General features: G+C 44.0%; 2 protein-coding genes across 2 annotated transcripts; one reads left to right on the forward strand and one right to left on the reverse strand.

Moving 5' to 3' along the window:
- The first annotated feature begins 23,136 nt into the window (after positions 1-23,136).
- LOC310787076 (6-phosphofructo-2-kinase/fructose-2,6-bisphosphatase 1-like) lies at positions 23,137-31,956 on the forward strand. The gene is made up of 5 exons (XM_083648415.1): positions 23,137-23,218; positions 26,711-26,840; positions 27,538-27,600; positions 28,648-28,712; positions 31,805-31,956. The coding sequence occupies exons 2-5, from the start codon at positions 26,750-26,752 to the stop codon at positions 31,862-31,864; spliced, it is 279 nt and encodes a 92-aa protein (XP_083504541.1). The 5' UTR covers positions 23,137-23,218; positions 26,711-26,749; the 3' UTR covers positions 31,865-31,956.
- A 7,991-nt stretch (positions 31,957-39,947) lies between these two features.
- Positions 39,948-55,701, reverse strand: LOC310786269 (structural maintenance of chromosomes protein 2-like; the record flags this gene model as incomplete). The annotated part of the gene is made up of 25 exons (XM_083647430.1): positions 39,948-40,031; positions 40,497-40,644; positions 41,266-41,426; positions 41,627-41,743; positions 41,873-42,073; positions 42,793-42,912; positions 43,196-43,270; positions 44,067-44,210; positions 44,363-44,556; positions 44,748-44,872; positions 45,115-45,253; positions 46,451-46,658; positions 46,820-46,939; positions 47,050-47,188; positions 48,162-48,279; positions 49,825-49,984; positions 50,261-50,494; positions 50,793-50,942; positions 51,212-51,445; positions 52,053-52,097; positions 52,227-52,337; positions 52,439-52,477; positions 52,987-53,109; positions 54,136-54,285; positions 55,534-55,701. 25 exons carry the CDS (start codon positions 55,699-55,701, stop codon positions 39,948-39,950), a joined length of 3,507 nt encoding a protein of 1,168 aa, XP_083503556.1.
- Positions 55,702-72,089: the final 16,388 nt, after the last annotated feature.

Below are 72,089 nucleotides of genomic sequence, written 5' to 3' on the forward strand. Positions count from 1 at the left end.
ACTTGTGTGTTTTCTTTAATCATTTGATCAGAATGATTTGATCAGAGATGCGGGGGTAGTGAGATATACATGATGGAGAGAGGAGAGACAGATACAGAGAGGAAGAGGCAGACAAAAGTGAGAGAGGACATTGTGCGAGGCTCATACAGACTTCAGCTGGGTGGGGGCTGGCTCATACATACAGACTTCAGCTGGGTGGGGGCTGGCTCATACAGACTTCAGCTGGGTGGGGGGCTGGCTCATACATACAGACTTCAGCTGGGTGGGGGCTGGCTCATACAGACTTCAGCTGGGTGGGGGGCTGGCTCATACAGACTTCAGCTGGGTGGGGTCTGGGTCCTTGCTGGCTCATACAGACTTCAGCTGGGTGGGGGCTGGCTCATACATGCAGACTTCAGCTGGGTGGGGGCTGGCTCATACATGCAGACTTCAGCTGGGTGGGGGCTGGCTCATACATACAGACTTCAGCTGGGTGGGGGCTGGCTCATACATGCAGACTTCAGCTGGGTGGGGGCTGGCTCATACATACAGACTTCAGCTGGGTGGGGGCTGGCTCATACATACAGACTTCAGCTGGGTGGGGGCTGGCTCATACAGACTTCAGCTGGGTGGGGGCTGGCTCATACAGACTTCAGCTGGGTGGGGGCTGGCTCATACATACAGACTTCAGCTGGGTGGGGGCTGGCTCATACAGACTTCAGCTGGGTTGGGGCTGGCTCATACATACAGACTTCAGCTGGGTGGGGGCTGGCTCATACAGACTTCAGCTGGGTGGGGGCTGGCTCATACATACAGACTTCAGCTGGGTGGGGGCTGGCTCATACAGACTTCAGCTGGGTGGGGGCTGGCTCATACAGACTTCAGCTGGGTGGGGGCTGGCTCATACATACAGACTTCAGCTGGGTGGGGGCTGGCTCATACAGACTTCAGCTGGGTGGGGGCTGGCTCATACAGACTTCAGCTGGGTTGGGGCTGGCTCATACAGACTTCAGCTGGGTGGGGGCTGGCTCATACATGCAGACTTCAGCTGGGTGGGGTCTGGGTCCTTGCTGGCTCATACAGACTTCAGCTGGGTGGGGGCTGGCTCATACAGACTTCAGCTGGGTGGGGGCTGGGTGGGCTGGAGGGATGTTTAAAAGCTCTCTCAACCTTTCAAAAAAGACATTATGGAGCACTTACAGTGGCATGCTGCACTATAATGACATTTTCCAGGCTTAAGAACAGGCTCTGAATAACCTGCAGGGATGTGCCCATTGTGTGTGTGTGTGTGTGTGTGTGTGTGTGTGTGTGTGTGTGTGTGTGTGTGTGTGTGTGTGTGTGTGTGTGTGTGTGTGTGTGTGTGTGTGTGTGTGTGTGTGTGTGTGTGTGTGTGTGTGTGTGTGTGTGTGTGTGTGTGTGTGTGTGTGTGTGTGTGTGTGTGTGTGTGTGTGTGTGTGTGTGTGTGTGTGTGTGTGTGTGCGCGTGCGTGCGTGCACGCGTGCGTGTGCATGCGTGCGTGAAAGAGGGGGGGAGAGAGAAGGGGGGGGGGGAGGTATGCCTGTGCACACATATTGTGTGGCTATTAGCTCATAAAGAATCTAGTTTTTTAGAAAACATCTTATGAAGGCATTTTTCCTTCTCACAATGGAAACGGCTTATTTTAGTGTTGTGGTTAGGCAATGAATGCAATGGAATGACAAGTGAAAATAAAGCACTACATGGTTGTATCTGTATACAATCAGTACCTCCATGCTGCAGTATACACACGTATTCACAAGTCCTCTGGGCTGCTTCTACCCATCAGTCCATGTAGACACATTCATTCCAAAATGAGGTATCCAGCATTTGAAAATAATCATCATCATCATCATCATCATCATCATCATCATCATCAAACAGTAATGGTTTCTTTTACAAAACTATTGACACCCCAAAACTAACAAGGATATATGGTGAATTAAGTCTATAGTTGATCAACTATGACAGATTGAATCCCCTTTAGTTTAGAAATACTGAGTGATGTTTCCTCCCCAGTGAATGAATATTGAGCGATTTTGGAGTAGAAAAGTAATTTCCAATCATGCCTGCAGCCTCAGTGAATCCCTCTGCTGTGAAGACAGAAATCCCTGCCTAAAGCGCTGTGCAAATGAACTAAAAAGTATGGAGAATGGTGTACGCATGGAAGACCCGAACAAGCCCGACTGAAAGCTCAACTGCAGAGACACAACGCATCCAGCTGTAATCCCTGAAATCCTCGAATGAGCAGTGTTCCTCTGAGTCTCTGCCTCATACAGTCGACCTAATCTTTAGATATCATTTTTCCTCCAAGTGCCAGAGGCAGAGGACTGGAGCTTACCTGGCAGCACAGCATCAGATAGTCTCTCCTGTTTCCTCTCCTGCTCCCCAAGGGAGGGGGAGGGGAACTGCGGGGAATAGTGTAAGGTCGGTGGTTTATACAAAAGTTTATGAAACGGCAAACTTTGTGTTCAGCAAGATATCTCTTCACAAATGAGGACCACTTCTATGATAAGCGTAATCGAATCAGTAGAGAAATTACACTGTTTGCCTGTAACCAAAGCCTTGAACCTGGGCACAAAAGGCGAGTTTGCCAGATGGAGACACAATGGTCTAGGGGGTTCCATTCCACAAGGTTCATTGTGAAAAATCCAGCATGACATTGATATGTGGAATAGCAATAATGTTCGCAGGTCCTGCCTCTGACTGACAGTGACAATTGGTTGTCATAGCAATGACATTATGCTTTGTTATGATTGGACCAAAGTGCCTGCGTGAAAGTAACAAGCTCAGATGAGCCACACACCCACGGTGGCGCGTGGGTTCTTTTCAATTCAATGTACTGAAGCAATAATTCCACTATAGAAAATATATTCCTACATTAACGCAGCCCTGTGATGGCTCTTAACTGTACGTTCACACTGACCGAGGTGAAGAAAGCTTCATCCGTGCGAGTTTGCTTGCACTGATTATTTGCTCGAGTTGAAATGTTTCACCTCGGGCGATGAGAGCGAAAATCATGAGATTGGCCACGAGCCCACTTGGAAGCAGCATGTAACCATGGCACACCTGTGTGCATCCAATAATCGTGCTGTTTAATCTACATCTGATATGCCACAGCTGTCAGGTGGATCAAGGGTGTCACTTTGCGTTGAAAGGTGCTGGGGACATAACCTAGGGGCTATGCCCTTCACCTACAGTATCATGTACACGACCTCCTCAACCACGTTGTAACCATGTCATAACCACACACGAGCTCACGAGCTCTATTTGAAGGAAGCATAACACATTGGAGATGGCTTATGCCTTATGGTATAGCGAAATTAACATTCGATTCACGGGCAACAGCTCTGGTGGACATTCCTGCAGTCAAAACCTGCGATATCTGTGGCATTGTGTGTGTTGTGTGATAAAACTGCATGTTACCTGTGCGATAATAATCATGCTGTTTAACCGGTACTATTATGTCACACCTGTCAGGTGGATGATCTTGGAACACGAGAAGTAGCCTATACTCTGATTTAAACATATTTGTGAACAACTTTTGAGAGAAAGTAGAGTTTGTGTGCACAGAAAAAAAGTCTTAGATCTTTTCTTTTAAACTTGTGAAAAATGCGAGCAAAACCAAAATGTGTTGCGTTTATATTTTCGCTCTAGTTCTATGTGTGCCATCTTCTCTATCTCTCTCTCGTTTGTACTCACCTCTCCTTGTCTCGCCCCTTTATGAGTTTTGTGCCAGTCAGTCCTCGTCGTCGTGTTCCAGATGTCTGTTCTCTGTGAAGAGCTCTTGCCTTTGATTTCCCTTGCCTGTAAAATGCACCCCTTGAAGGGAAGCTCCTGTCTCTGTGTCGCTGTCTGCATGTCACCACATCACCACTGTGACACAACTTTTCTTTTAGGGGACGGGGATGCAATCATATAGGCCTAAGCAGATTGCCTTGTGTCCATTTTTTTCATTTATGTGATGTCATCAGCATAGGGACACTGCAGAGCGTGTCATCATTCAGGCACCACGCCCAAAACGGGGGGAAACAAAAGCTGTCCCCCCCCCAATCCTGGCGTTCTCCTATGTCCCATGTTGCACACAAAGATCATATACGGATGAACACTCCAACTTACTTCTTTGACAGCTAGATCCACATTTTTCTTCTCGCCAATTCTCAATGGCTTCCTTGTTTTGCTCGGGAGTACAAAAAAACTTTAATAGGTTTTTTTTTTTTTACATTTGTTGTCTGTGCAGCCCACCACACAACAGCTTTTAGCTATGTTTAATTCAAGGAAAATGACGCTTTCCCCCGTGATGGGCATGGCCTATTTCATGCAGTGTCTCTATTCACCTTATTCTTTGCCCATACAAGGACGCTGTTCTGCATGACGTCATTTCGTAATCGTCTTTCCAGTTTTAAACACGGAAGTAGAGTACACCTACCGCAGTCATTTAGACTTGCCAAAAAGCTGTTTTCAAGCTAAAAAAAACCCCCAAACTGTTTTAAAGTTTTAATATTTGTCGGGTGAGAACGTAACATAATATGTGACCAGTTTATCAGAATAACGCCTTTTGGAAATCTTTAACGAGCAGCGAGGACCGGGAGCGCTGAGTGTGCTGACACCTGTCGGACTAGCTATCTGTCAAACCCATAGGTCAAACCCCCACTGTAGGCTACTGGCAGTGAGAAAACACTGTTGACGTGCTTTTGTAACTAACGTTAAATGCCGACCGGGTACAGCCATCGGCTCCTCGCAGCAGTAACGTTATGAACATGTAACTGAAGTTGGCCGCAGTGTAGCTTAATTCTGAATGTTGCCAAACTTCATTCATACTGACGACGTTCTATTTTGAAAATGGCCGCCAAGTAGCGCTGAACCGGAAGAACAAATACGTTGCGTCGAACGCGGAAGAGAGAAAAAGTGGGCGTGGTGAATAAGGTGAATAGCTTCCAGACGCTGGGATTTTTTTTATTGATTTCTTTTGAATGCACAACTGTTACACTTTAATTGATTTGATGTTGATACTTATCTTATATTGTTTTTTTCAGGTGGTGAGCTTATAGCACTATAAGCTAGCTTTCGCTTGTTCTGCTTTATAATGATCTGTTCTGGTTTGTTCAACAATTTGACTCTTTTGTTCTGTTGATTATTCTGTTTTACTGTTGCTATTCTCTTGTAACGTGTCAGTCTGCTGCTGTTGTTCCAGACCAGGAAGGTCTAAGGCTTTTTGAGATAATGAGGTTTCCCCCTAATGAGGTTTCCCCCTGCTCTCCTTCATCATAGGAGGTGTAATTAGACAGGTGATAGAGGGAACTGCAGCTCCTTCCTAATCAAAAGAGGCGTAGCAATGCAAATACTGACCCTTTGTTGACTCCCCTGACTAAATGACTGAGGAGGTACATTGCAAAACGAGGGGGCGGGGTATATCATTTTAACTTTTAAGAGTGAGATACAAGATCCCCCGAGACGGAGCTAATGATTCTCATTCAGATGCGTTACGATGATGTGGCTCTTTCTTCACGGGAGGGGAGGAGTTCCGAGACGCCCTGGCTGAATAAATCGTAAAGAAGCAGCGAGGGAGTGATCAAGACGTGTCCAGTGGCGTATCCAGGCCGTTTTGACTGGGGTGGGCGAGGTGGGGCACAGACTCAAACAAGGGGGGGGGGCACTGCGTGCGGCATTTAGGAAGGATGGAGACAGGTCCCAGCCAGGTCAGAATTCTGAATTCAGACTCAGAATTTAAATACATTTTTCACATGTGGCCCTTCAAGGAGCGTAGTTTTGGGAAAAGAAATTCATTGGCTCGATGGTCCCGCCTCTAACATGGCCATCAGCCAATCCCTGCAGACACACATTTTCCTCTGTTTTAGGGACCCCAGTATGCAGAAATATTCAAATAGAAGAAGTGAAAATAACTGCATTGCAAAAACCTGCGTGGTTTCTGCCAAAAACTGCATGGGATTAGCATGTCAGTAAAGGGGAGACTCATCGTAACTATAGAACCCATTCTCATTCAGATATCTTGAAGTGAGAGGTTAAGGGACCCCTTTGAAAATGGCCATACTAATTTTTCCCTTGCCAAAAGTTTGCCTAAATTTTGAATGTTATTTAGCCCCGGCCCTTTCCCAACAAGCTAGCATGACATGGTTGATACCAATGGATGCCTTAGGTCTTCTAGTTTCAGATGATACCAGTATCTTATTGGTCGTCGTGGACACCAGCACCCTCAGGATTTTGGGGTGGCACCTGGAGTGGCCAATCAGATTTCACCCCCTAGAAACGCCCCCTCCCTCCCCCTGCGGCTCACCTTCCGCTCTAGACCTGTCCGCCCACTCTCTGTTTTGCTCTCATAAAAACTCACTCTCTTTTCTGCTGTACATCATGTGTTCTTTCTCTCTCTCTCTCTCTCTCTCTCTCGCTCTCTCTCTCTCCCCTCTATTAATCTCTCTGCCCCCCCCCCCCCCCACACACACACACATATCTCTCTCCCTCCCTCTGTCTCTCTCTCTCCTCATCAGACAGGCAGTGAAGCATGCAGCTGTCTGCAGTGAAGACAACGGCAGCGGAGTGCAGGGCCAGGCAGTGCAGGGAATTGCGACTTAAGAGATTACAGAGCAGACTGTGAGAATTAAGGGGTTTAGACTGTAATAAAATGGAATATTTAGACTTGAGTTTTATTCAGCGACATTACAAAAGGATCCAGCCGGGAGTGCTATAGGAACATGTGCTGCCTGCAAACACTGCCTGCAAACCTCAATATGGGAAAAAAAGGCTGTTTTACCATTTCAAAAGCAGGAGATGAGGAGAAAACCACTGCAGGATGATGGAAGGAAGAAATGAATTGATAGCAATAAATCCATATATCATGTGACATGATTGTGTCAGTCACAAGATTGCTAATTATTAATTTGAATTTTGTTTCTCAGAGGCCATGATGTAGCGTCTATTTCAAATGACTGCTTATCAAAATAGGCAGACCATCTATGTTGTTGTTTTTTACTAATTTTTTGAGAAAGGGACAGGTATAACAAGTTTTTCTTCATCCTGCTCCTTTCTGGCCAAGCCTGTAACCTGTTAACAAGATGTATTGTATATGTATGTTTCTTGTACTGTGTTTGGTCGGAACAAATAAAAATGAAATTAAATGAAATATGACATGAAATCTAATTATAGTTGAGCGTTCCACAAGTACACACACACAGACACACACACACACACACACACACACACACACACACACACACACACACACCGCTGCCGAGAGGGCAGTAAATATGTGATTGATATGGTCAATACCAGCACATCTCCTTTGTAAGTTAATACCTCATTATAAAGGAGCCTGTAGCTTCAGTAACCTGATGTTTTAAAAAGATAATTTCTCTGTAACCTGAGTAGTTTCAAAGACATTTTGAAAACCTTACAACTGGTCTTGCAGGCTACTGTGCTTGAGCCACCATCTCTAGACTCACTTTAGTATTTAGTAGTATAACTTCTATTATTTTATTAGTATTTTAAAGGGACACGCCAACTTTTTGGGATTTTCATCTATTTGCCATATCGCCCACACATAACCAAGATACACAATACTTTTACGTCACTCTCCATACAGTACAGTGAGCTACACTCATCCAGTTAGTTAGTATTGGGGGAAACGACGGTACAACCGTTCAAAGTCACCAAAAACACACATTTCTAACGGCGCCGAAAAGCTATGTACATGTTGTGACTCGGGAACCTGAAGAGAGGACAGTGGATGTATGTGTGTGTCTGTGTGTCAGCAGATTGGAGGTGAAGTTAGAAGAGGGGAATGGGAGAAGAGATTGAAGGAAGGATAAAGCTGAGAAAGCTAAGAGGTAATGCTCCCAGTGGGAGAAAGCGAGAATCAGAGAGAACTGCGCTGGCTGACGAACTTGACAGAATAAGATTGACAGTTTCAAGAGATTCAAATGAAAAATTGCCTGCAGGTATTCATCATATCTGCAAGCATATTTCACAAGTGACGTGGAGAGGCAATGATTTATTCCTGAATATTCCATGTGTACCTGACCTGTTCGTGACCCAAAAGTGTACCTGTTGCTGTTGGATGTTATAGAGAGCCCCAGGAACGAGTCCGGAAATCATCGATCCTAACACTCCTGGTTCTTCACTGTTTTCGCCTATGGGATTTTTGAATGGGTTTTTGGCGCGATGCTTCTAATAAGGTCTCTGGGCAACGCAAGCTTAATCAAACGCGAACCAGTGTTCAGTAGGATAATCTTCACACATGAGGACCACTTTCATGAGTTTTTAAGCTTTTACGTGCCGTTAAAAGGGCGGCTAGCTAGCAAACGGCTAAATGAGACTACACTGTTGAGTCGACGGGGATATTATACGTCAATAACGTCATCACTTCAAAGGACGAACACGGAAATTCTCTTTCCCTCACCTGGTTCAGCCCGGGGTAATCAGTGCACAGCAGCGCACACATCAACAACAGTCCAGGTTGAGTGGTGACGTGACGGGGAAGCCTATGCTAAGGTGACCAGACGTCCCCGATTTTCGGGGACAGTCCCCGTTTTTGGTGACCTGTCCCCGGCTGGAGCTGTCCCCGAAAATGTCCCCGATTTTCTACTGGTGACTGCGGCCGATAGGACTCTAGCTCTAGCAGGCTCATTCTTAAATCTCGAGTGAAGATACTTACAGGATATGACTGTAAGACCTACAGCATCCATTGGGACCAACAATGCCATGCTACCTTGTCGGGAAGGGAGCTAAATAAGGAATTTTGAAAAACCGGCATACAGTATATGGTCAATTTCAAAGGTGACCCTTGACTGTGCTCTCACCTCAATATATCTGAATGAGAATGGATTCTATGAGTCAATGTTTTGATCCAGGCATCCAACAAGTGTTTACATGTTTTGCTGCTTCTTGCTCATCCAGGAAAACATTAAAAAAGCAATCAGGACTCCACGGAAAATACTTTTTGAGATCTGAGGCTTTTCATAAAACATTCGGCGCTGTAGGTTCAGAAGGCCAGGCCAATGCTGCTGGAGAACACATTGACATTTCGTAAAGGGGCACAGTGAATGACGTGTGTGTGTGTGTGTGTGTGTGTGTGTGTGTGTGTGTGTGTGTGGGGGGGGGGGGGGGTCAACCAGGGGCCTCTTCGTGAAGCCGACACTGTTTATTACAGTACAACAGCCATGGATCATCCCCCTTTATTATTTCATAGGTAATAACATTGGATATTTTTATGATATATTGATTGCCGGACTGGAAATGTCCCCGATTTTCATTTGATAAATCTGGTCACCTTAGCCTATGCAACACTGTGTGTAGTTCTGGATTAGCTTAGCACAAGCTTTTTACTTCTAGGGCTCGCATTTACGCTGCAAAACTCATGTGTGAAGATTATCCGGCTGAACACTGGTTCGCGTTTGATTAAGCTTGTGTTGCCCAGATACCTTATTTTAGCATCGCGGCAAAAACCCATTCAAAAATCCCATAGGCAGAAACAGTGAAGAACCAGGAAGTCCGGGACTTCCGCGTTCCGTACTACAAAAATACGTCATCCCTGGGGCTCTCTATTGTCAAGATGAAAAAGAAACAGCCAAAATGCACCAGCTGTGAGTGACACATTCTGCCCAAGGATGCGCACGCGCACACGCACGCACACGCACGCACACACACACACACACACACACACACACGCGCGCGCGCGCGCATGCACGCACACACACAGATTGAGATGTGCTAGAGAGACTGCATGAGAAGCAGATGTACATAGTTGTACTGAATACCAATCTTCAGAACTACCTGGTAACAGTGACTCAGTCTGGTAATTGTCCTCGTTAAGAAAGGAGGCATTTGGCATTGTGCCACCGGCAAACAAAGCTGTAGTCCTGTGACGCTGCACTGCTTTGAGCTTAAAAGCGAATAGAACATCACAATACTGTGAGCTATTGATGGAGCTGTTTCAGCATTCAGCTATGACATGGAAAAGTCACAAAGCATCCATCACCTGTGAGCAGAAGCAGGCTGTTATCATTCTGTGTGTGTGTGTGTGTGTGTGTGTGTGTGTGTGTGTGTGTGTGTGTGTGTGTGTGTGTGTGTGTGAGAGAGAGAGAGAGAGAGAGGGAGAGAGAGAGAGAGTATGAAAAGGGAAGGAGGAAGGGGAGCTTGGCCCAGATAGTTGTTATAATTGAACCAAATTACTCTGTCTCATCCCCAAAATGGCTCGGGGAGATGAAGACATCTCGATCTTGCAGAGAACGGCGGCAGCACCAATTCTCATCCGTTTCTCTCCTGACTCCATTGGCGAGGTCTGGCCTGGGTTCACTCGCAGTTAACCTCAACACGGACGGTTATCAAATCCATTGACCAGGAGGCACGACTTACATTTCACCCAGTGGACACATGGGAAAACACGACTGCAACGCCCCCCCCTCCAAAAGAAAAGGTGCCTCACCTTCAAAGCCGGAGACACCCTGAGATATCATGCCAAGAACCAAACCATGCAGTATGGGATTAAGAATTTAGTTACAACGTATGATACAATTCTGATATGTTATTAGTACTGTATTCAACGATGAATTACACAATGATCTGAGGAATCCTTTGATGTGTATCGATTGAGAGGCTGGCTAGCGAGACTACAAGGAACACTCGCTACACTGTAATAATGAAAGGTTTTTTTCTACTCTACTTGACATGCTGTGATGAAAGGATTGTGATGAATTGTATCGCAGAACGTTTGTACCGTGTGACCGTGTGACCGTGTGACCTCTGACCCGGTAAAGGTACATAATAAGGAAGCAATTCTGTTTCCTCTGTATCATCCTGACAACGGGCATGTACATAGTCGAGGAATGTTTGGTTGAATAAATACAGCACGAAAAGCCCTAAAAGCAATAAGAGAAGATTAATGTACCGTATGTCACAAATTTTCTTCAGGCTGTCAGCGGCACGAAAGCATCATTATGAATTTTCAAATCAATTCAGTTTGCTTTGCTTTATTGGCATGAAAGTTAACAATGTTGCCAAAGCATGAAGGTGCTTTCTTTCTGCTGAATATTTTACTGTAACATATTGTCATGCCAACAACAGATTTGATATTATGTTTCAATTTGTTTTGCTGAGTACAATTCATGATTTTGATGGAAATCTGCTACTGGAGGACTTGTATAATATCCTACTGGCTGACGTGTTTCGACATCAAGTCTTCATCAGAGCAGCAGTGTTAACACCTCCTTGATGAAGTCAAAACGTAAGCAAAAATAGTAAACTGTTACCCAGTTTGAGGGATTTTTTTAAAGTGACAATGACAAAGATGTATGTGGCCACGTTACATAGAAAATCTGCACTCTGCTGTCTGTCTGGTTTTTAGGAGCACATGGCCCCCAACTCTGCAGATAACAACAAAACGAATCGAAAAGGTAATCCTCTCACGGCTTCACTAAATCTGCAGCCAGAGACCACAGGGTGAGATAAGGCTGGAGCAAAAAGGGCAGGAGAGAGAGGGTGGAGGAAGAGATGAGGTGGGGATGGAAAAGTTGTGTAACCACAGACTGTATAAAGATATGGACGTAGTCACTGTGACGTCACCCATTGGTTCCCTTTTATTTTTGAGGCAGAAGCGACCATATTTGGACGAGAAGAGTTGTAGATTAATGCTCAGATTGGTTGCTATTGGTCGGTGATCGGCGAGTTGTGCGATCACTGGACAAGCGACCTGTCAATCACGTCCCAAAACATAGTCTGATTTATGATGATGATGGGTGTTTGGTTTATCCTCCTGCTGTTAGTTGTATCCTATAATTATAAAAAGGCAGAGGGTGGTATTGAGGCAATGAGGCATGGATGATGATGGAGAAGACTGGACAAAAGCTCACAGTCAGGACAGAACAGACAGAGAGAGTTGCAACTGAGTTATGTTGCTCATACTCCTTCCCCGTCAAGCTGGGTCAATGAGATGCAAACAAAACAGCAGTACCAAATATATCTGTCCTCTTCAGTGCTCATCACAATGACTGTCAAGACTTTATTTAGAAGCAAAAATAACGTTTTCTCATGTCTGACGTATGTGGTGTGTGTGTGTGCGTGCGTGCATGCGTGCGTGCATGCGTGTGTGTGTGTGTGTGTGTGTAGGTGAGTGTGTGTGTGTGTGTGTGTGTGTGTGTGTGTGTGTGTGTGTGTGAATTGCACACGCTGCTAATACAGTAGATTTTCTGAAGGATCCATTCACTATCCCCCTTCCCATTAGGGCCTTTGTTGTGGTAATCATGCTCCCACTGTCTGAGCCTGGGATTATCATCACTGGGGCCCATTTAGCTGCACCAGCTCATCGTCTGGTCTCGGCTGTCTCCAAACCCGGCCGCAACAGCACAAGCACACCAGATGAGAACGCATAAACACTTAACGCTGTTGATGTGTGCCATCTATAAATATATCAGTATATCATTGTCAAATGAATGGAGCAGTGGTGGCCTAAAGTTAGAGAAGCAAGCTTGTGACCGGAAGGTCGTCGGGTTCAATTCCCGGGGGAAAAGCAGCGCTTGCCCCTCCGTCCCTCATTACCACCACTCAGGTGCCCTTGAGCAAGGCCCTTAGCCCCAACTGCTCCAGTGGCCAGCAGATCAGACTGTGGGTGTAGTGGTCAGCTTCCAGGTGTGTGTGTGTGTGTGTGTGTGTGTGTGTGTGTGTGTGTGTGTGTGTGTGTGTGTGTGTGTGTGTGCGTGCGTGCGTGCGTGCGTGTGTGTGTGCGTGAGTGCGTGCCTGCGTGTGAGAGAGAGAGAGAGAGAGAGAGAGAGAGAGAGAGAGAGAGAGAGAGAGAGAGAGAGAGAGAGAGAGAATGTAACCAAGGCGAAACTGAGAAAGACTCCACAGGAATTAGAGTGAAGCTCAGGCCGACAGGTGCTCTTTATAGGCGACAGGGACACTGAACTCACAGACCTTCACTGGTGCTGAGCCATCTCCGTTTCTCTTGCCTTTAACCTTCTGATTTTACTGCCTCGTTCACTCTGTCACTCAACTCCTCATTCGCTGTTCTAACATCACTGACAGGGCTGACATCTCACAGTCACTCAACAATCCAGTTTCAATTGACTGGAGGAATGTATGCAGAATACTGGCTCTGCTGTACTGCTCATCATTCACCCATGGCCTTCCATAGAGGTTTGGAAGACAAAGTTCGGGGCTGACCTCTTAGGAGCTTGAGATGTTAATTAGCTGGTCAGAGGGGTCAGTGCGCTGTCTGCCTTGGAGTGGCCTTTTTTTTAGTGTGTGCACACACTCATTCTGTATCATGTCTCGCAACGGCTGACCTTGAGTGACAGCTGCTCTGATCGGAGCTTGGATTATCTCTGTCTTTGTGTATCCCTTTTCCAGCCCTATTTCAATTTGGCTGATTAAGCCGAGGTAAGACAGTTTGTCCTTCTGCCTACTCGCTCCAATTTGCCCACAGATCTTGAAGGCAGTGCTGGAGTTGGTTTTTAGTTTGCCTTTGTGACTTTGCTGTTCTTAGGTGTTTGCTCAGGCTTAACTTTCTCTGCTTCACTTCTGGTGTGTAATTTCCCCTCCGCCTCTTTCCTCTGCCTGGGCTTTTAAGCAGGTAACTTTGTCTGAACAGCTGTTCAACTCTGTTATGGACGTCAGAAAAGTATGACAGCTCCCGTTTTACTTGATGTCCAGCACTCTTTCAGCCAACCTGATCAGAGGAGCACCCTCCGGGTCTCCTGCAGGGTAATCATCCAGGCCATCACACTACAGATCTACAGTACAGATGTCATCCAGGCCATCACACAACAGATCTACAGTACACATGTCATCCAGGCCATCACACTACAGATCTACAGTACACATGTCATCCAGGCCATCACACTACAAGTCTACAGTAAATAGTTCCCCAGCTGCCATAGGGCGCTGCTCATGAAGATGCTGGCTGTCCTCCATTGTGGTTGTGGGCTCTGCTCTGGATGAAGGGGTTGCATTGCTTTCTACTGCACCCTGCCTAGTCTAGGACCTAACTCAGATATGTATGAGCTTCATTTAGGAGAGAATATCTCAACTGTTATAGACTAATATGACCCCTGCGAACAATGTGGGGATGTGTCCCAAAATCTCTATACAAGGCGAAAAACCTGCCCCAAAAATGGCCAAAATGGCCCTTTTCACACTAAATTAATTGTGTGAAACCTTTTTCATTATTTTGCCATTTAATTCAAAATCAATAGCATCTGAAATCATTTCCCCATCAGCTAATATCAAGAGGCAAAACACCACCATCAAACAAGATTAATTACCGGTTAAGTATTTTAATCTCCAATAGATTTGAAAGGCAAAGGTTTTCATGCAACAGCTCTATGTATTTTGCCTGGTCATAAACTAGCTTAATAAGCCCCATCGTGTCCCCCAGTGTTTCCATGAAAACCTTCTCCACAGGAGCCTTGGTCTCAATTTAAACCTTCTCTACTCATTAAAAGAGACGACTGGCAGGAATTAGGGGCACCACTCTGACATGTCTTGCTACCAACAATAATAATACAACAGCAATGCACAATAAGCCAATTAGTAAATTGCTGATCTTTATGTGTTTGTGACGCACACAACATGTAGGCTATGGTCACATTTTGTGTTGAATTATTGATGTATTTTTGTTTGTGTGAATCAGACTTCATGGGAGACTGTGACTTTAAATCCTATTCCGAGTTACGCCACAGGAGGGCACCGTGGAGCGCTAGTCGGTGGAATTAAGCCACCCAAGAGCCTGCGTGACGAACACCACTAATGTCTCCCATCTCTGCTTTTCCCTGTTAAAAACAGGTTGGTAACGTACCTTATTCTCATCCAGTACACAGAATGTAACGGTTACATGTCTAGCTTTGTTATTCTGAAGTTTGGTTTCAAATGGGTTGACTGTAAATCAATGCATGGTTTAGTTAGTAGGAAACTTCCAGATCTTCTCATTGTCTAATGGACGCACGCGGACCTGTTAAAGTTGAAGTAGGCCGTGAGAAAATGGCGATTGCGTCGTCAGTGTTTTCTTTGTCGTTTTTAGAGCTCCGTGACACTTTTGATTTGAAAGGAATTGAATTTAAGTTAGAACATCACATGCACCTGGAAAACAAAATAGTGTATAATTGGGAACTCAGTTATTTGAATGTATGTTGTTTTACTTACCTGTAGACTATACCTGGATTAGTCCACTGTCACATTCTGAGGAGAGAGGAGTTGTTTGGCTGTTACTAAAAGGAGAATGGTGAATTTAGTAAATGTAATGACAATACTTAGGTTACCTGTTATACTTACCATAGCAGTTTTCTTTTGTTGTGTTACATTGGTTTTTGTTTTGGATCAGTAGGCTGCTTCAATATTACTGAAAAGAAAGTAAATAGATGTTAATGTCAATGTCTACAGGAGTAGTAAATTAAATTAAATTTAACCAGCTCAGTGGCCTTTTGGTCTGAGTGTCCGTCCTGAGACTGGGAGGTTGTGAGTTCGATCCCCGGCCGAGTCATACCAAAGACTATCAAAATGGGACCCATTTGCCTCCCTGCTTGGCACTCGGCATCAAAGGGTTGGAATTGGGGGGTTAGATCACCATTATGATTCCCGCTCCTCCAGGGGATGGGTCAAATGCGGAGAACAAATTTCACACATTGTGTGACAATCAGTGGGACTTTACTTTACCTTGACTTAAATGAATGTGGTTTCAACCTAGGGCTGCACGATATGAGGAAAAGCTGCGATGTGCGATAACACTGTTCAATATTGCGATGACGATATGACCTGCGATAAAAAAAGAAGAAGCTATAAACAAAAATATTAATGGGTAGGGGTGCTCCGATCCGGCTAAGCCACGATCCGATCCGATTCCGATTCCCGGGGTCACGATCCGATTCCAGAATCGATTCTCGATTCCAATGATTCTCGATTACAGAATCTAGAATCGATTCTCAATTATGTAGTTTTATATTGCAATAACACACAAAGGTAAATCTAAGACAAAAAATGACAAATGTATTAATGCTGAACTTCAAATTCAACTTCTGAAGTATTACAGTGAGGGCCTAAATAATTTAAGCATACTATCAGTAAGTGGCACGGGATTCTCAAAGCCTGTGTTGAGGGTCATACGAACAAAAATGCACTCTTGAAGCTAAAAAAAAATCCAAAACCAACAAGTTAATTATTTACATTTTTACTTCAATGTAGAACAGTCATTTCTTACACATGAGATTACTTTTAGCCTTTTAGTCATAACGATTATGTAAGGGTTAATGCCCGACGAGGTGTACATTATCACTTTTTAAGGGACGACGCGAGAGGCGTGAACCGTCCGAGGCGAAGCCGAGGATGGTTGCCTCCGCGAAGTCCCTTAAAAAGTGATAATGTACACCTCGAAGGGCATTAACCCGCTTATACCATGGTCACTTGCCAACAAAACAATAAGACCAGTCATTTATATTTCCATGTGTAATAAATAAAGCAATCTAAATGGCTAAATGTCTGTTATTCATACTGTAAATCAGTCTTCCACGAAATAAAATAGTCCCTCCCACTTCCACCACCCTCCGTTTTAAAGCCGACTCAAACGTTAATTTTATCACAGGAATGCGGGTTTAACGATGTTTTGCGTTCTACATTAAATGAAGACATTACCGTTTGGCAGCTTGCTTTATTTTGTATGATAGATACGTATTGGCCAAGTATATTAACATTTAAGAGCGAAGAGTTTCAGGAAGTGACAGAGCAGCGGGGGCTCGCACTGCGTGTGCTGTTGTGGTGACATGCAGAGAGATCTCTCTCTCTCTCTCTCTCTCTCTCTCTCTCTCAAAGGCCCCCGCTCGTGCACGAGCCGAGGGAAATCTCCTTTGTCGCCGAGAAGAGCCTGGTGATGCGAGGTTAAAAATCTCCGAAACGAAAATCAAAATTGTAAATAAGAGTTATTTTTGATAAACTGAGCACACAGGGGTGATTTAAATACTTACTTTGACCGAGTCAATTTTTTTCTCAACATCCAAAATTGTCATATTAACCCTTAACGGGGGTATAGAGCTCAAACTGCTCTCCTGATAACACTGATGAAACTATGGCGCATTGATATGAACGGTGAACAGACCATTTAGCTAGGTGTCCATTATCACTGTACAATATCACTTTTTAATGGACACCTTGCAGCCAATCAGAATCGAGTATTCACCCAGACCATGGTATAATGAAAGATATTCCATATTCCAGACTGAAATGTTATAACAGAAGTGGAGTATTGGCCAGAATGACATGAACATTTGGACACTTATTCAGCCGGTATCTTGCATGTTGCGTTCAGGTGCACTGTAATTTTTTTTTTTTTTTTTTTTGCGATAACACGTGACTTTTGCGATGTGTTCATCGCGCATTTTCATATCGCCATGACGATGAAAATACGATAAATCGTGCAGCCCTATTTCAACCATAGAGAATTTGCACTATAATTGGGTGAAACTGACAGCACTTAAATAGTGATTAATTTGTATAACTTTTACAAAAGAGCTGTTTAATCCATGTTTGATACTGGAGGAATTTATAATTTTATATGTGAATGTGAAAATGTGGAATATGGAATTTAAAAGAAGAAATGTGAATGTTGTGTTTTGTTAAAGATTATTTTGATGAAAAAAAGGAAAGAAAAGAGAAACCAAATGGTTTAATGAGAAAAATAACTGTTTAATAAAGACAGACAAGAGCCTGCGTGACGAACAGAGGCCCTGGAACAATGGTGCCAGGACAACCACCTCTCAAACGTCTCCAAGACCAAGGAGATCATTGTAGACTACAGGAGGGGGGGGGGGGGCGCACACCCCCCAATCACCATCAACGGCACAGTGGTGGAAAAGGTGGACAGCTTCAAGTACCTGGGAGTCAACATCCACCAGGACCTGACATGGGCCGGCCACACCGCCACTGTTGTCAAAAAGGCCCAACAGCGACTACACGGACTCAGACGCCTGAAGAAATTTGGGCTAAGGCCAAAAATCCTCAGGGACTTCTACAGAGGCACCATTGAAAGCCTGCTGACTGGCTGCTTCACCACCTGGTACGGGAACTGTACCACCGCTAAGAAGAGTGGGGCGCGCGGCCCAGCACGTAACAGGATGTGAGCTACCAGAACGGCAGGAACTGTACAATCAGCGGTGCCTCAGGAGGTCCCTGAAGATCATCAAGGACACAAACCACCCCCACAACAGCCTGTTGTGGGGGCCTAGAAAAGCCTAGAAAAGAAAATGAAAAGTTTACTGTTATTGTTTGTTGTTCTCTTGTTTTACTGCATCTATATGCCCTGTTTTTGCACTGTTATACTGTTATTTGCACTACAGTATGTTGCAACGGAGCCTACAGCACAATAATTTCACACGTGATACTTGTACTACGGAGTGACAATAAAAATCTTGAATCTTGAATCTTGAAGTTCACCACTAATGTGTCCCGTCTCTGCTTTTCCCTGTTAAAAACAGGAATAATTACCTGTTATGGCACACCCCATACCTGGGACCCGTAACATGTTCACTGTTTGCTTCGCTCTGATTGGCTCTAAGATCATTCAAGTTTCATAAACCTCTTGTTGAATAGATAGATAGATAGATAGATAGATAAATAGATAGATAGATAGATGCTTGTTTAAAAGGCTGAGTCACTGCAAGCAAAGGCAAGGCATTAAAAAGCATCATACTATTGGACTGACACTTATTTTGTTTTAGTCCAGCTGCCTGTCGGATTGGCACTTCTGATTGTGGTGTTGGTTCGGTCCAGTTAAGCTTAATTTATACTTATTAGAAAGTGTCGCTCAGCACATGGTCGCAGACGAAAAATAAAGTGTCGCTCATGTTGCTGCATTTATGCTCCTCTCCTCGGCTCAACGGTCACGTGACGCTATAGACAGAGGGAGGCAGAGAACTAGTGCAGACAGCCAAGAGAGGGAATGCTGTCAGTGAACCCACGTCGGAGGCAAGATGTAACTGCAGCCGCATATAACGACACACAACCACACAATCACCTCCTCTCTCTGGGAAGTTGGTCACGGTGTTCTTTGTGATTTTCACGAAGTCATACATCAAAGACATGCTGATAAAAATACCGGGGACAAGCTCATTAATTTAATTTCAGCGAAAACTAAAACAAGGAAGTCGCGCGTGCCCGTCTATATAGCCAATCAGACTTGCGCGACATTATGTGACGTAGTCAGCGACACTAGACATTTCACCAGGTAGCAGACGCTGCTCGCAGACACTTGAAAGTGTCGACTCAAGTCCTCATTTCTGTCGGCGACCGTTTCAAAAGTGTCAGCAGACGAAGCATAAATTGGGCTTTAGGGTTAGGCCATGGTTCAGGTTTACACAGTCTGTGGAGCTACACAACTCAGGCACAAACGACAAGCGTAATGGGACACTCACAGAAATCAGTGAGGGATTATGTCCCGCAAGAAAAACATTCTGTAACCCTTTATTTTACAGGTCCCTAACTGCTATGAACTACACATGAACACCAATGTAATGAATTACATTGGTGTTCATGTCTAATTACAAATAGTTACATGGTACTGAACCTCTAAAATGGAGTGAGTCTATTCAACTGTAGTTCATATGTAGTTACATGGTACAGGACCTGTAGAATGGAGTGAGTCTATTCAACTGTAGTTGTAGTATGTAATTGATATGAACTACATATGAACACCAACAATGTAATTACTGTCAAGTAGGGATGGGCATTTCTAGCAAAAACACTATTCGAAATTCGCTGGCCAAATTCGAATTTAATTCGAAATTCGAAAATAAAAATAAAAATGTAATTTTTTTTTTTTTTTTTTTTTTTTTTTTTTTTTTGTGAGTGAAATGTTGCATTGTCTCCCCTGATTCTAAGTCTACGGCTTTATTAATTAATATAAAAAGCTTCTGCTGTGGATTTTTAGCTCAAACAAGCATTGCACCACTGAAGTAAAGAACATGTTACATGACATTGACATTTTCGAAAATAAAAAACAGTTTTGACAATCATGAGTGGTTCATTAAATATTTAGTAGGCTCAGGTCTGAGTGCCAAAGGGGTGCCAAAGTCACCCCCTCTCCCTCTTCATGGGATTTCATCCGCCATTCATTTTTCCATAAACCTTGCTTAAAATGCTTATAAAAATTGTTCTACTTGCTCAAACCAAGCGATTTCTTAGAATCAGGGGAGACAATGCAACATTTCACTAAAAAAAAAAAAAAAAAAAAAAAAATTTTTTTTTTTCGAATTTCGAATTTCAATAATAAAAGTCGACCTTGATAATAACAACGATTATTCGAAAATTCGAAATTCGATGCCCATCCCTACTGTCAAGTCAAGTTTATTTGTATAGCACATTTCATACACAGAGGCAATTCAAAGTGCTTCACATAAAATGGTTGACAGGAAAATAAAATAATAAAAGAAGAGAATAAAATTGACATTTAAAAGCATCACAACAAAACTTAAAAAAAGAGTATAAAAAGTGCATTAAGCAACAGGCGCAGCAGTTGCAAAAAGAGCTAAAAGCTTATAGAGGACTCATTGGGTTTGCATAATAGAATAAATCAATTTATCTATATTGAGTCCCCCGACATCATGACTACACACACATAAAACTCAGGTCTGGGTACGGTGTCCCTCTTTTCCTCTATACTGCAGTTTGGACGCCAAGCATACCCCCGTTTGTACCTTGCGTCACTGTGTAATTATTGTTATAATTATAATCACAATAATCATAATTACAAATAATTATGTAACTACATATGTATATGAACTATTATGTACCTTTAAAATAAAGGGTTACCAAAATTGCATTTGGCATATGAAAGTTGCAGACTATTACATGGAGCAAAAGTTGCTGGACACATGGTGTTCTTGTTCTGTGCCCATAGTGCAGAAGGTTTTAAGGGGTTGAATACACACCCGATGACCTCAGGGAAATCTCCAGATATATAGGCCCTCATTTTAGAGCAACTCTAAAAAAGCTGCCTGTACCAACACAACCATCTATCTTTGGAAATCAATACAGCTCTGAGTCAACAATGATCGGAAAATTGGCTTCAGAATATTGGCTGTGAGAATACAGAGATGCAGAGATTCTTATTTAACCAAGCTGTATGTGTTACCATGGACATTAACCCATTGATACCTGATGCAGCATTTGTGTGTGTATCCCTTTAAGACCGCGAACCGCGTTAACGCGGTTCGCGGTCTTAAAGGGATACGCACACAAATGAGGGATATACACGCAAATGCTGCATCAGGTATCAATGGGTTAAGCTGTATGTGTTACCATGGACATGATCTGGTTTTTCACCATGAGAAACAAGACTAGAGCACATGTGGGTTAAAGTCCCTGGAAACCAAAATCCACAAAAACGTTCTAACTATGTTATTTAGGATCTTATGTTACTAATTATATGCCTCCGAAATTATTATGCATTACTTTCAACCCAAAGCCTTAAAATCGACACTTTTCTACAAGATTCTACAAGATACTTCCTCATTGAAGAGAGCAGCGCGTGAGGTGCTAAAATGTAGGAGCTTATGACGTCATAAGCTCTATATAACCTTTGTACACGCGTGCAATCCGCACCCACCTATGGCAAGTCTGTTCTTTGCCCCCAGTGACAGCGCTCCCTCGCTGTCCGTCTCCCTGTGCCTGTGTGTGAGATTAGCAAGGTGTCGGGTTTCAAGCCATGTGCTCCTCTCTCTCTCTCTCTCTCTCTCTCTCTCTCTCTCTCTCTCTCTCTCGGACTAGAGAGAGAGAGAGAGAGAGAGAGAGAGAGAGAGAGAGAGAGAGAGAGAGAGAGAGAGAGAGAGAGAGAGAGAGAGAGAGAGAGAGAGAGAGAGAGAGAGAGAGAGAGAGAGAGAGAGAGAGAGAACGGACAGAGATCTCTTCCTCTCAGAGCCACGGAGCAACCAGGGGAGCAACGCGCGAACACACACACACACACACACACACACACACACACACACACACACACACACACACACACACACACACACACACACACACACACACACACACACACACACATACACACACACACACACACACACACACATGGTGTGTGCACTCATCTCTCTTTCTCTCTCTCTCCGTTTCCCTCCCCCCTCTCTCTCGCGCTCTCCGAGACAGAAATTTCCCTGCTGTAGATGGGACACGCCCACACATTCCGCGGGAGATAATACACTCTAAAAAATAATCGATTTTCATGCGTTTTGCCACACCTGTCAAACCTAAATTTATATACTTTGCGACGTTCATCATCGTTCAAATTTGGCTGGTGGCTTATTAACATAGGGTCCTGTGATGTGATGAACTCAAAATGCTAAATAATAAAGAAATATTTCTGGTTTCCAGGGACTTTAAGCAGACATGTACACTTGTCCTGCTTTGGAGGGAACCTTCACCTGAGGCCGAGAGTTATCTTCACCGCAGAAAATACTGTGACACAAATAATGGGGAGGAAGCAATTATGGCAATAAAAAATTATATTTACTTCAGTGTTCAAAGTTGTTGAACACCATGGCAACTGGCTGACATTTTAGGATAAGGAAAACTACAAACTAAGAAAAAATGACATGAATCTGGCTGCTTCCGAAATGCATTCTGGGGTAGGTCGGGCTATGATTGAAGGATCCATTGCATCCTCCAAATTCAGGAAAAGAAGTTCCGCATTTCTCCGACCGCATTTGAAGGAGCGTTCGAAATGGGATCACCTTGGTCACGCCGGTGGCGCGTTCGGTCTACAGCCCCGTAAATTAATGTCCACCTTGTGTTGCATAATTAATTAATTAATTAATAATTGCCTCGGGACCAGACCGCAAGTCATTGCAGTTGTGGAGAGCTCTTTCTCTCCCCCTCTCTCGCTATCTGGCACCTAGCTGTTCAGTGGAAAGCTAATTCTCTTTGATTTTATGGAAGCAGTGTGTCGATAAAGGGCTGGGATATACACGTGGAGTCGTGCCACCGCCCGGCCTCCTCTGGTCTCTAATTAAGATCCTGGTGCTGCAGCAGCAGCACTAATGTTAATTCACAGGTGTCTGCTGCCTGCCAGTCACCATGGCAAACTCAAGCTATGCAGTCTAATCCGTAACACACACATTTTCTCTCTCTCTCTCTGATCAGGCCTGATTAATCTGGACAACAAACAAATGCTTGCTGTGGCGTGGGCAAGCTGCTGCTGATTTCTCCTGGACAGGAAATTGGATGCTGCCTGGTAAAAGTCCGAACTGAAAGTGCATTCTGGGTAGCAAACAAACCGTAAAGTCTTGTTCGTGAAAGAGCACCGAGGCACCCTTAGCCATCTAACTTCCCTAGAGTCGGAGAGCAGCTATATATGAACATTTTTAGCTCAGTCTGGACATGGCAGCTATTTGGTAAAGAAATATTTTCTTGTCAGACCGACGGTTCTACCGTACTATCTCGGGAGTTTGTGGCTGTCTCATCACACGTCTATGCTTCGTCTTCTCCACACACAGCCTCACTCCCTTTCATCACCCAGTATTTTTTGATGTCTCTTTTACCAACTGTGGCAAGACCCAGTCATACAGACAAAAACTGTAACGGCCATTTTTAACACTGACAACATCTAAAGACTCCCCAGAAGTCAGCCGTGCCCCCAGCTGACTCTGTGTAGGGCGTATACAAAACAATAATGTTGATTGCTCTATTTGGACTGCAGGAGCTTTTATCTTTGATTGAACATGTTGTGCAATCACACGCACACAAAGAGCCTCTTTCATCCAGGCTCTCGGGCAGAGGGTGGTCAACAGTGTCAATCAGGGAAAAGCCTTTTCACCTCTGAAGCTGAGAGAGGGAGAGAGGGGGGGGGGGGGAGAGAGAGAGAGAGAGAGATGCGGTAGGAAGCAAGGGAACGAGATAGGGAGTGCTAAAGAGAGACACGCAACAATATCTCGTGTAATTTTTGAGACCAAAGTGTAATTGTTTTTCAAGAACATGTGATGAGGACATCATGTGGTGCCACTCAGGATTGGCTGGGAAAAAATAGCCCTGGCTTTGTTTACACGGTGTTGATGGCTAGTTAATGAAATTGTTTTTAATTTCCTTGCATGCCGTTTATGGCTTGTTTTTATGGGGAAATGGAAGTCATGGCAATTTCATTTGCATAATCAAAATCAATATGGATGTCATGGTTGGCCCTTCTTCTGTAGGCTAGCCTATTTATTTTTTTCCTATAGTGACAGCTCAGGTAAGGTACAGGAGGATGTGATGCTCTGGTAAACAAAAATGCGGGTAAAGAATTTTCACGAGCTATGTGACAACATACGGCGCTATTTCAGAAAAAAGTGTATTTATTGTTTAATGTTTTAAAATACTACTGATTATAATCTAATGCCAACATCTCAAAGATCCCATATCGAGTAAAACATGGATTTCCCTTGCCTCTTTGATTATAACAGTGGATGTTGTATAAACGTGGTGAAAGTTTCAAAACGCACGGTTGCAAACTAAATCCACACAATCCATATTAGAAAACGAGTTGTTTGGACTTCCGTAACTTTGTAGCATACATGAGGTTTACGGGGAGTCGGGGACAAAACTTAACTTCTTTGAGGTAAGAACGTATTTCTGGTTTTGTTTACTTCATTTATTTTTGTAATAGCATTGCCGGCTCATCAAACTTAAATCACCCTTATTATGTGTCTATGTACCGTAGATATCTTTCACTCTTGATGTTTCACGGTTAGTCGATCAGAACTGAGGGGTCGTTAGTATTAACGAGCCTTAAAGACACAGGGACATAAATAGCCTTTTCTTGGTAAGCCTCCAAGAGATGCTGTAAAATGTCAAATAGATTGTGCGTGTTTTTGCTACATGACACCACCACCACACACAGCTTTGAATGCACCTCAAGACACAACATAAAATAGTGGAAGTGTAGAATATGAGCGCGTCAGCTGACCCCCTGAGGAGGAGGCAGCTAATTACCCAACGCTCTCTCTCCATGCTTCAGCTGACTGAAGTGCATTGAAATGGTCTTTTCTGCACCAGTAACCACCTGATGTTCCTCATGAAGAAGACCAGAGCCCCTCCGGCACACATTACCTGTGGCAAACGTCCCCCGGGTTGCTATGGGAACATTGACACGGTGCCTTTGATAGCATGGTTGGTTCCAGTTTCCAGGCTCAATAGAGTTTAGAGTGAAGTGCTCCCTGCGATCGAGGTGCTTGAGCCGCACCACCGCTGCACCGGTGGCCATCTTGGCACGGTCACGCTGACAGGGTCACCGCGGGTCCGCCCAACAAAGGAGCAGCCATTGATCATTAGTGGCGCTGGCTGCCAGGTGATAATTGCGGCGCTCTATCTGAACGCTCCCCGTGGATCCTCCGCCTTTCTCTGGACTCGATCAGCACCGGGGACACAGCTGTGACAGCCGGCCTTCTCACTTCCATTGTCCCCCAAGTCCCACTCACCGCCATGATGGTGATGATGAGAGGCTTAATTACTGTGTGATGGATTGACAGGAGGACCAGTTACCTACAGGGAAGCAGCTGCAGCTCTCCTCGTGGAGGACACAACCACAAATGCTGCAGGACAGGTTGACCAGTGAGGCTCGGTGATTTTCCACAAGTATGAAGTGTGTATGGATACAAGGACAATGAAGAAGGCTTGTTCTCAAATCACCACGGTAAAGACTTGAATTAGTCCATTTGAGAGGTCTCCTTTAATATTTGGTTTCAGTTAAGGTTTGAAAATGTATGGCTGCAAACAGATCACAAACAAGTAGAAGGCTAATTAAAGTTTTGTTTGCCATCAGGTGATGATACAATGACGAGATAAACGCAGTGCGCCACAATTATATTGGATAGCAATTTCAATAGCAATAGTGAACCAACCCCACCCACCTCCAAACACTGCCCCCCCACTCTCTCTCTCTCTCTCTCTCTCTCTCTCTCTCTCTCTCTCTCTCTCTCTCTCTCTCTCATTCCTTCACTCTGAGAACACTCTGCTCTCTAGTTGCCATAGTAATCCCAAAGCCAATAATAGCCCTCAACCTTTTCTCCCCTGGAGTCAATGAAGCCGGGGATGAAAATTGCCCCAATCAAATTTGCCCTCTTGAATATAGGTTTTCATTGCGGCCGACACGTCACACACAACATTCACTGCTGCGTCCCAGCCGGGCCAGGCAGACCTGAGTCTCACCTGCTCCGCCCACCCCACCCCCCCACCCACCCAGGCAGACCTGAGTCTCACCTGCTCCCCCCCACCCACCCAGGCAGACCTGAGTCTCACCTGCTCCCCCCCACCCCACCCAGGCAGACCTGAGTCTCACCTGCTCCCCCCCCCCACCCCACCCAGGCAGACCTGAGTCTCACCTGCTCCGCCCACCCCACCCCCCCACCCACCCAGGCAGACCTGAGTCTCACCTGCTCCCCCCCCACCCACCCAGGCAGACCTGAGTCTCACCTGCTCCCCCCCCCACCCACCCAGGCAGACCTGAGTCTCACCTGCTCCCCCCTCAACCCCCCCACCCCACCCAGGCAGACCTGAGTCTCACCTGCTCCCCCCTCAACCTCCCCACCCCACCCAGGCAGACCTGAGTCTCACCTGCTCCCCCCTCAACCCCCCCCACCCCACCCAGGCAGACCTGAGTCTCACCTAGCCTGGGTAAACCCATCCCCCACGTGACCTGCTCTCAGACCTGTTCTCAGTCACTATGTGTGTGCCTGACGGGTCTGTGGTTGTCCTTCAGTCGTATGAAGACCTGGTGCAGCGACTGGAGCCTGTGATCATGGAGTTGGAGAGGCAGGAGAATGTCCTGGTCATTTGTCACCAGGCCGTCATGCGCTGTCTTCTTGCATATTTCCTGGACAAGACTGCAGGTATTAAAAATTCGGGGTGACAAAATATACTAACATATCTCAGTTTAAAGATGGTTTCACCATTCAGGATATGCTTCACAATATTTTTCATCTTGCTTTTCTAAGGCTACATTGGAAAGGTAGAATAGTACTCCATTTGCAGTCTTTAATGAAAGTTTATGCCAACAAGAAAAACATTTGAGAAAATGTTGAGTTTATTAAGCACAAGTAAAAGAATAACTGAATATAGTTCACCAACATCAGTCAAAGTCAGTTTTCAGATGCAGACTTAGAATTCAAAACATCACATCTCAGAAACTCTGGTAAATTCCCAGTCGTAAAGAGTAGGAAGGATACTGTCTTTGTGATAAGTTGGATGAAAGCGGTGAATGAAAACTGCTATAGTGGAAGATATGCATGGAAATAATGTATGGATTGTGGGCTACAATAATATTGCAATGTCAATGATCCCTATCACAGCAAATTGTGGCAAAATGTAGATCTGTGATTATGTAACATATTCCCGCCCTCGTTTGGAGTCCACGTTTTCCTTCCTCCTACCTCCATGGGTAAAGATACAATTCAAACACTATAGAATGAAGATGCCATTTTAAACTTGTCACATCAGCACAGATCCCTAAGCCATGATTAGAGTACAGCTGCTGTAACATGGAATTCAGAAGTGATTTTTGTTCTGGTTCTGTCTCTGCCGCCACAGATGAGTTGCCTTATCTAAACTGCCCCTTGCACACTGTGTTGAAGTTGACACCTGTAGCATATGGTGAGTAATGCAGAGTTTTACAGCAATATCGACTAGCGACATTATTCTATCACATTAAATCACCCAGAAATATATGCATGATTTCTTGTGCTATCGTTGATTGTATTTGGCAGCAAAATGTAGACCAACTCACTGTCTTGGGCCAATCCCATTTATCATTTTTACCGTTAGCCCTCGTTTTCCACTTGCTCATTGGAACAGAGTTACAACTTGTAACTCTACCCCTTTACTTGTAACTTACAAGCAAAGGGGTAGTGGTTGAAATCTTCCCCTGTGAAATGGGACAACCGACAACCCTTACTCCAGACCCTGATACTGTACGTCATCAGTAGTCAGACGGACGCTATGAGTTTGTTGTTGGACATCAAATCTATTTATCCATCAAATGGGGGAAATGTGACATGGAAATTAACAGTCCTACACAAATAAGCCTTAAAAACAACGTTGAAACTTTTTATTTTAAATCCGCTGTTTTGTTTTTTGGTACGACTGAAATGTTATATTGTCTCTCCTGATTCTAAATATAGCTGAATCACTTTGTTTGACCAAGTAAATCTATTTTTTATACGCATTCTACGAAACGTCTATGGAAAAAAGAATAGCGGATGAAATCCCTTGGTTCGTATGCCTAAACCGGAAGTGGGCGTGACTTTGGCTGTCTATAGCCCGACCACTTCACCATCCCAGCAAGCAGTGATACTCAACCCGAGGCTCTAGAGCCACACGTGGCTCCTATATGGGTAGTTGTGGCTCTTTGAAGTCCTACTTAAAATAAATAAATATAAAAATCTAAAAAGGGACAAAAGGGACTGTTTTGGATTGTGGCTCTTGCAAACAATTCCTTTTGTCAATGTGGCTCCTGAGTAGGGCGAGGTTGCATACCACTGCCAGCAAGAATCAGGACACCCTACCCCTACAGATGAACATGCAAACCAGAGGGTTACGTGCTAGGTGGTGGAGGCAAGGGGTGTTTTGGGATTGGGCCTTGGTCAGTGCTGCCAAGGATTCAACATCATCTTCCTTCACTCTTCTCTGCGCTTACCGTAGGCTGTAAAGTGGAGTCTGTCTGTCTGACGGTGGAGGCAGTGAACACACACAGGGACAGACCAGAGGTAGGTATCCCAGACACACAGACAGCCTGTTCTGCTTCCCTCAGCCACCCTGCAGTGCGGACCTCGCCTGTGTCCTAGGACTCAGGAGGAGATTGTGGGCAAACAGACTGCATGTGTATTTGTTTATACTGTTGAAAGGGAGTGTATCTGCTGCAGTGTGTTGTTGTGCATGTGTATTTGTTTATACTGTTGAAAGGGAGTGTATCTGCTGCAGTGTGTTGTTGTGCATGTGTATTTGTTTATACTGTTGAAAGGGAGTGTATCTGCTGCAGTGTGTTGTTGTGCATGTGTATTTGTTTATACTGTTGAAAGGGAGTGTATCTGCTGCAGTGTGTTGTTTATGATCTGGTACCCTCCTGAATGGAGTACCGCAGGGATGACGCACTTTTGTAGTTCAACCCGGAAGTTAGCTGGGTTTCCTCGTCTGGAAATCAATGGGATTTATGCATGGGGTTTTTGGTTAGGTGTCTGAAATAAGGTCTGTGTGCTTAACAAAAGTTTAAAAAACTTGAGATCTTTTCTGTTCAGCAGCATAATGAACGCCACTTTTCTGAAAATCGCGATTGCCAGAAAACGCTTCAAAAATCATAAAAATGGTGTTGATTTGTGAAGAATATCTTGCTGAACACAAAGGTCTCAGTTTCATAAACTTTTGTTAACCTCATACCTTATTTCAGGCATCTAATCAAAATCCCCGTACAAAAAAACCCATTGACTTGGAGACAAGGGAACCAGGTGGCATTTGATGCTAACTTCCGGGTTTTAGGACTCATTCCTGCGGCACTATACAGGCCTAGTGGTCAGTGCTGATCCCTTCCCTCTCTTCTTATGCAGAGAATGTAGACATTTCAACACATGGCAGAGGAAGCTGTGTTCACAGTCCCCGCCCACCTGTGATCACAGTCCCCGCCCACCTGTGATCCCTGACAGCAACCAAGACAACTGTGACACTCCTACCCTCCCCATTCATTTATCTGTGACACTCCTACCCTCCCCATTCATTTATCTGTGACACTCCTACCCTCCCCATTCATTTATCTGTGACACTCCTACCCTCCCCATTCATTTATCTGTGACACTCCTACCCTCCCCATTCATTTATCTGTGACACTCCTACCCTCCCCATTCATTTATCTGTGACACTCCTACCCTCCCCATTCATTTATCTGTGACACTCCTACCCTCCCCATTCATTTATCTGTGACACTCCTACCCTCCCCATTCATTTATCTGTGACACTCCTACCCTCCCCATTCATTTATCTGTGACACTCCTACCCTCCCCATTCATTTATCTCCTACCCTCCCCATTCATTTATCTGTGACACTCCTACCCTCCCCATTCATTTATCTGTGACACTCCTACCCTCCCCATTCATTTATCTGTGACACTCCTACCCTCCCCATTCATTTATCTGTGACACTCCTACCCTCCCCATTCATTTATCTGTGACACTCCTACCCTCCCCATTCATTTATCTGTGACACTCCTACCCTCCCCATTCATTTATCTGTGACACTCCTACCCTCCCCATTCATTTATCTGTGACACTCCTACCCTCCCCATTCATTTATCTCGCACATGGGGACATCATATGATGTTTTTCTTTCAGGTCCTTGCTTCAGTTTTTTTTTACAACTATGTGTTCTTCATCCAGCAATGAACGAGCTACAGTAAACAACTGGGATTCAGTTTTGTGTGTGTGTGTGTGTGTGTGCGTGTGTGTGTGTGTGTGTGTGTGTGTGTGTGTGTGTGTGAGAGAGAGAGAGAGAGAGAGAGAGAGAGTGTGTGACAATGAATGCGTGCCGTGAACCTGATAATAAGGATATTATGTGAATATTGTTTTAGAATTTGTCGATTTTTTTGTTTTTTACAACTATATACCTGTAAATGTAGCTTCTGTCGTTTTATACGTTTACTTATGTGTATAAACTGTGATGCCATTTTTGCACAATATCATATTCATTCCAGGATTATGTTTTTGGTCTCAAATGAACATTTACTCTATGCCAAGATCTGTGTCCTATAAAATCTGTCCTGCTTTACTGTTCACTGAAGAATAATTCGATATTCACAATACAATCCTGTCTGAGTTGTTAATCAGTACACCACAGTGATGCCGAGTCTATAAACTTCAGTAGAGTAATATGCTTGTGGACTTGCTGTTCAATAACGCACAGTTGAATAATTTTACCAATTTAACAGTTTTTCATGTTTTGTGTATTTATTTGATTGTCCAAAGATTACTTTGTCAATATCAAAATCCAGATCAAAAATAAATCTGATTTTACTCATGTTTTTCTTCTTCTGGTAAAATCGTCAGTGATTATTGTATTGTCAAAGGTTCATCCCTTACAGTTGTATGCATACCGGGAGTTCTATTGTATTCCCAGAAAAGACTTAACATTTGAATGACAATGAGTGTCCATGATGCAACACTGACCATTGATAATCTTTATTATAATCAAATTAACACTCATTTGTGAGACTTGTAATTTAGATGGTTCTTTGGCTCGAGAGTGCACTATCGCTATAAGCCATTGTATGGCATGTTTGAATATTTCTTCATCAAACTACCTTAAATGAATAGTTCACCCAAAAATGAAAATTCAGTCATCTTCTCACCCTCATACCAGTTGAAACAAGTGAAATTTGTACAGTACAGTGTCAACTGAAGTCAATGGTGACTGGTTTTCTCTCGAGTTGTGCTGACAACTCCTTGTGTGTTATATGGACAAACTTCACCTGTGTTTTAACTGGCGTGAGGGTGAATATATGTCAGAATTTAAATTTTTGGGTGAACTGTTCTTTTAACAGAAGTTGTTTTTAATATATATATAGATATATAGTTGCTCCCTTGATCCCCACCTACAATATATACTGGAGGTTTACCTGGTGTGTAGAATACTCGGGCAAAAGTACCTGACTATCAGATGAGAGGAAGCTTTAGCTAGACAACATAGATTGATCATTTGTTTGAAGGAAAGGCAGTCAATAATGAGGCAGTGATCATTAAAGACCAGGTGTCAATTAAAAATGTCAAACAGGTAATACTCAATACTCAGTCCTCTCCTCTCTTATCATTGTTTCAGAATGTTAATATGCACCGCACCACAGAAGATGCTCTGCAAACAGTCCCAGCTCACTTCTAGTCCCCTGCACTTGTGCTCCAGTGGACCGTCTCCATTTTTCGGTTAGGACCTCTGATCACCACAGCCATGACACCGTTATGGGAATGATCCAGTTACCATGACAGCTTCAGGACTGATATGAATGGAGATGTGAGCTGTTGCACCTCCCCAGACCCAACTAGTAAAGCACTTTTACTAAATGTAATCCTTTTTTTTGTACACCTTGTTCTCTGTTGTGAACTATGCTGTAATTTTACCTCAAATCCCAACGAGGAAAACGAAAGAAAAATGTTCTTGACATGAGTCTGGTGTTATTCCTGAATTGATCAAGGTTGACACCTTAAACATTCAGCATATTTTTCCATAATTATATTTAATGTCTATTTTGTGTGCTAAGTGAACACTGCCGTGTGAGTCCAGTGTTTCTAAAGATTTGTTTTTGTATTGTATGGAGCAACTCTACCATAACCTGGAGGCAGGCAGAGCAATGCTGTCCCCATCCTCAGCAACTTCTGCCGACGTGCCCTCGAGCAATGTGATTAATCCACAACTGTGTGTAGGTGAAGCTACAAAGTACACATGGGCAAAAGTCTGGTTGTGCCAGGTAGCTCCAAGTATGAATGTATAATGGAGTTTGACACAGGTTGCTGCCAAATAGAGCCTTTGTGCTTGCTCTACCTAGCTTGGGTAAATAAGGATTAAAAACGGATCTCTTAACATTCCATGGGTAAAGATCAAATCCAAATGCCATATATATAGGATGAAAATGTAATTTTAAACTCAACTGACACTTTTTCCTCTGGAAAGTAGCTCCCATATGCAAAGTCTAGCTAGCACGACATATACAGTATACTGTGTGCATCAATTGTGAACTTTGTGGGTTTTCAGTTTTCAGTCTATTCAAGTTTGTCACATACACTGACATGCTATTGTAAACATTCAATCATGATAAAATGTCTAATGTATCTGTCGGTGAGTAAATAAGCCAAATCCACATGTGTGAGTTAAGACAAGTCAGTGTTTGATTTACTTTGTAACAAGCGCAAACCTTTAAGTCCATGTCACAGTGGTGTGGCCATTCAGCTTCAAGGAGCCACGCCCCTACCACCCACATCCCCTAGCCACGCCCCCACCACCGACATGCCCCTAGCCACTCCCCCTACCCACCCCTCGAATCCAGACTCTCTAGTCTACACCCTACCTTCCTATCCCTAACAATTGCTCCCAATCCCTAGCCACACTAAACGTCCATGAGTGAGTGAGTGACTGAGTGTCCTGACTTTGCCATCCTCTGACCCAGCGCCATGGGAAAAACAGAGATTTTGTCCTTTAACATGAGGTCCTGTAATTACTTGGGAGTACAAGAAAGAAAGGTGTTGTGCAAACTGGACATGTAAGCTTGTTGTAAGTTTTGTGTGTATAACTGACTTGTGTGTATTGTACAGTATGTAATTTTTTTGAGAATTTGTGTACTTATAAATTTATTATACATAACTGTATTATTGAAAATATAATTCCAAATGCCTTGTTCCTCGTCAAATGTCAATCAATCTTGAATTATTCTGGAAAGAATTTAGGTATTCTGTAACCAGCGTTGCGGAAGCTACTTTGAAAGCATAGCTTAGGAAGCTATACTTCACCATGGAAGTAGTTGAAACTACAGCAAAGCTACCCTGGGAGAATGTAGTTTAGGAAACTACAAGCTATGCAGAACAAGTAGTTAAAATATTTTGTAAAATAAAGCATTGTGAAATCTGTACAGATTCAAGTGTGCGGAAATTCCTTTTATATTTGTAACTCTAGTTATTTTTCCAGCACCTTGGTCGAGCGGTGGCCCTCCCTCAGATTGTAAAACAAAGCATTAAATTGACAATGTACATGTGTGATATATGAAATAAAATTTAATAGCCTACAAAAAAGCGCAAAGCCAGCAAAAATATGCCTCTCAATTGAGTTTATTGACACCCAATACATTCAATGTTATATTGTTGTTGTTCTGGGTTTTGTTTTATCAGATAATAAACAGTAAAGACTTGACTAGGATTGGTTAGGGTAAGAATCTCAGGGCAAGCCAATCAGAGGCAGCATAGGCTGTGTGTCTTGCACTAGGATTGGTTAAGGTTATGGTAAGAATCTCAGTGCAAGCCAATCAGAGGCAGCATAGGCTGTGTGTCTTGTCAAGAAGTACAGTTTAGTGGGATCCTGGCTGACTTCATGGTCTATGGTGCCTTCAAAGCGATCAGGACAAAAGAAAAGGGGGCAGTCCTGTCAAAGGGGGTTCTGGTTCAACAGTAATGATCAAATAAAATAAATATATACTTATATATTCCTTTCCAGGGACGGCGCTATACCGGGGCAAGGGGGGCTATAGCCCCCTCACAAATCTGCCAAGCCCCAGTTAAGCCCGCTCAAGCATTTTAGTATATTTTTTATTTTGAAATAAACACGTGTAAAGTTAATAACCAGGTTTGAATTTATTTGATAATTGATCAAAAAAGATATGTATACAACTGCCCAGCAGGAATACATACATGCATTTAAACATGCATGCATACATGCATGCATACATGCATGTTGTACTGTCCTCTGTCCTGCATTGTCCTCTGTGTTGCAGTATCCTGTATTTTATGCCTTTGACTGTACAGCACTTTGGTTGGCTCTTGAGTTTTTATGTGCTTTATAAATAAATGACTTGACTTGACTTGACTTAAAAAAATCATAGAGGTTGAGAACACAATAACACATCAGGGACCATATCTTGGAATTAAGTGTTTACACTTTTACATGCTATCCCTTGGATCTTTTATTGTCTCTATAGCCATGAATAAAGTCAATCAATCAATCAATCAATCAATCAATCAATCAATCAATCAATCAATCAATCAAAAGGCTTATTTCCATTGTGGACTTTTTCTTACACTGATATTAACCTAACTGTTGTATAAAATTTAAGTTCAATTGATTGGCATTTACTAATCAATAAGCTATAATTGCATAGGCACAATTAATGGTATGAGTTATTAGTCATAAATGCATATTTGGACAGGCAGACACATCAAGGAGCAGATTTATCCCCTTTGCTCAGAAAACACAGCATGACAATGACCCTGAGACAGGAACGCTTTGCTGATAAACACAGGCAGCCCTGCTCAGTCTGACTGCACCATGTATGTGCTCCAATGCACACACTTCCAAGTTCACCCCTCCCCTCTCTGTTTCTCTGTCTTCCTCTCTGCCTATAAAACCATTATGTCAAATGTGAGATTTTTAAGATTCAAGATTCAAGATTTTTATTGTCACTCCGTCCCAGCGAGCATTTTTAGGTTGAAAGGAAAAACATGCAAGAAAGGTTCAAGAGTGAAAGTTTTTTTCACCGACTATTTGCAGACGTTGATTAAAGTTCACATTTAGACCATATTTCACCAAAATCTTAAATAAAAAATTCAGCACCACTCACAGGATTCGAAGCACGTTCTCGCACGTTCAAACCGAGCACTCTACGAAATGAGCTATACTTTTACTTCTATTATGTGGGGAGCCGGGCATATATATACTCTATCTTGCACACAACTTGTACACGATTGTAGGTTCAATGATCGGGAGGACAGGTTATTTTATGTGATGTGTACAAGACTATAATATTATGTAACAGAGTAAAATTATGTTGTGTGTGTGTGTGTGTGTGTGCAGGGATAGCGGAACGCATCTGAACTTGGGGGGGCCGGAGGGCGTGTCGGGGGGGCGTGCCCCCCCCCCCTCCCCCCCCCCCCCCCCACACACACACATCTGTGAACCACCATCATTGATTATTATTATTATCATCATATAAAGATTTTGGTCGTTTGAAGCCAGATTCATATAGGAATATCTCATTTTAAATTAACATTAGGATTAGACGGTTGTGATGTCAGTATTCAGTCTTAACAATCATATATTTGCTCCTTTTCTCACTCACTCCTATGTCACCACCTGCTCTCACTGCAGGGTTTGAGATTCAACTTTTTTTTATCACCAGCCAATATGGCTGCTAGATTTTAAAGTTACGAGCCAATTAATTTCAACTAGCCAAAATGTTTTTCTTGAAATAAACCAGAATATGAGGGCGACTGGGTTTTACAGCAGGGCTATTCAACTAAATTGTTCAGGGGGCCACATTGTCAGAAACCTAAGGGACCGGGGGCCGGACCGTTCCCCGAGCCAGTACACTTGACACAATGCGCCACCATATTTTTGCAGCCGCGCTGGAACTATTATTAAGTAGGGGGTGCTGTAAGGAATGGAATCTCGGCAGCGCCGAAGAAAATTTTATGTTTTTTGGACTTTTATCCATATTTAGAAGAATATTTAATTTTAAATTAACATTAGGATTATACTGTTGTGATGTCATTATTCAGTATCTTCTCCTTTTCTATTATTAGTATTAGTATTAATATTAAATACTGAGTATCTCATGAAAAACTATTAATATTGCATCTTTTGTGTTTAGCTCCGTCTCACAGCAGGCCCGGCTCCAGAACCAAATTACAGAGGGGGCCTGCCCCTAGCTTGGGGGGGCCAAGGGGGGTCCGGGGGGATTCTCCCCCGGAAGAAGATTTTGTACATTTTAAAGTAAAATTCGTCAAACTGGTGCATTTGAGAGCAAAAGGAAGAGGCTAAATCTATGAGGAACTACACACATCTCTAATGTGTTGTGACTTTACAAATAGGCCTAAACAATTAATATTAAATGTATTTACACATTGTGCACAAATTGCATTCATTGTGACAAATTTACAATAGTTAATTAATATCCAGCCAGAATCATTGCAAATGGAGGTTCAAAGTAACAGTTAGCAATAGCATTCAGTTAATCAATGCCTAATGACAGCCAGATTCCGTTTTAAACTTTAAAACAGAAAAACGGAAAAACGTTTTTAGCACACACAAAAAAAAAAAAATTGAATGGGGGGGGGGGGGGGGGCAGTTTAGGGAATGGGGGGGCCCGGCCCGGTCAGGCCCCCCTCCAACGCCGGGCCTGTCTCACAGCATTGTAACATTGTAGTGCAGCAAGAAAGGAAAACTACTGTAAACATTTGAACCACATTTCTTGTTTAGAACCTATAGCTAGCAACATCGCCATCTCCTGAAAAACATTAATATTGCACCTTTCTTGTGGCTACATCACAGCATCTACTGAAAAACATTTATAGTGGATCTGACTTGTTTAGTTCACTTTAGATTCACATCACATCTGAAAAACAACCAGTCGAGTGTAATAAGTAAATGAGGTTTAATTGTAAAAAAAAAAAATCTAAAAAAATCTAAAAAAAAAAAAAAAAAAAAAAAAAAAAAAAATTTTTTTTTGGGAACTGAAAAGTACCCGGGCCGCGGCCCGGGTGGCCCGGGCGGTTCCGCGATCCCTGTGTGTGTGCATCTATAGTCTGTAGGCTTCAGAGGTCTATGGAAGGAAGAGCTCTTATCTTTGTTTGTTTTTTACCATTAAAAGTTTTCAGAGACTTTCTGACCCCCCCCCCCCAACCACACACACACACACACACACACAACAGATTTATGTTGATTGACAGTTGAAATGTAAAAAAAAAAGTAGCCTAAAAAATGGAAGAGGTCGAACTTTTTACAGTGGGATTTTGGGCCAACCTGGGTTTTCTCTCTCTCTTTCATTATAAGTATAGGTCTCTCGCCCACAAGAAACCCAGGTTACATTCAGGTACAGTCAGTATTGTTCTTCTCTCTCTCTCTCTTTCTCCCACACCTCTGTCTTTTTCTCATACGTCTGTCAATAAAACATAAAATGTCTGAAATTAAAAATAAATCATAAAGGAAGAGCTCTTATCTTTTTTCTTTTACCATTAAACATTTTCGACTTTCTGACCCCCCCCCCCCCCCCCCCCCCCCCCCCACCACCACACACACACACACCAGATTTATGTTGATTGACAGTTGAAATGTAAAAAAAATTTGCCTGGCTTTCCAGGCTAAAAAATGGAAGAGGTCGAACTTTTTACAGTGGGATTTTGGGCCAACCTGGGTTTTCTCTCTCTTTCATTATAAGTATAGGTCTCTCGCCCACAAGAAACCCAGGTTACATTCAGGTACAGTCAGTATTGTTCTTCTCTCTCTCTCTCTCTCTTTCTCCCACACCTGTCTTTTTCTCATACATCTGTCAATAAAACATAAAATGTCTGAAATTAAAAATAAATCATAAAGGAAGAGCTCTTATCTTTGTTGTTGTTTTTTACCATTAAAAATCCCTTAATGGAGAGAGGTCTCCTTCAAGAGAGAGAGAGAGGGAAATTTCCCTGCTGCAGACGGGACACGCCCACATAGTCTGCGGGAGAAAATACACCCTAAAATCTAATTGATTCTCATTACTTTTGCCATGACTGTCAAACCTAAATTTATATACTTTGCGACGTTCATCATCGTTGAGGTTCCTGTGATGTGATGAACTCAAAATGCTAAATAATAATAAAATATTTCTGGTTTCCAGGGACTTTAACATAAATGTTCTTCAATAAACTATACTGCAAAGGTTCCAATTGCAAACCCTATATCCGAGTTATTTAGCGTAAAAAAAATGTTGAAAAACTGCTCTAGAATCAGTATATGACATGTCTGGATCTCTTTGCAGTCTGTCCACAGTGTACATTTCTGTGGATCTGTAGGTGCTGTCGCTCTGTGTATCTGCCTGTAGGAGGCGCTACACTGGAGATGTTAAAGACAGGGCAGTGCTTGTATGTCTCCTCCATCGGGAATCGAACCAACAGTCTACCTGTCAGACAGAGACAGTGATGCAGCCACTCAGCCGACTGAGATATGAGCTGTTGGGAGTTAAGGGTTAAGCTTAATTTCTACACACTGACAATAACACAGCGCATAAAGAGTGAGACAGGTGAGATTTGTACCAGTGAGTTTAGCTAGTCAGGGACTGACTAATCTCCTTCATCAGCTTATTTCTATCAGTGTTCAAACTACTGGTGATGATAAAGAAGGATCACTGCCGCAGCTTATAATGTGAGTACTTTTTAAGAAATTGCCTGAGGCTGGGATTGAACCAACAACCTTTGCATATCACACAACATTCATATGTTTATCTGAGTGAGCTATAATCAACTTTCTCTTAAGCTCTTATTTAGTCAACCTCATCCTGATTTTATTTAGTCAAGTTTTCGTCAACTAAGTGTCTAAGTATTTTCATCTCATCTTAGTCAAAGAAAACCGTAACTATTCATTAGAATTTCCAAACTTATTGTAAAGATATATTCATCTGTTATTCTGGAATTGTTTTAAGGTTTGAATGTGCAATACAGACAGATGTTTAACTTCTTCTTCTCTTCTGATTGGATCTCTTCCCAATTCGTCCCTCCCTAACATTTTTAGTCGAGTTTTCACCAGTGAAAATAGGTAGTCGACTAACATTTTCCTCATAGTTTTCGTCTACGAAATCAACACTGCTATGGATGCATGTCTCCACCTAATGGTGCACTCCTCTTCCAAACTCACACACACTTTTCCACAACTCCACCATGTATCTGAAACAATGTTTACTTACTGTCAATCTCATCAAAGTTTCTGAAGACCACGTGATCCCACTCCATAAAGCTGCATTTCCCAATGAAGGGCTGGACAAACACCACATACTGATACATATACAGAGGTCGCTGGGACCTCGGGTCGGATTCGAACCCGTGCGAAGGACTGAGCCTCCGTGGTACATGCGTGCTACCAGGTGAGCCACCAGGAGGATGTACCACAATAGCTTTGTTTTGAGCTGTGATGGATATGATGTACTCTATAGTTCAATTTCAGAGACCACAAACACACATAGACCTATAAGGACATTCTATTTTATTTATCTCCCATCACACATCTGAACACTTAACTTGAATGTTAGGGCTAAAACGAGCCTAACGTCTTCGGAGGATGGGTAAAACTGTCCAATGAGAAAACTTGGGTGCAAGGCAAAAATAAATCGATCGAGTCAACATCACACTCCTGAAGTGAAACTAAAAGTAAGAGCGACACCAGACAACAAAAAAAAAAAAAAGTTGCTTGTTCCTCTTGTCTCTTGTCCTGGCGTCACTCTGGCTGAGGGTGGTCCGTGTCACTGTGGAGGACATGGCGTCCACAAACAGAACAGAACGTTGGCATTGGTGAACATGCCGTCCTTAAGGGAAACCACCACAAACTGAAAGGAGAGACAGTGTTACAGTTATAAACAATTCTGTGATAACCAGCAGTTATTAAGCAGATACTGCAACATTATATATATTGTCTGATGTTACACAATGTGATATGGTGCCAAGAGAAGCAATACCTGAGCAAATTTGACAAAAGATGCTTGTTCTTCTAGTCTTTTGGACCGGCCTTGTCGTGGCGCGTCACTGTGGACATGCCGTCCACAAACTTAGTCTTGAACAGAACGTTGGCGTTGGTGAACATGCCATCCTGGAGGGAAACCACCAAAAACTGGAAGGAGAGGTAGTGTTACAAGTTTGGTCTATCCAACACACACACCCAATCTTAATACATACAAAGAACTACTACATTCATGTGTTTTTGTGCCAATGCAGTGTTAAACAAACTAGTGTGTGTGTGTGTGTGTGTGTGTGTGTGTGTGTGTGTGTCTGTGTGTGCGCGTGTGTAAACACACTTGGGATTGTCTAAAATGTCTGTGCAGCATCTGCCCGATGTTCTGTGTGTGGGAGAGATCCAGGGCAGCATCCACCTCGTCCAGGATGTAGATGGGAGCGGGCTTAAACAGCAGCATGGCCAGGATCAGAGACAGGGCCACCAGTGATCTGAAACACAACACACAGACAAATACACGCCAGCACACACAGACACAATGAGCCACTGATCAGCTGACTAACGACGGGCTGCCTGTCACTTTTCATCATCTAATGAACTCATCTATTGATGATTTGCTCAATAAATAAATAAAAAGACAAATGCCCATCATGAGTTACCGGAGCGTAAAGTGGTCTTAAAATTGCTTACTTAGACTCACCAGCATGATACGAAACAGAGAAAAGAAGCACATCTCAGCATTTGTGGTCTTAAAGTTTGCGCTTGTTACTTGATACGTCACTAAAACAATAATGTGACATTTTCTGTCAATTGACTTAATCATTTCATCACTGATCAACCAAAAAGCATCCAAGAGCACCAGCTCTAAATCCAAGGCGAGTGCTCAATAAATGTTAATGATTCCAATATGAAGAGAACAGAAACCTTCTCTCCCTTTCATACTCCCTATTGCCTCAGTAAAAACACATTTCCCAAGGGGACTGGACCGCCTGCTCTCGGGGGGGGGACCTATCACTGAGCAATGAACATACAAGAGGGGAGTGGACTGCCTGCTCTCTCAAGGGAGGGGGGACCTATCACTGAGCAATGAACATACAAGTGCTTTTTCTGACCTCTGCCCTCCGCTGAGTTCGGACAGGTTCTCCTTCCAGGTGCTGCCCAGGGCCACCTTGAACTCGAGACCCTCCAAGACGCTGCAGCCCTGGGGAGGGTCCAGGCGAGCGTTGGCCCCCGGCAGCAGAGTGGAGAAAATGGAGCCAAAGTCCTGGTTTACCTGCACAAACAAGGAAATCACACTGAAGCCAACATCAATGAGTGTTGTTGCAGGTGTTTCACTCACTTCCTATTGAGTTAGCATTGTTCAGAAGAACTGAAAACTAATTTCAGACATGATTGTCACTGAGGTACTACCACTTCTGATGGGCAAAAATAAGGAAGGAAAGGACAAAGGACAAATGCAGGAAGAGAGCGGACCTTCTGCCAGGCCATGTTGATAGCCTCATTCTTCTTCTCGTCCAACTCCTCGATGGTCTGCAGGATTTTTGACTTGTCACTCTCCACGGTTCTCTTCTTTTTCATCAGGTTCTTGTACTGGAGGAGGGAAATAACATTTAGAGGGAGGGACAAAGAAAGAAAGAGGGAACAGCGTTTATTGTTTCGGGCCCTTTACTCATTCACACCACAGACTCCCACCCCCTCTCTGCCTCTGTGTGTCCTCACCCGCTCCTGTGCCCCGTCCAGCATGTTCATGGCCTTCTTGTTGACATTTCTCTCCAGCTTGGTGGCGGTCTCCTCCAGCTTCTTGAGCCGCTGGCCGGCCTCGCGAGGGTTGTTGGTCTTGAAGTCATAGGCGGTGTTGGGCTTCCCGAACTGGTGGCGCTCCAGCTGGATCCAGTCGTGTTCCTCCAGCATCCGGGACACCTGGAAGAACAACGGCAAGGGAGACAGAAATGTTTAGGAAACCCTCATCATACTAGATGAGATTAAACTTGAATGCACCTCAGGGGGGAATTGGGTTGCTGCAGCAGCAAATAGAGGGATATACAGCGAAGGGGAAAAAACAAGAATAGAGCGAATAATAATAATAATACATTTTATTTATAGAGCGCGTTTAAAGGTACTCAAAGACGATTTACATGGGAGTTGATTTTTTTTTTTAAATGGGGTGTTACAGAATGTATTGAGCACATCAAAAGTATGATTCACGAATTAAAGCATGTAGAGTGAAACATACAGAAAAAGAAGATTAATAAAAAATATATATTTACGATATGACAAATGAAAACCATTTAAATACGGTATATGCATCCAGCATTAAAATGAATGGAAAATGTAAACATGAACATTTTTGAATAAAGAATATACAGTAATTTACATTGTATATGGAGGAGGATGTGCGGTGTGTCGTAGTGAAGGCCACTACATAATGTAGAGGAAAATGTGCTTGTCAAAATCTATTCGTCCGAGGTACGTTCCGGGGAGAGAGAAAAAATAGTTTACATATCAAAGTAGTGATCAAAAGATTTATGAAACTGCAACAATTATCAATTATTGGAGTGGGTGGAGTGGAGGAATGACTGAGGTCATATTTCGTGTGTGTGTGTGTGTGTGTGTGTGTGCGTGTGCGTGCGCGTACACACCTTGGCAGCAGCATCCTCGCTGTCTTTGCGGTGCTTGCTAATGTTGTGCTCGAGCTCCTTGATCTTCAGCTGGGCTTCGTTTGTCTGCTCCCGTATTTGATTGGCCTCTGTGTTCTTCCCCTGGACAATTCAAAATAAAATAAAACCCACTTGATGAACAGTCCACACGGGATGAAAGTCAAATAAACAGTTTTATTCTGCTGACGAGAAACGCAATGTGTGGAAAGTTTAATAAAAGTAATAATTATCTTTGCCGTTCCAACAGCCTAATTTTCGCCCTTCAACTTCGTTGTGTGGACTTCAAACCCTGCCCGTCCTCATGTGAAACACATAGCCAATGTTCCAACATGAGCATCTCACAGCAAGGGCAAAAAGCTAGACCCCAAGGAGAGTCTGGATTTACCTTGAGCTCTTTGTCCTGTGCCGAGATCACCTCCTGCTGTTTGGCCACCTCCTCCTGGGCTGCATGCACCGCCTCCTACACAGCAGGAGAGAAAGAAGAAAGGTGAAAGAGGGGTACTATGAGAACAGCACCAGAACATTTTACACAATATATATATATATTTTTTATTATTAAAAAAATATTTTTGACTTTATTAGATATGACAGGTCAGTAGGCAGACAGGAAAGGTGGGGAGAGAGAGAGGGGATGACGTGCGGCAAAGGACCTCGGGTCAGATTCGAACCCGTGCGAAGGACTGAGCCTCCGTGGTATATGCTTGCTACCAGGTGAGCCACCAGGAGGATGCCGGGCGGCTGTAGCTCAGGGGGTAGAGCGGGTCGACCGGGTCGTCCACTAATCGCTTTGGATAAAAGAGGCCGGTGGTTCGATTCCCAGCTCCTCCAGTCTGCATGTCAAAGTGTCCTTGGGCAAGACACTGAACCCCAAATTGCTTCCGTTGGTGTGCCAGCACCCTGCGTGGTAACCTGCCGCCGATGTGTGAATGGGTGAATGTACCTACTGACTGTAAAGCGCTTTGGATAAAAGCGCTATATAAATGCAGCCCATTTACCATGCACCACAATAGCTTTGTTTTGGGATATGATGTACTCTATAGTTCAATTTCAAAGACCACAAACACACATAGACCTATAAGGACATTCTATTTTATTTATCTCCCATCACACATCTGAACACTTAACTTGAATCTAAGGGCTAAAACGAGCCTCACGTCTTCTGAGGACGGGTAAAACTGTCCTCACGAGTACCCATTTTCAAGTTTGGCTATGACAAGTACTCCATGTGCCTTCCCAAACACGCAGGGACACCATACCTTGTTCTGGGACACAGTGCAAGCCATGCTGTGTATCTGTTCCTGGATGGCCTTCATGGCTTCGTCCACAGCCTGGATCTGCTGCTCATAGCCAGCCTGCTCCCTCTGCAGCTCCTCCAGCTCCAGGGCCACCGCGTCAGACTCCTACACAGACACAGCAAGAAGAAGAAGAAAAAAAAGATGGGAGAAAATGACCCCAATTATGGAAATCAATGATATAGTAGTGTAATGCATGGGGATGATGAGTAAACTGAGGTTTATATGCTATTTTGTGTGTGTGCCTCTGGGCAGTGTACCTGCTGCCTCTCCTTCAGCTTCTTGTTCAAGGCATCCACTTTCGCTTTGGCTGCATTCAGGTTCTGTTGTGCAGCTTTCAGCTCCTTCTCCCTCTCCGCCTCAGCGTTCTTCATCTTGCTCTCTAGCACCTTGTGCCTTTCCTCGGCCCGCTGCTGCACCTCCTTGGTGCGGAGCAAAGTCCCTTCGCTCTCCTCTGAACACACACACGTTTCAAAAACACAAGAAGTAATGCAACTCTGTTCTATCTCCCATTACAATTGCAATTTGCCATTGGATGTGTGTGCGAGTTACGCCTGGGCCACATCACCATATGTGTTTGTATACACTATGTGCATTGTGCTTGGATACATGTAGTGTTAAGTGTCTCTCTCTCTGCATGCTGACCGATGGCCTTGCGCAGCCTCTCCAGCTCCTCTTGCTGCTGGTGGAAGGAGCTCTGCTGCAGCTTGGTCAGCAGAATCTGCTCCCGCTCCACTTTCAGCTCGTACTGCTGCTTCAGCTGATGGTACCTGGACGGGGTGGACAAAGATCATAACAGAGTGATGCTCTGAGAGATCCAGAGAGAACATCTGAACCCAGCTGCAGGTCACCGAGACTACCGATGTTACAGTGTGGAGAAGTAGTGCGATTTGTATTATGATTTCTAAAGAATTACGTAAAGGTGGAACTCGAGACAAGAGACTCGCCTACAAGTGTATTCTTTGTCATTTCCACTCGTGTATGTATTTTGTGTGTGTGTGTGTCTGCATACTTCTCAACGGTTCCCTTCAGGCCGGCCAGCTGTTTTTCAGTGTCCTGAAGCTGGGCCTCCTTCTCATTCAAGTTCTTCTGAGCCACCCTCTGCTCCTGCACATTGGTCAACACTAATGACGACTGGTTAGGAGTAGCTCCTGCATGGGGGGGAGGGGGAGGAGAGGAAGGGCAGGGAAAGAGAGACACATCGGTGTGACAAGATAACACAGACTATTTGTACTGTGTGTGGCTAGGAGGGAAAAGTGACTTAGTAAGGTTGTGGATGTGCAGGCACCTGTTGGTCAAAATAACTGTATCGCTGTGCGCTCGCTTCCCATAGGTTTTCATGTATAAAAAAAGGCAGATAGTTTGTGCATACAGTATCACACTAATTTCACTCTAAAGTTCCCAAACACCCAGTAATGATGAATAAGTTGTGTTCCAGGCTGAATCAGCATGTTATAGGTTCCAATATAGATGCAAATTAGTGGCAATAATAAATCACAATTAATATATGTTGTTGTCGTTTTTAAAGTAAAAAATAAGATAATATACATAGGGGCGTTAATTTTTGTACTTTTCACACTTCATATCTGACTCCAATTGACTGAAATCCGTCATAGCGACTGAGGACTTTAATCCCTGCGATAACCTTTTAAAATTGAGTTAGGGCTGTGCAATTAATCAAATCGAATTTTGGCTTAATTCCCATAATTATGAAAACAAGATAATCGAAGTAAAACTATAATTTTGTATATATTATTTATTTTAGTTAGGCTATTTTATTTATATTTTTTCCTTTGTTTTTCAGTTAAATTGTATTTAAATTTAAAATAAGTTTTTTCAAGTCCAATAAATGCACGATTTTACCATAGTCAATGAGTAATTGCGTTAAATAATCGTGATCTCAATATCAGTGAAAAATAATCACAAATGTATTTATTTTTTGGTCATAATCAAGCAGCCCTAGATTGAGAATAACTCCTTTGTGTGCATGGTAGGGGTTTCACAATGAACTTTCCCTAGTCATTAACGTGTATAAAATAGTTGCCATCAACAGAAAATGTATGTACCCATATTAGCCTGCCAGTAAATATTACACTGTAGCCCGTGGGAAATAATGTTTAAAACCATTTAAAAGGACAGGGGAAAAGACACCATACGAAGACAAAGAACACATTATTATGCAGGTGCAAAAGATGTCCAATGGTGCAGTACAGTTCACAGCTATAATGCATATTTTTCTTGTTTGTCTTTTGTTACTCTCTACAAGCGCCACCTAGTGACCTTAGTTATTGATGACTCGCACACTGTTGGGACTCTCCATAGAGCGCATGCATCTCCCTCACTCTCACCTCCAGTCACACTTCCCGCAAAAGGGTTAAAGATGTCCCCTTCCAGCGTGACGGTCCTGGTCATCACCCGCTTATCAAAAGCCACTTTCATGGCATTGTCCAGGGTGTCGCACACCAGCGTGGAGCCAAACACGTACTCCATGGCCTTACTGACGTCCGCCTCATAGCCCACCAGCGAGAGAGCTGTGTGCACGTTGTTCTCCCCAATCTGAGAGACGAGGGAGAGGGCAAACAGACGGGAGAGAACGGGAATAAGGAAGGGATGGAGTCATGCTGTGTGTCATGCAATATAAAATCCATGCGCCGCACAGTGATTCAATTAGCTTGAACAAATTGAATGAAATGGTTAGTAAGCCCTTGTTCTCTCACCAGGCTCTTGGCAGCGTTAATCACACTCTGGCTGATTGTCCTGCCAGAGATCTTGCTCAGGGGAATGACGGTGAACCTTCGCTTCAGCGACCCGTTATTCAGCAGCTTCTTACCAGTCTTCTAGCAGACAAAAAAAATGACCACCTCTTTGAAGTTACACTGTCCCCCTGGTATGCAGATGCAATTACACGCACAACACCTATACACGGATTGATATTTCTCCATCTTACTTGTGTGTCCACTACTATGTTATAGAGTCGATCTCCGGCCACCATCTCCAGTGCTGTTGTGTAGGAGGCGTCTTTGATTGTGATCAGGTTAGCTAGCACCCCCTTCACTCTGCTGCGGTCCCATCCACGCTCCGGGTCCCTACAGCACAGCATTAATACAACACTGCTGCTTGGCAAAGGTCATTCAACCTAATTACAGGAGCCTGGGGTAATATGTAGAGCTGCAACGATTAATCGATTAGTCGATCGACAGAAAATTAATCGACAACAATTTTGATAATCGATTAATCTTTATGAGTACAATTTTAAGAGAAAAGGTCAAAGTTATCTGATTCCAGCTTCTTAAATGAGAATTTTTTCTGGTTTCTTTACTCCTGTATGACAGTAAACTGATATCTTTGAGTTGTGGACAAAACAAGACATTTGAGGGCGTCATCTTGGGCTTTGGGAAACACTGATCGTCATTTGCTACCATTTTCTGACATGTTATAGACCCAAACAACTCATCGATTCATCGAGAAAATAATCGACAGATTAATCGATTATGAAAATAATCGTTAGCAGCCCTAGTAATATGAGGAGTTACAGGGGCCCGGGGTAACATGATGATAATTACAGGAGTCTGGCGTAACAGTGATTTCAAATGTTATGGGAGCTTCCATTAGGAGTTTTCCACATTACAGATGATTCCAGTAATGTGTGTGTATACGCGTCGCACACTCAAGTCTCACACACATTTACAATCAAGACTGCATAGGATTATCCAAACACAGTGAGTGTGTGGCTTTGCTTTAAGATTCAGTCAGTTTACAGCCAGTTGTGAGGCATTTAGATGAGATCCTTTCATTTAGAATAGACATACATATAGGGTTAGGGTTAGGGTTACATTAATTACATACATTAATTTGCTCTATTAAGGGTTGTGACCAGGAACACAAAAATCAGATCAAGGTAGGAAAAATATTATTTTCCTTTGGAAATGAATGGGACTCCTTTGTCTCTAAAGCAAACAAACAAATAACTAAATAAAGACAGACAAACTAAAAACTCTTCTCTTTGTCATTTTAAGTACAGTCAGAGACGAGTGCTCAGTTAGTTATATAACCCCTTACTTGTAGTCGAAGCGCAGGTTGGGGAAGCGAGACACAAGGGTCTCATAAGTCTCTTTAAGTTTAGAAGCCTCTCTGGACAGCTGTCTCCTCTTGTCCAGCAGACTCTCCTCCTTGCCATCTACACACACACACACACACACACACACACACACACACACACACACACACACACACACACACACACACACACTTAAGCTCCTAATATTGCAGAATGTATATAATAAGAATGTAAATAGTCTTTGAGCACATACCAAGGTTTCTGCAGGTTTCAACAAGTTACATTTAAGACTTTTTAAGACCATTATGAATGCAATTTAAGACCTATTTCACATCTATATTAGCAAAAGAAAAGTACAAAGGATATGAAGGAAAATTGGCCTTTGATGCTCCTGATGTGACTGTATTAGGGCATGGCAGGAGGTGTTTGCTGCAGCAGCTTTATGCGAGGCAGAGCTTAATGCAGCTTTATAAGAGTAACGTTAACGTCATAACCCAAACAATGTAAGACCTGGCAAAATGGTATTTAAGACATTTTATATAAATCCAGTCAAATGTAAGACATTTTAAGGCCTAAAATTCAGATTAGGATTTTAGACTTTTTAACTCATTGAGTGCCATGGACGTCTTTCGACGTCCAATTAAATAGTGACGTAGAGTGCCACGGACGTCTTTCGACGTCCAATGCGTTTTTTGACGGTGGGACGTCGATCAAAGCCTTCCGCATCTCCTGTACAACTATTATAGCTATTGGAGGTCTATAACCTATTTTACAGAACCCTTAGGTGGCGACAGTGCTCTCCAGGTTAACAGAAAGGCAGAGAAAAACAGAGAATAAGTCGTTGGGCAAACGGAAATCGCATCGCATCCGTATGCATCGATATGCATGAAGCGTTTTAACGTTAGATGTGCCTGCAGCAGCAGCAGCCAATCTGCTCCCACAATTGAGCTCCTCCATGTCCGCTGCAACAGCCTATTCGCATAATCAGCCGTGGAGTTGTTTTTATTCTCAACTGGAAGCATAGGAGCCGGTGACAAACACACGCGGAAGCTGTAAAAAAGCTGGATGTCGCGACGCGCACCCTTCACAGTGCAGAGCAAACTCAGCAGAGAGCCACCTCCCATAAGGAGGAGTGTGCAGTTGAGAGGGGGGGGGGGGGGGGGGGGGCACGCAGAGCAGCACACACACAACACCCAGACAGACCCAGGCAGCAGGACAGGGTTGGCAAACGCAAGCCAGAGTCAGTGATGTGTTTGAAATGTTTAATTTCACAAAAGGGCCATTATCTCAGCTTCTAGAAAAAAAAGGCTCTTTTTTGTTAAATCAAGCTATCTTCTCCGGCTGATAACTAAAGAACGGAAAATGATATCAATAAACCTGTTTTTGCTGATGATAGAAAAGAGTCTCATCGTTCTTTTTGCATGTTCATTGTTTACATAGTAATATCACACAATATTCTGTGGGCCTCGAGAAATCACTGAAAAAAGCTCTGAAACTCTGGCACTGGGAGCGTCCGTTCTCCAAAAGTGGCTGGCACTCAATGAGTTAAGACCCGCGGAAACCCTGACATGCCGCAATAGACTGGAATGAAATACTACAATTGTTATTGTGCAATATGGTCTGAAATATGGCTTTTCAGATGAAGGGAATGACACCTTCACACACCTTCATAGTTGAGTTTGGCTAGCTCAGCCTGGAGCTTCTCCCTGCAGGCTTTGGCAGCCTGGTGGCTGCCCTGGTCCTTCTTGTAGCCACTGTCCATCTTCTTCACCTCTGCCTGCTTGGTCTTTAGCTCAGTCTGGGCATGCTTCAGGGTCATTTGGGCCTAGAAAGGTAGAGAAGAACAAAGGCGGAAATGTATGATAGATTACTAGAAGTTGATAATACCCCCAAAGTGTTTTCCCAACCTAAGGGGTCCTTTGAGAAGCAGCATGTCCACAAGGCATATCCAGGCATCATCTAGTAAGTGAGAAGGTTAAGTCTAAACTGGCAGGGTGACATTGTTACTCACATGCATAAATAAATATAAGTTTGACATCCTGGAAATACAACCAGAAATAGCACATGCACAGGCAGACGTGTGTCCGAGTGGTCTCCTCACCTGCTTGGCCTCGGTGTCGGCCTTGCTCATGTTGTTCTTGCAGGCCATCATCTGCCCGGCCAGCGTGGCCTCCTCCCCGTCCTCGTTAGCGGAGAGGCCCGCCGACACAGCCTTGTAATGCTGCTCGGCTGCCTCCAGGGCGGCGCTGTCCTGCTGGCCCTCCTCCTGCAGGGCCGCAAGCTTCTCCGTCTGCTTAGAAACCTCCGTCTCTTTCACCAGCAGCACTTTCTTGTCCTGAGGACGGCGAGAGGGAGGAGCAGAGAGAACAGATTAGATCGTGCATCAGATGCAAGCATCGGCCTCACGGTATATGAATTATTTAAGTTGCTAACAAGCTCTTCTTTGACAACAGGTTACAAAAGTTGAACAGGTCACAGGGGGGGGGGGGGGGCCTTCATATGACCACAGATGAGCCCAGCACAAAGGGAAACCGAAGCTAAAGGATCTATTTAATCCAAGACTGAGGTCCGTTTGACACGACTGAAAGGGGGAAGAAAAGACAACAACAGTAGTCTGTTCTCACGATCATCACCTCCTCCATATTCTTGAGAAGCTCTTTCCTGTTCTTGGTTTCATCTTTAAGGTTTTGTTTTTTCATGTCCAAGGCACTCTGGGCCTTGGCGTCCTCGCGCTTCACCTCAGACAGAGTATGCTCCAGGGACTTCAATACTCCAAGAACATCCTATAGAACAGCAGATAAATCAGGTGCCAGACAACGGAATATGACTCCCTCATCAATCATGCAATATACAATATTGAATTCTCATGGGAATGTGCCATTCTCCCCCCCAATTTCTTTTGTCAAGATCCAAAGATGAGAAGAAGGAAGATTCAAATGGATCTTCAAATGATTATTCTGAAGAAAGTGATCATGGCAAGACAAGGACAAATTGTGAGTGAATTTGAGCAAGGGTGTGTGCGGTGTTATTCCTCAATAGCATTCCCAAATACCTTGTCCCTTTTCTCCTGCAATTCCTGGATCTGGGCCGACAGCTGCTGGACTTTATGCTCGTTCTCGGCCATGCAGACTTGCATCTGGGTAATGTTGTCCTGCATGCCCTCCAGGTCCACCGCCGACTTCACCTTGGTCTCCTCTGCGCACACAAACAGCCAGGCCACATACAGCCGGGAGAGGTGCTGGATCTCACGCATCAGCTTCTGGTACTCCAGGTATGATGAGCGTTGCTGCAGGGCGGGTGCAAAGTGGGAATGGTATTTTTTATATTTTATGAAGAATCATTGGGACTACAGAAATAGTACCCTTACAGTAAAAACACATGAGGTTCACATGTGTCCATGTTTCACCACGTGTCCACATGTGGAGAACATGTGGACACATGTTAAATTTCACATGTGAAAACATGTGGAACACGTGAAACCCATGGCAAGCATGTGGTTTTGGAATGTTTTCACATGTGAAAAACATGTTATCACATGTTATAACATGTGATAACATGTTTTGCCACATGTTGTATAGCAACATGTTTTTCACATGTTTTTCAACAACATTTACATGGGTTTAACATGTAATCACATAGGTTTAACATGTAATCACATGGGAATGTACATGGGTTTCACACATTTCACATGTGAAAACGTTCCAAAACCACACGATTCCCATGGGCAAAGCACATGTTTCACACGTTTTCCACATGTTTTCACATGTGAAATTTAACATGTTTCCACATGTGATCACACATGCAATTGCACATGTGAAGTTCATGTGTTTTTTCTGTAAGGGTAATAATAATAATGACAGAATAAGTCAATTAAGAATTTCAATACAACTTGCCTCTTTCAGCTTCAGCATGTTGGGAGTAATTTCCTCATCCAAAATCTTAAGGAGAATAATCAAAAGGGAATGTATCACTAACAGTGGTGACAATAGTAGTTGTGACAGTTTACCACTGCTGGATGAACAGAAGAAACACCGGACAAAAGATGAGAGATTGGGTGTCTGGCATACGGTTTGAATCTCCATAAGCTTGGCCTGCTTCTTCTCAATGGTTTTCTGAGCGCTAATCTTTTTACACTCGTACATCCTGGTGCCTGTTGCCTCCTCGATCATGGCAAGAATCTGAAAGAAATGAACATTGAATGGAAGACTGCAAAAAGGCAGGATGGGATTTATCAAAGAGGTCTGTCTACATGTGAGATGTAGATATGTGTAATGTGTACCTCTGGTGGCTTCATATTTAGAACCTTGGTGATCTGCCCCTAAAACATTCAAAATAGGATTAGTCACAGGGTTGTAGGGGTATCACGATACACTCAGTTCACGATACGATACGATACACGATATTGGGTTCACGATAACGATATGATATTTTAACAATATTTTTTTGCCATCGATTTGTAAGTTGAGGGGGCATCCTCCACGCTAATTTGAGTAATTTCGCCATTTTCATCCTCCGTGTCTGTAACGTCCCTCGTCTGTTCAAACAAAGCAATGAAAAGGAGAGCGAGCACGCAATCAGATGCAGATCAGTGCCACCATGTTCAACTTCTTTTTCTCACGATATGAGATTTCATCTCAACAATACATATTGTCACGTTTTGATATCGCGATATATTGTGGGACGATATATTGTGACATCCCTACAGGGTTGTGATTGGAATTTGAAACAACACCAGAAAACAAATGTCTGTTAGATAGAAATGGGATTTGTTGTTGTAAAAAGCCTCAACACAATCACATTGCCACAGACACAAGATGGCATTCTGACCTGCATGATGAGGAAATGTGGGTTGTTGACATTGAGACCAACGGAGCAGAACAGGTCCTGCACCCTGGTGTTGGTGGCATTCTGCCCATTGATGAGGTACTTGTTCCTGCCACCAATCACCACCTTGGAGAAGAAAACAGTCATGTTTAACACATTCACTGCCAGCCGTTTTTTTTTTACTGTAGGTAGGTTCTGCCAGAGGGTTTTTTTGAGGATTCTGGCTCATCTTTCAAGACCTGAGGATTCTTTTCTGCTAAGATTTTGTGAACACACAATATCTCAAAAGAACTAATAGAATGTGTGCTTTCTCTGTCTAAAAGAGTTAGTTTGTAGAGTTAGTAGTTATGTAAGCATTAGCAGTTGAATACAGCATGGTTTCAGCGTCTGAAAAATTATTTTGAGATAAACGGCTTTTTGTGAAATTCGATAGAACAGTCACTTTAACCATTCATTTTTGGCATCAGTAAGACGTCAGACATCTAAACAATAGTTTTGAACAGTAATTTCCTCCATAACAGCAGGAAACCCCCCTCTGCTTCCAACTCCTCCCTCCGTGGGCGTTCTCCTCCGCCCTCCTTGGCTCTGCAGCGGGTCTGTGACAAACGAGTTGCTGCTGCCTGTCTGCTGGCGGCCGCTGTGCAAGTCTGGATATGGGCTCGCTCGTTTCTTGGGGTTTGTGTTGAGAGCTTTGATGAAGCTTTTGCGATTCTGGTCTTATTTATGCTGCGTGTTTCAAAGTGTGTTCCACCCGTAATCTATTATGCAAATTTGCAATCCCGCACCGCCAGCAATCAGCGCGAAAACGAAAGCGTTTTCGCCAATCCATTTTCAAGAGAATGGCTTCCTCACACTGCTTTTTGCTTGCCTTCCTCTAGTCTGGGAGAGCACTGTCGCCACTTAGTGGGTCGGTGGAATGGGTTGTACATGTTCGGTGGCTCCAATAATTATATAAGAGATGTAAAAGGGTTAGATGCACATCCCACGGTCAAAAAAAAAAAATCATTTTTTTGACGTATTAATACGTCATTGGCAGTCAACCGTTGGATTTTTTTTGACGGATTAATACGTCATTGGCAGTGAACGTGTTAACCCGGATTTCACACACATTAACGTTGCCCACAACAAGACATGTTTTCCTGTTTCTTCAACCTGTCTGGTGACGGTGATCTCGTCGTTGATCTCAAACCCAAGAGGGCTCTGGGTTTTGTTGGAGTTGTCAAAGGTAATGGACACGGTGGCCTTGGTGATACCAGCCTGCCCGTTTTTGTAGACCAACTCCTGGAGGTTTGAGGCTCGCACCTGTCAAGTGAAAAGAAGGGGTGTTAATATCAAAGGAATTAAATATGTGACCACCGAAATGTGTTGTTTCTTATAGGGAACACCGGATTTACTGTCTGAGCTAACATAATGCTGCTAGTTACGTTACATAGCAGTGACGTAGCTGTGCCTGTGCCACCCACACAGGCAGCTGGCACACACCCCCCCCAAAAAAGGGGGGGGGGGGGTATTTCTGTTTTGTTTGTCTGCAAAATACATCAGCTGTCATGCACAGCCTGTCATGCGTTAAGTGTCCGACTGTCCGCTATGCCTCTGTGCCCCACAGCATCATGGGAAACTAGCTAAGTTGTCTAGTAAAGTAAACAAATGCAGCCGCAGCGCCAAATCAAGAAGACATGAAACAGCTCGCTTTTAAGCTTTTTCGACAAAGGCAAGAAACGTCGCATTGACGAGGAAAAAGACGACTCGTCGCCCTCCCCCCCCTCAACAAGTGCTGCTTGTAGTGCACCCGTTCCCCCACCTGTATTGGTGGTGAACAGTGGAGACAGTCAGACAGACGATGATGAAGATGATGCAGCCGAAACAATGACTTTAATAACAGCGGGGGATGCAGCCAAAAACACCCTCCCGGGGTAAAGGGCCAGGCAATGCTACCATGTGCAGAGAGGACGTCTCAAGAAGGCCTGTGCTAGTGTCCTCTAGTAAGAGAGTGGCGTCAGCGGAGGACCAAAATGCAAGAATCATCAGCCAATGAACAGCCAGGAATGGGTCTCGCGCTACTTTTGCATGCTAAAATAGGGCCGATAATGTACAATTTGATTCATTTCAAGGGATGAAAAACACTTTCAACACTGTCTATTTTGATGCAACTCGACAGTGCTGCTTTTTTTACTGAAGAGTTCCACTTTCTACTTCCTGGAAAAAAAAACTGGTCCATTGGAGTGAATGGAGATGTCAGAACTCTTCTAGCCTGTGCGCTCTTAATATTCCTCGAAATCTGGCTTGAAAAGGCCCACATCTTTTTGGGTGGCGGGCCGCAAATGGTTAGCCCCCTGGCACACGTAGCTACCGTGTCTTTCTGTGGCACACCCAAAGCCTGCCAAGTCTCGCTACGCCAGTGTTACATACTAGGGGATAATTTGGGGGTGACGCTTTATTAACCGAGTCCATCAACCGCATATTAGCGTGAAGGCTAACATGCTAATTTACGTTTAACCGTTATGTTGAACGTTCTGACGTTAGCGGGTTAATAAATAGGAGGTCACTTACCTGGGAGAGGCTGGAAATCCCCAAAACAAAACATATCGAGTCCAAGATGTTGGACTTGCCGCTGCCGTTCAGTCCTGTGATGGCGTTGAACAGAGGGTCTAATTCGTTTATCTCCGTCTTCTGTGCGTAGGATTTGAACCCTTCAATAAGAATAGACTTGATGTGCATCTTTACGCTGTCCTTTCCCCGCGAGTTTCAGATGCGATGTTTATCGACTTTCAATTCCAAAGCAGTAAAAGTTGAAGCATGAAACCCCTATCACACGCATGCGCACGCAAAGCAGTAACAAGTGCCCGGCAAACTACAAGACAGCGCGCGCGGGCGGCCGCTGACCACTATCGTCTCCCGTAGTAGTTCCTCGCTTGCTTTGCTGTGGCCAATATGGCGGAGGAGTAAAGGAGAAACTCCATTTAGGAATTAAGCAAGTAATTTATAACTCAATTTGGAATAATATGACATTTTATTGATTAACCTCATGTTGTTTTGATGTAGCTTACTTTAGACAGCATCGCTTAACAGATCATGTGTTGCTGTGCATTAGCGTTAGTTAACGCAGTTATAGGGCGAAGGGGGGGGGGGGGGGCAGAACATATTGATTTATTAATGTTAGGATATATCATGTGCCTGGTCGCGTCTGTTTTCACTGATTTATGTGCAGAGGTAACGCTCTGATGTGTATGTATGATGTTAGCTGGGATGGCATGTTAGCTTGCGGGTGCTAGTTCGTCTGAAATCACTTTCTCTATGTAATCGTGTCATACTCAACGTGAGGTGGTGTTTACAGTAGTGCTATTAAAGGTAGTTAGATAAGTTAATGCTTTCAGATCGTCTGAATTCGCGTGTCATCATAACGTTATTGGCATGTATGTAGCAGCTGGATCACGTTAGCTAATGGGCAGTCTTGATGTGTGTTTGTTTCATGTATTACAGTAATATTGTCTAGCTGGCTAGCTACGACTTCATCTGAAATCAGGGTGACTAGTAATGCTAGCTTGTCTGAATTTCTGTGTAACTAACTGAGAGTATAATCTCATAGCATAACGTTACTGCAAGTATGGAGTTTTAGAATGGAAAGCGTTTAGGAACCCTGCCAATCATCTCATATTCTGATATTTCTGCCTGTGAAGAACAATATTCATCTATAGCTATACTGTGATATAACCTACTTAGCAGGGGCAAGATGTCTATCTCCCTAAATCACATTGAACACCAGACGTGTAATCTTTAAAGCAAATAAAGGTCTGGAAAACATATGGATTAAAAAAAAAAAAAAAAATCTATAGAAAAAGAAAATAAGTAATTTTATTTATAAATGACCCATAGACACCATGAGATGACAATACTATATATTTTCAACTTGGCCGGCCTTAGAATGCGCAATATCCATCGACAATAGTACAGTGGTTTTCAAAGCGCTGTAATCAAACTTTGGTTTTATTGATAATAAAAATTTGAAACAGTATACTATTGTCAGGAAATGTATCATGGTTTATCAGTAAACCGGTAATAATTTCATCCCTACTTCTACCACAGCCTGGCCTGCCTCCACCACAGATGACTGTCACTAATGCAACTGCATGTGTTCCAGTCACACTTCTGCCCCCTGCATCACCAATCCCCAAGCACAGGCTGCTGCTGCTCCTGCTGTTGAGAAGATGGTCCACACCGTCCACACCAGTAGCCTGTACTACGAAGCTAGTTTAATGCCTTATCCGAGTAAGTTTGAGTTTAAACCTGGTTTAGCCGTACTACAAAGCAAGTTAACTTTCAATCACCATGGCAACTGACGCTGCAAAGCTAACCTGGTCGCGACCAGGTTAGCTTCAGAGGATAAGATCAAAATCCATGACAGACCCATATAATCGGCTCTCTGGAGTCACTCACCGTTCATATAAGATCGCCATATGAAAAATAGATTGCAGTCAACTGAGAATATAACAAGAAAAACATTTGTGGCTCTGTAGGCTACATAATTAAATTAAGCCTACTTACCACTTTATGTCTTAACAGCTCAACGATGCGTGGAGAAATATGATCACTATTAATCACCGCGGCGCATATCATGAATGGACCCTCAAATGGAGTGAGGGTGATATTCTCCTACATGCCAGAAAAGCCTATACATATAATATAGATATGGGATAAATATGGATAGCCCCAGCAGTTTTCTCTTTTAGTAGGCTATTATACTAGGCTATTTTATATATGAATTATTCGATCAGTGCAACCACACACATGAGTGATAGAGATCATTATTCATTGAGCATGCGTTTCTAAATCTATGGTCTAAATAGGCTTACAGATTGTGGAAATGTATAGACTGAGATTACACATTTACATGTGTTGCTGCTGCCTGTATCAATGCAGCTGTATCAATCGCTGATCAAAGTAAATCAAATGACTGATGTGAATACAAGCTGCTGCCTTAGACAGCCCTTCAGCAGACTATCCAACGCGGATTTTCATTCTGACATTAAATCGCGGATACATTAAATATCCGCTAAAACTCTGATCATGCACTGCGCTTCATTGAACGAGGAAATGGGTGTGGAAATGGGTGTGGGCGTGGATAAACTCAGCTGTTCATAATGTGATTGGCTGGCGCACCTCTTTCGCGTGGACGCGCGCCTGTGCACGAGCGAAAAACGTGCGCGTGCACAGGCAGATCCCAGGTCCACTTACCTAGTAAAAAAACAGCGTCGTAGTATCAGTTAACTAGATAGCTTTGATCCTGTTCAGTCAAACCAGATCAAAGGGACTTATCGCGGATCTGTTAAACTAGTTTCGTAGTACAGGGCTCAGCTTGGAGAAGCAGCAGCTGCAACAACAACAACAGCCACCTCAGCCCCAACAAAAGAGGGCCAAGACATGCCTCTCCTGTGGCCAACCCAAATCTCGCTAGAAAGGTGATGGCTCCATTCACTTTTTCTATCAGGGTGGACAAGTCAGATACTTTTATTGCTCATCCAAAGTGTACATGATTTACAGTTGCAAGGGTCTCACAAAGGGGACTGCCCCCTAGTCCAACACCTCACGAGTCCGACACCTCACAAGTCCGAAAAATGATGCATTGGACAGACATCTCATTAGTCCGACAGCTCGTTAACCCGACAATGAAAATCTCACTAATCCGACAGCGCGTTAGTCCGAAAATCATGTGCTTTGACTGCAGCGCAAACAACATATTTCTCTGCTGGTTTTCTCTCCTTCTTTCTCTCTCACCCCCCTCTCTCTCATGAACAAAATGTAGTAAACCTGCTGTGGGAGGAGACGTTTGGGGGGTGCACACACACACACACACAAACACACACACACACACTATGTCACTCACTCAAAGGAAAGCCAGGCTAGCTTCAGGTAGCCTGGGTAAACCCAGCCTCCACATGACCTCTATGTGCTATCAGTCATGAAGAAACTTACGCTACATGCATAGCCTGTGACGTCACGTTTAAGGCTGGGTTTACCCAGGCTAACCTTAAGGTACATTCAATTAAATTCAGCTTGGGGTGTGTAGTTTACCATGTAAGCTTCAGTCCTCACACAGTAACCCTGTAACAAATCCAGTGTGTGGGATTTTGTTGCATATTCCTCTCTCTCTGTCTCTCCCACAAGCATAAAATGTCTCAAATAAAAAAAAACATAAAGGAAGAGCTCTTTGTTTTTTACCATTAGATTTTTCTGAGACTTCATGACACCCCCCCCCCCCCCCCCCAACACACACACACACACACCAGCTTTATGTTGATTGACAGCTGAAATGTAACATTTCTAAAACCAGACAGGTCAAACTTTGCCAAACTCGGTTCTCTCTCTCTCTCACTGTCTCTCTATGTCGCTCACTCAAAGGAAAGCCAGGCTACCTTCAGGTGAAACCAGGAAATTGTTATACTGTATTGTTGCTTTTAATCAATGTAGAAAGGTGATCTAGAGTCTAAATTGATGTTTGGAAGTCCAGAAATTAATCTCTTGCCATAACTGAGTCTACTTAAGTATTTCTTCTGAATTCTACACACTGTGTTGTTCACACTGAAAACAACACATAGGTTGGTATTGAACGAGTGAGCAGTTGTTTATCTGACTGAGCTAGAGTCAGAGACTGATTAGACTCCTACATCAGCTTATTTCTATCAGTGTTAAAACTACTGATGATTAAAAAAAAAATAGCATCACTGGTGCTGCCTGAGGCAGGGATTGAACAAAGAACATTTGAATCTCACACAACATCAGCATGTTTATCTGAGTGAGCTATACAGCCCACTTCCTCTGGTAATGTTTTCATATTGTAGCTTTAAACCTTGATCTGTGACTGTTGAAGTAGGCCTGACATGAAGGAGATAAGAGAGGAATATGAGTGTGTGATTTGAAAAAGAAAGTTGCGCTTCATAATTAGGAAGTTCTTTACCGGACTTGAGAGCCTGAAAATCTTCTGTAAATATCCTGGGGGGCATTTCTGCCTTTATTTAGATAGGACAGTAGGCAGACAGGAAAGAGAGGGGATGACATGTGGCAAAGGACGTCGGGTCAGATTCGGACCCGAGCCTCCGTCGTATGTGCTACCAGGTGAGCCACCTGCACGGTATCCTGCAGTCTTTGATATGTCACCTGGACCAGATCTTTCCAGGTACTAAATCGGCTGGGATCCAGTAGATCTGGATGCTGATTGATCTGTGTGAGGCCACCAAACAGGTTTCCTCAAGTCAGGGAGTGGATCATGGGTGTGTGTGGTGAACAGGCCATTGTTCAGAGGGCATAACAAGAAAAGCGCTGTTCCATCTGTGAGTATCTGTCAGCTGTTTTTACTCTGATGGTTTTGGCTCTCATTTGGATCTCCTTATCAGTTTCTCATCTTGCTGCTGATTCCTCTGATCCATGTCCACTGCCAAGGCTATTCCAGCTCCAAGGACCATGTGCTAAATACACTTCAAGCCTTGGTAAGTGGCACGCCCAAAACAAGTCGGGAGGACCAGAGGGAGATTACTGTTGAACCAGAACCCCCTTTGACAGGACTGCCCCCCCCCCCCCCCCATCCTGATCACTTTGAAGGCAGCATAGACTGTGAAGGCAGCCAGGATCCCACTAACGCAGTGATTCCCAACCTGTGGGCCGCGGCCCCCTGGTGGGCCGCGAAGGTATTGCAAGTGGGCCGCCAAATCATTTCCAAAAAAGTATGATTTTTGAAAGGAAAAAAAAAAAAAAAAAATCAATTTTTTTTTTGAAAGATTTTGAAAAATCATACTTGAAAAAGTATGATTTTTGTTTCTTTGATGTTATTGCTTTTGCTTGAATTGAAGTTTCATCTTTACATCATCTTTATATTGGGTTTGTGTTTATTTGTAACCCTATCGATTTAATGGGCTTTCTTCTGATATTTGGATTTTGTTTGGATCTGATATTGGATGTCAAATTGTTATGAGAATGCATTTTTCCATTGTTGAAGGATACCGTTATTTATTAATCATTTGTTAATTAGCCTGTTACAGACAGCCCCTTGCTTGTCATTTCTGACATCTGTGTGGTGCTGATGGACAGCTCCTTGAATGATTGGTGTGTGTGTGTGTGTGTGTGTGTGTGTGTGTGTGTGTGTGTGTGTGTGTGTGTGTGTGTGTGTGTGTGTGTGTGGACAGCTCCTTGAAAACTGTAATACTGAAGGTGTTGCAACATGTTACAGGTGCTGTGTTAGTGACTGTGGAGCTTCCAACATGTTTCTCCTGTATTCAGTTCAGTCCTTTATGTTCAATTTTCAATAAAAAAGTGCTCTGAGAACGCATTATATGGCCTTTGTATTTATGGGGTCGGAGGTGGGCCGCGAACATTTTTGAGACATAAAAGTGGGCCCTGAGTTGGAAAAGGTTGGGAACCACTGCACTAACGTTACTGTACTTCTTGGCACAGCCTACGCTGCCTCTGATTGGCTTACCCAGAGAATCTTACCCTAACGACCTTAACCAATCCTAGTCAAGTCTTTACTGTTTGTCTGTTGAAACAAAACCCAGAAGAACTCAGATTTGGTTACAACAAAACAAACATATAACATTGAATATATTGGGTGTAAACTATTGCAATAAACTCAATTGAGAGGCATATTTTTGCTGGCATTGTGGTTTTTTGTAGGCGATTATATTTTATTTCATATATCACACATGTACATTGTCAATTTAATGTTTTTGTTTTTACAAAGTAGTTTGAACTACTTTTTCTGCATAGCTTGTAGTTTCCTAAACTACATTTCTCCCAGGGTAGCTTTGCTGTAGTTTCAACTACTTCCATGGTGAAGTAGTTGGTAGCATCCTAAGCTATAGCCTGGGTAAACCCATCCCCCACGTGACCTGCTCTCAGACCTGTTCTCAGTCACTATGTGATAGTGACTGGGAACTGAGAGAGCAGGTCACGTGGGGGCTGGGTTTACCTAGGCTAAGTCTCACCTGCTCCCCCCCACCCCACCAGGCAGACCTGAGTCTCACCTGCTCTCCCCTCAACCCCCCCCCCCCCCCCCCACCCCACCCAGGCAGACCTGAGTCTCACCTGCTCTCCCCTCATCCACCCCCCACCCCACCCAGGCAGACCTGAGTCTCACCTGCTCCCCCCCCCCCACCCACCCAGGCAGACCTGAGTCTCACCTGCTCTCCCCTCAACCCCCCCCCCCCCCACCCCACCCAGGCAGACCTGAGTCTCACCTGCTCCCCCCCCCCCCACCCACCCAGGCAGACCTGAGTCTCACCTGCTCCCCCCCCACCCACCCACCCAGGCAGACCTGAGTCTCACCTGCTCCCCCCCACCCCCCCACCCACCCAGGCAGACCTGAGTCTCACCTGCTCCCCCCTCCCCACCCACCCACCCAGGCAGACCTGAGTCTCACCCACCCCCGTGCGCCCGGGAGAAGACAACATTATAAATCAATTTACAAACGGTGAGAGACATCCGGCTGCAGATGGAAACGCACCGTGGCAGATGAAGGATATTGAAACACATCTTGCCGCCACATTGAGCCGCTGTGTAGGCAGTGGCAGCATCTCCTGTGCAGCTGCCACAGGAAACCTAATAGTGTTTTGTGTGTGTGTGTGTGTGTGTGTGCGTGTGTGTGTGTGTGTGAGTGTGTGCGCGCGCGCGATAAAGCTACTGTGGGACTTAGGAAAGGTATGAGTGTGTTGCTTTTGTAGGATAATGCAGGATGAATAAGTTAAGTTAAGTTAAGTTAAGTTAAGTTATCCTTTATTTATCCCCTTGGGGAAATTCATCCTCTGCATTTGACCCATCCTCTACTAGGAACCTTCCTAGAACTAGGAGCAGTGGGCAGCCACTGTGCAGCGCCCGGGGACCAACTCCAGTTATTTTGCCAGAGCCTTGGTCAGGAGCACTGACAGGAGTATTAACCCTAACATACATGTCTTTCTTGATGGTGGGAGGAAACCGGAGCACCCGGAGAAAACCCACACGGACACGGGGAGAACATGCAAACTCCACACAGAAAGGACCTGGGACGGACCGGGGTTCGAACCCAGGACCTTCTTGCTGTGAGGCAACAGTGTTAACCACTGAGCCACCGTGCCGTGCCGTGCCGTCCATAATAAAGAGGGGAAACGATCAGTCAGGCAGCGGTAGGAAAGAACATCGAATTGTTCAAGCTCAAAGTCAGTCATTCTGGGTTAGAATATAGCAGTAAAATGTAAATGATAAACAGCGGTGCCAACACAAATGGTCTTAAAAACTAATGATCCTGAGTGAGAGCTCTTACTCTAGCTATGTGTGTCTTTTACTAGGACGGGGACATAAAAAGAACACACACACACACACACACACACACACACAAGATTAGGGAACCTAGTATAGCCTATCTGGACGGTGTGTGAAGTTTTCAGGGTATATACCATGACGAAGGCATATTCTGCCGAAACATGTTGGTGTGGTATTAAACACAACAGAGAACTTTTGAGTGTGCAACTTTCTTTCGTTACTTTGAGTTCTCGCACCTCTTCAACTTTTTTGGCGTGTGCTCCACTCTGTATATATTGAACCATGATTTTAAGCATCCATAATAGAATTTCCATGTAATGTGAGGCGGCGACTCTGAATCAATGGCAGACATGATTACTGGACAAATAGGACACACCTAGCTCTCTATATTGGATTTTAGTGCTTTACAGTCACTGCATCACATTACTGTCGGGGTTTAGGCTGTGGACCCAGTAGTGCAGACACACAGAGGCAGCAGGCAAGATTCAGGTACAACTAGAAAAGTGCATTCAGTAGAGTGTGCAGATCTCCGCCCGGCACCGCCATGCCTAACCATGGCCAAATCGGAGTCAGGAGTCAGGATAACACTCACGACCGCACACATGATGTGCTGGTGGAGATAATAACAAGTGTGAATTCGCAATAGCGCTATATAAATTATGACTCTGATTATGATTATTATTATTAGGGGTTCAAGCCCCCGAAGCTAAAGCGTGGTGAACCTTTTGTGGACCAACCAACCGACCGACCGACCGACCCAACCAACAAACCAACCGAGTGACTTATAGAGCTGCTGGCCATGCTGGCTGCAACTAAAAAGGTTTTACTATGAGTTTCTCGAGGACACAAAATAGCAGTAGCCAATGCTAGGCTTCAGGCTAGATAGACAAGCTACAAATGACAATGAGAGGGTTTCCATCCGTTTTGATGCAAATTTTCAATTTGGGCATAAAAAAAAAAAAAAACCTGGGCCAAGTTGCACAAAGCACCTTAGGTTAAGATTTCCCTTAGAGTCAGAGTTAAGGTGTCCATAGAATAGAATCGGCTGCACAAAACACCCTTAACTCTTCGGTAACGCTTTACAATACTGGTGCAAACATGTGCATGAATGCATGCTTAACTCATGATGAATTAAGCCATTAATTGATGCTTACCGCATCATCAACTAATGAAAGGTATGTTTGATGAACACACCGAGTCATATATGAATTACTATTAATTAAGTAGGCTATGCCTATATCATCATAGTTAATTCCTCATCAACACATACATTAACACACTGTGTTCAATAATACCGTAATTCATGTGTTAATTACCACTATTAATGTCACTTTTCCCCAACCAATCTGCATTTTCCTTCCTTCTTAGCTATGTTTTATTCCTGCTGTAATTTGCCCTGTTTTTAATATATGTTCTTATTACGTGAAACTGTTTTTATATGCACTGTAAGGCGACCTTGGGTGTTCTGAAAGGCGCCTCCAAATAAAATGTATTATTATTAGTGGCCGGGCCAGCGAAGCGGCAGGGCCACTGCTTGTATTTGCCTGTATTATTATTATTATTCTTCTTCTTCTTCTTCTCCCCAGGAAGTCAGACTTCCCATGCATGAATATAAACCAAACTTTGCACAAAGGTCCAGTCCCATGCCAAACTAAGTTGACGTGACTTTGGCGCCATTAGTCCTGATGGTGGCGCTACAGCGACCGTCTAAAGTTTCAAACTTTGAAAATTCATAACAAATCAGGCATATGGGCTATGGCTTTGGCACTTTCACCGAAATGTGTGCCCAAATGAGGAGAAACTTTTGTACGCTGCAACCTATGGCCAATTATGAAGTCTAAAGACCACAAAACTGCAAAAACTGTAAAACTAATTAAACCCTACTCCTCCCACATTTTTTTCTTCAAACGACACCAAACTCCAGCATCTGCATCGTTAGACTGTCCTCCACAAAACTATCAAACAGATATTTGATAGATCAAAAATTGAGCCCACAGTGCATCAAAATGTTTGACTAAATGGTACTTTAATGCAAATTCTTGCTAAATAAAGCTTGAATCTCCACTGATCACTGATGATGTCATCAGTGATGTCATCAGTTTTGTGACATCACTGATGATGTCATCTATAAATCGCTCAGCCTTCCTCTCCATAACATCAGCTCTGCCTTCTGCCCCAGCCCTGTCATGAACTGCAGTGTTCTAAGCAGACTGGATTGCATGCAGCAGATGATAGAAAACTCATCCATAAGAGACTTGAGACTTGACTTGGACTTGTGACTAAAGACTTGAGATGTGACTTGGACTATAGCTAAAAGACTTGAGACTTGCCCGGCCACGACCCATTGCTGCGCAGCAGCTATAATTATTATTACTATCGACATCCAGCTCCCTGCAACCGGAACTTTAGCGTTACCAGACCGCAATGCCGATAGCCCACATCAGAACCAGCTGAGCGAGGCGGTGTGCAGCGTGTCAGGGACCGGCTGGATCTAACCTCTCCCAGCCATTAGCTTGTTCATCATGGGCATTCCTTCCTCTTCGAAGCTTGGTCCACTGCAGGGACGCAGAACATGTGGCCGGTGTTTTGTGCCTATCTTACCGGGTGTCTACCGCGTTGATACCAGCGGTGGAAATGGGCCATGCACGACCCAGCAGGCCAGCCACCCTCTACCACTACCCAGGCTGAGAGCCTCTCTCCCGGCCCGACACCCAGGGCAGCCCCCCTACTACCACCACCCATCCAGTCGCCTGCACCCGGGAAATCGATTGAGTTTCCCCCGTTGCATAACGAAGACGGGATGCGCTAGCCACGCTCCTCCTTGTCCGAGCCTGGTAAACCAAATGAAATGTGAGTTCACGTGACGGGCTGGTTTACCAGGCTATGACAGTCCGAGCGACATCTCAGGGAAAACATACTCGACTTCGGGGAAAGAGAGTTCTCTTTGTTTGACCGGTGCCTAGCTGGCTGGAAAGAGAGGCGTTCGGGGTGCAGCGGAGTCGCCTCTGCTGTTTACGGTAGTTTGTCAGTGGTGGTGGCCTGGCGGAGACACTGGCGCTATATGTATGACTGGGAAGCGTGTGTTTATGGGCGAACTGTGCTGTAGTCTATGATACTATCAGTAGGCTATCATTCTGATTACTTGTTACTAGTGTAGTAGTGTAGGCTACGCTATTTTATGGAGGTTCCTCTCGTGGCTCAGGCTGATCGAGTGATTGATGCTTGGTGCTCACGGGTAAACTCAAATTGACAGTAGCCTAAAAGAGCCCATGTGTTTACCCAATCTGTCATCCGCTGCATGTATCTTTGGGATTTGCCCCTGGTAATCCGAAATAGGCTAAAAGCGCACTGTGAGCGTGCTATTTGTTTGACATCCTGACCTGCAACATGTTCTCATATCAGACACCATTGTAGCTGGGCCACTGTCAAGGTAACCACGAGAAAACATATTGTTTCCGGCCAAGACTTTCAGAATAAAAGTCGAAATTCATGTTGTAACCAGCTACGCAGTACTGAGCTCTGCGTGCTTTTATTTTTGATGGCAGGCTGAGGCAACGGAAGTAATTGTTTGTGTGCCATGTCTTTCTTGACACTTATCCTCGTGGTCGAGAGCAACTAGCTGGGTTGCACAAGGTGGTGTTCGTTTTGCAAATATCAACAGCTGCCTCCGTGTTTTTATTCTACAAAGAGTACAAACTGCAAAGCCTAAGAGTCGGTCACAGTGGTGGTGGCAGTGTCGAATGGATACCAATCGCAAGAGGAACGAGCGGGTTTGTTAGAGTTTCAGGTAGCTAGCCGTAGCAATTTAGCTAGCTTGTTTGTTGTGTGTGCGTGCATGGTGGAGACCTGTCGCTACAGTCACGTTGGTTCGGGAAGTGAAGAGCAACACAAGTGAAAAAGGACGAGAGCTGGACCCGCCGGAGAGATCGAGCAACGCGGGCCGTGGGGAGGAGAGGGGAGAGGCCAGACTGTTTCCCCCAGCTGATACAGACAAGGGGCACTGGAGAGCGAGTCCTTGCTCCAGGGCAGACTTTGGGGGGACATGTTCACAAACTTGATAAATAAATGTGCTTTTATAACTCCAATGATGGTCTTCACTGATTACCTATATATTTTGAATTGTTCTCATGACTATACTGTATAAAAGTGATTTCATGATCAGCATCAGCTAATGATTTGTGAGGATATCATTATGTCGTGACTTTACAATATGTGGCACAAAACTATTAATTAATACATAAGTATGTTGTGACTTTACTATTTGTGGCACATAACAATTAATTAATACATAAGTATGTTGTGACTTTACTATATGTGGCACATAACTATTAATTCATACATAATGATATAGGCACTTGTGAGGCACAACACTTAACTCATACATATATACTGTATGTGGTTCTTGGCATATAGAGCCTACAAGACATACATCCAGTGTTTGATGTCTGTTGGAGATGCACTGTGGATACAACGTCAGAGAATGTGTTGGAGTTGGTCTGGTTCGGGGCTACTACACGCATAGCCTATATCAGAGCAGCAACATCGGAATGATAGCTACTACAGCTGCTGAAATAGCCGTACCCGGCTAAGAGGTTCTGAAGGGGTCTCGGCCGGAGGTGTGGGACCCAGGCAAGGTGAGGGGCAGGGCGGGTAGGGGTTGGGTGGTGGTAGCCTGGGTAAACCCAGCCCCCAGTGACCTCGACCTGCTCTCAGACAGACCCTGGGCTGCCCTGGGTGTCGGGCCGGGAGAGAGGCTCTTAGCCTGGGGGTGGCTGGCCTGCTGGGTCGTGCATTTAGACACCCGGTAAGATAGGCACAAAACACCGGCCACATGTTCTGTGGACCAAGCTTCGAAGAGGAAGGAATGCCCATGATGAACGAGGTAAAATGGCTGGGAGAGGTTAGATCCAGCCGGTCCCTGACACGCTGCACACCGCCTCGCTCAGCTGGTTCGGATTGTGGGCTATCGGCATTGCGGTCTCGTAACGCTAAAGTTCCGGTTGCAGGGAGCCAGATGTCGATAGTGGTAATTAACACATGAATTACGGTATTATTGAACACAGTGTGTTAATGTATGTGTTGATGAGGAATTAACTATGATGATATAGGCATAGCCTACTTAATTAATAGTAATTCATATATGACTCGGTGTGTTCATCAAACATACCTTTCATTAGTTGATGATGCGGTAAGCATCAATTAATGGCTTAATTCATCATGAGTTAAGCATGCATTCATGCACATGTTTGCACCAGTATTGTAAAGTGTTACCAACTCTTCTCCATAAGGTTAAACATTTTAAGGAAAACATAAGCACAAGCTTGCTGCACAAGTGTTTCGGGCAGCTGATTCTATTTCATGGACATCTTAACTCGGACCCTAAGGGAAATCTTAACCTAATGTGCTTTGTGCAACTGGGCCTGGAAAACACTGGAAAATGGGGAGAGGGGGGGGGGGATATCGCAAAAAGTTTTTTTTGGCCGCCGTGCTGTCCAGCTAAAAAGTAGTAACAATTATGTTTTTGGCGTGGATTTCTTTCTTTGAATTTAGTTTGTGGAAAAGTGCCATATAAACCGTATAAATATGTGTGTGTGTGTGTGTGTGTGCGTGCGTGCGTGCTCGTGCGTGCGTGCGTGCGTGCGTGCCTGTGCGTGCGTGTATGTTCGTGCGTGCGTGTGTGTGTGTGTGTGTGCGTGTGCGTGTGCGTGCGCGTGCGTGCATGTGCGTGCGTGTATGTTCGTGCGTGTGTGCATGATTCAGAGGTTTTCAGCCCTCCTGTTATCTTGCAACGTTTTTCCCTCCTGGTCGTCTGGATCCAGAGCGACTGCTGCTGTTTCTCTGCCAGGTAGTTAATTGTGTTCATCTTGCAGCCAAGGTGCAAATCAGTCCCTGATTAGATTTCTCAAATGAAACCCAGCAGGGCTCTGGGATGTTTCATAGATTCTGGTTTTTCCATCTCACTGGATCAAGCCTGTGACCAGCAGACCATTCTGCCACCTTGTCTAATGTTTCTCCATTGGGAATAGAGTGAAGGCTTTGATCGGACCTTTCACATTGTTTCTGATATGTGTTGTTTACCTCTACAAAAACGCTGACCTCTACGTCCTTCCTATCCCTAGCTACGCTGCCTTTTCCCTAGCCCTGCCAGCCACCTTCTTTGACCCCCCCCCACCACCCACATCCTCCTAGCCACTCCCCCTACCCACCCTTGGAATCCCGACTCTCTACAACCTTCCTATCCCTAGCTAGGTCTCTTTTCCCTAGCCCCGCCCCTTCCTTGTCCACCCCCCTCCCACCACCTACATCCCTCTAGCCACACCCCCTACCCATTCCTTGAATCCCCATTCTCTATCTATGACCTTCCTATCCATAGCTACAGCCCCTCGTGCTACAAATGGACATCTCGTGCTACAAACGGATACACAGCAGCAAAAAAAAATTGGGCGTTTTTTTTTTACATTTTTTTGCCATATTTAGAGGAATATCTCATTTTAAATCAACATTAGGATACTGTTGTGATGTAATTATTCAGTATTTTCTCCTTTTCTCACTCATTCAGAGCAAAGAGGGAGATATATAGCATGATGATAATGCTCTATATCTCCCTATTTGCTCTATATACACCAGTTAACATGACACAGACTTAACATGATAGAAATATTATCAGCAAACTTAATGACTAGACTAATTATTCTGATCTGAATGGCATATATCAAGAAACATTGACTCCTCTCTTTGCTGTATAGTGGGAGGTGCATTTTTGAGTAGGCTATTAAAATAGCATGTCAAGTTCACATTTCTTTATTGCCAGATTAAACAATTCGTATTGGTTGTTGGTTGGTTCAACACAACATGTGCGTGCATGCGCGCTTCTTCTTCTTCTCTAGCCTACAAGCATGTAACTTCCTTGATTGTTATTGTTGATAATTCTATTTAAATAGGCTACATTTTCATTTCCCGAAACATTCTTAAACAAGAAAGGAACATAGTGCACTGCAAAATATTTTTAATTACATTTGTAAAAGAAAAAAAAAGAAAAAAAAAAATTTGGAAAAAATCTAGGGGGTGCTGCAGCACCTGCAGCACCCCTACTTCCCGCGGGCCTGCCCCGAGATGTAGACTAGGCCCCTCCCCCCAACTCTACAAGGAAGCGAGAGTGGACACAGAAAGCGCCTCAAAGCCGGTGAAACACACACACAGACACACATGCATGCACGCACGTACATACAGTGCCAGAGAGAGGGGAGTGGGGGGTGGGGCAGAAGGGTCCGACCTGCGCAAACCTGCACCTTCAACACCTGGGTGTGATTTTTTGTATTCTAAAATATTTTACTTGATTTGCTGCTAATAATTTTGCACTGTGACCTTCAACCTTTTCCATTTTATTGTTCTCACTCTTTATTTACTTTTTATTTTCTTTTTCTTTCTCTATGCTCTTTTCTTTTTATCCATTTTATGTAAAGCACTTTGAATTGCCTCTGGATGAAATGTGCTATACAAATAAACTCACCTTGCCTGCCTCGGCACGCGCAGCAACTTTTAAACATGGTGACCTTTAAAGAAAGCCAAGGACTGCTATTCTTCACATTAAAAAAGTTACGCTCAAATTAAATTAAACGCTAAAATAACTAATGTGCACATAAATAAAAAAATTAAATCTGACCCTTGGCAGCAATTACTACTATTATGTCCCTTCAACATCTCCTGTCTTCTCATCTCGTCTCATAGCCGCCTCCCACGCACTCCCTCCCCACACAGGCAGTGCCAAGCCCGTCTCTCTCCCCACCCTAACCCGTCTCTCTCCCCACCCTAACCTGTCTCTCTCCCCACCCTAACCTGTCTCTCTCCCCACCCTAACCCGTCTCTCTCCCCACCCTAACCTGTCTCTCTCCCCACCCTAACCTGCCAATGACTCTCTCCCCACCCTAACCTGTCTCTCTCCCCACCCTAACCTGTCTCTCTCCCCACCCTAACCTGTGTATGGCATTTAGACAGCATGGACCAATTTGCATGAGCGGGTGAGGCGGCAAGGGAAGCCAGTAAAAACCGTGGTGAATGTGGGACTTGGCACTGAACTTGGCAAGCAGGCCTTTATGTTCTCTGCCCCTGCAGCCTGGAACCAAGCAGGCCTTTATGTTCTCTGCCCCTGCAGCCTGGAACCAAGCAGGCCTTTATGTTCTCTGCCCCTGCAGCCTGGAACCAAGCAGGCCTTTATGTTCTCTGCCCCTGCAGCCTGGAACCAAGCAGGCCTTTATGTTCTCTGCCCCTGCAGCCTGGAACCACTAGACCCTTCTCACGGGGGCCATTTTGTGTCGAGAAGCCAGGGTAAACACAGGTGCAAGCAAAACACTAATGAGGGTTTCCAAATTCCAATCATGGAAGTTGGAAACCCTCATTAGTGTTTTGCTTGCACCTGTGTTTACCCTGGCTTCTCGACACAAAATGGCCCCCGTGAGAAGGGTCTCTTGCAGACAGACTTGCAGCTAGCTGAGCTCATCCCATTAGCACATTTAAAAATATAGTGAAGGGCTTGGAGGCAGATTCAATTGGAGGTTGTGAGTGCTTCCGTAGCTAGGCCCGTTTTCCTCCTGTCTCTCTTTTAGTCATAGTCATAGTCATGTCTTTGTTTTATATGTGCTCTTAGTGTTTGCTTTCATACATGTTGTTACATGTTTTGCTTTTGTGTTTTAATGTTTCCTTATGTGCTGCTTTGCGTTTCTGTCTGTCTTTTTGGCTTTTGATTCTGTGATCTGTTTGCAACTGTATGCTTTGACATAATGTGCTTTTAATATTTGATTGTGTGTCTGGTTGAAACTGTATTGCTG

This window comes from Poromitra crassiceps (genome assembly GCF_964638095.1).
Source record: "Poromitra crassiceps genome assembly, chromosome: 12".
Classification (NCBI taxonomy): Eukaryota; Metazoa; Chordata; class Actinopteri; order Beryciformes; family Melamphaidae; genus Poromitra; species Poromitra crassiceps.

Coding starts and splice junctions, on each gene's coding strand:
- LOC310787076 (XM_083648415.1), top strand. CDS start 26,750: ATGGAGTTGGAGAGGCAGGAGAATGTCCTGGTCATTTGTCACCAGGCC. Junction 26,841..27,537: donor TTTCCTGGACAAGACTGCAG/GTATTAAAAATT, acceptor CTGCCGCCACAG/ATGAGTTGCCTTATCTAAAC. Junction 28,713..31,804: donor CACACAGGGACAGACCAGAG/GTAGGTATCCCA, acceptor TCATTGTTTCAG/AATGTTAATATGCACCGCAC.